The sequence below is a fragment of the Protopterus annectens genome, chromosome 16.part0 (assembly GCF_019279795.1).
Source record: "Protopterus annectens isolate FY-2018-M chromosome 16.part0, PAN1.0, whole genome shotgun sequence".
Taxonomy (NCBI): Eukaryota; Metazoa; Chordata; order Ceratodontiformes; family Protopteridae; genus Protopterus; species Protopterus annectens.
The window spans coordinates 229,802,394-229,874,482 of record NC_056750.1 but is presented as its reverse complement, the minus strand read 5'-3'; the positions used below and the strand labels follow the sequence as shown (position 1 = coordinate 229,874,482).

The 72,089-nt window shown below is 40.4% G+C and overlaps 1 gene segment (V, D, J or C); it reads left to right on the top strand.

Annotated features, from left to right (window-relative positions):
* The first annotated feature begins 39,928 nt into the window (after nt 1-39,928).
* On the top strand, nt 39,929-40,773 carry LOC122790703. The segment is given in 2 exon segments: nt 39,929-40,055; nt 40,285-40,773. Coding segments are annotated over 2 exon segments (420 nt in total).
* Nucleotides 40,774-72,089: the final 31,316 nt, after the last annotated feature.

The window sequence follows — 72,089 nt, the reverse complement described above, 5'->3', positions numbered from 1 at the left end:
GTAGGCGTGATGAAAGATGCTTTTTGATCAGCTACTCAAAACATTTCCTAACAGAAAATGTCAGAGCAACTGGTCTGTAGTTATGTGGGCTGGAAGGAGTGATTTTCTTAGGTAGTGGAATGATATTAGGTTCCTTGTAGTATGAGGATACGTTTGGCATTGCAACGAAGGTGTTAAATATTTCCTTGAGCACTGCGCATAATTGATCAGCACAGCCTTTTAACATCTCGCCTAGTATGTTGTCTGGGCCAGCAGCCTTCCTGGGGTTCACTCTCGTTAGATCTCTTCTTACCTCCTATGAGCTGAGGCTGAATACTGCAGCCTTCTCATCCATGGGTAGCTTTAGTGCCAACTTGTTGTTTCTTTCCTCATATCTACCAAAGATGCTATTCAAACTGTCCAGGAATTTGATGCTGTTCTCACACTGTGCTGACCTGATCTCTTGTATGCCTTTCCATAGTCTCCTTGCATCCTTTATGTCTTCAAAGTGGCTCTGTATGATTCTGCCATACTGCCACTTAGCCTCCTTTATACCCCTCCTCAGATTACCCTTTGCTACACTTAGGGCTGCTTTGTCCTTAGCCCTGTAAGCTGTGTTTCTCTCCTTCAGAAGCTCATGTACCTTAGGGGTGATCCATGCCTTCTGGTTAGCTCTAATAGTGATACTCTTGGTATTTGTTACCCCATCAACACAGTTTGAAATGTATATCATTACCTCAGTGTATTCATCAATGTTCAGATGCTGATTTACTGTGGCTGCCTCCTTGAACATATCTTGGAGGGTCTCCCTAGCCCCCTCGGGCCATACCCTGATTTGTTTCTTTGTGGATTTTTCTCTAACAGTGCATGTTTCTTAGCTGTTGATAGCAAGATGGTATAATGGCCAGAGTTCCCATTTGTGGAAGTTGCACTGCTTTATAAGCTTTCTTTAAGTTTATGTACACCTTGTCCAAGATATTATCACCCCTTGTAGGAATGTCCACATACTGATGGTAGTATGGGAGTACTTTCAGATCTGTTTTATTAAAGTCACCAGCTGCCACGTGTACAAAGTCAGGATATTTGCTCTGCAGCTCACCCATGTGATTGCAGTTTATTTAGAGCCTCAGTGGTATTAGCATTATGTGAGATATACACCAGTGTGACCCCATTAAGCTCCCTGGGAAAATAAAATGATCTACATTTAATGAACAGGAACTGATAGTATGATTTCACAGTTGCTACACCATCATTTGTTATCATAGATGCACACTCCACCTCCTCTGGCCTTTTCACACAATGTGTGTTTTCTGTCTACACAAAACAGCATGATATTTTCTAAGTTTACTGCATTATCATTTCTCTTGTCATGTGGCCACATCTCAGTAATCAAATATAAACAAGTATTTCTCACCTTGTTCTTGTTGGAGAGTTCCAGTCTCAAGTTGTCAATCTTGCTATCCAGAGATCTCACATTAGCTAGCAGCATAATTGGTAGTACAGGCTTGTAGGGGGCTGCTTTTAACTTTATATAAAAATGTAAAGAGTCCTTTACCACATGAGTTTTTAAATGATTAATAATCTTTAATGACCTATCAATAGTCCTGTGTTCTGTAGATAGCTAGGTAGGAGGTTTAATCTCACTGCAGGCAACTATGTATGTTCAGTTAGCTCTCCTTCTGGAGACTATTTTAAAGCAGCATGTGAGATACTCCTACTATTATCGTCACCTCACTAGGCAATGTTGATGTCATCTGCTATAAAGGGTTCTCTAACAATGTCATTATAATAGTTGTGCCATGGTGCTAGAGATAAGTACTGTGTTTCTAACTTATGTAACTTGGTAAGTAGATGTTCTAGTCAACTTATGTGCTCAGTTAGCGCTCCTTCTTGAGACTACTTTAGAGCAGCATTTGAGACACTCCTACTAACATCTTCTTCTCACTAGACGATGATGGTGGATGTGACAATGTGAGGTGTTGCTGTCTGTGCCAGGGAGAGTGGGGTGGTGTATGTGTGATGTGTGCCAGCATGGCTAGCTGGAGTTTTGTGGATGGTTTTCTGTCATTTGACTATCACACTGACTTGTACAGATGCTTCTGTTAAAAATGTATCAAGAGTGTTATTATAACTGATTAAATGTTTATGTTTAAAAAATAATTCTGGAGGGGAAAAGTAGAAGTTTTTGAAATTGTTCTATAATTGTCAAATATTGCAACAGATCTTAGCAAAGCTCTGAATGTGTATTGCACCAGAGTCAGGCGATCAAATGTGATGTCACTCTATAACCAGCACTGAGAGGATGGAACTCTTAATGCAGTTTTTGTTTTGTTTTCTTTTGGAACCTGATATATAAAGATCTATGACAGTTATCACAGTTAGTTAGTGGAGTTCAGTTTAGTTAGTTGGAAGCTCATCACCTTGTCTTGTGGAAGTAAGCATCTCAGCATCCTAGCGTGGCTTGCCATATTAAGTTATCTACAGAACAGTTATTCTTTAGACAGTCAGGAAATACAGTGATATTAGTTTAGTAGTGTTTTTCTGCATCTGTTTGAATCTGTCCAACTGTGTTATTTTTATTTTTCCTGTGACTGATACTCTGATGTTTATTGTGCATAGATATTTAGAATTCCCATGTTTTTTTTAATCTTATTTATTATTAAATATTTTTATTCCTTTACTTGTGGCTGGTCTTTTAGAGAATACTTTTTTACAAAAACAAAATCACCACTGATTCTAAATACAACCACAAAGCATTCTATAGCTATGTCAGGAATCTCAATGGTAACACTCAGATCTGCTCTTGAGTTACAGCACAATGGCACTAAATATACAGAACCAAGTGTTATTGCCAACAACCTGACAGATAGGTTCAGTGCTAACTTTACCCCCCTTCTCATTCCCTAAAGGGTCCATCTCTATACTGGAAGAATGCAAAGTTCCTGTAATCATGGCTACACAGATAAAAAACACACTCTCCAAAGCCAAGAACACAGCATCCATGGGACCTGACAACATCCCAGGCTGTGTTCTACATGAACTACAGAATGAACTGGCACCCCACCTAAGTACCATGTTCAATCATAGAGTCACCTCAGGCTTTGTGCCCACTGAATGGTGCACAGCAATGGTTATCTCACTCCACAATGGGGGAGCAACATGGACCCTGGGAACTACCGCCCCATTAGCCTGACGAGCCTGGTCTGCAAGGCTATAGAACATATCATCATGGAACTTATAAATAATGAAATTGGTAATCTCCAAACTCTGGACCCCACCCAGTTCGGGTTTGTCAAAGGCAGATCATGTCTTCTAAATATGATAGACTTCTTTGAAGCGGTCACCAAAGCTGTAGATGAGGGTAAGGTGGTTCACACAGCCTATCTAGATCTCACCAAGGCTTTTGATACCATCCCTCACTCTAGAATTATAGATAAACTCACTAAACTAGGTATAAATCCCTATGTCACAAGATGGGTTGTCAACTGGCTCACTGACAGAACACACATTGTAAAAGTAGCAGACTCCAAATCTGACTTCAGACCAGTGACAAGTGGAGTATCTCAGAGTTCAGTCCTGGGTCCTCTCTTGTTTGGTATCTACTTCTCAGAAGTACAGACTAACACAGGTCTTTGGCTAACAAAGTTCACAGATGACTGCAAACTAGGAGCCATAATCGAAACTCCTAATGATGTGGATATCCTAGAAAAGGGTCTCACTGAGACATATGCCTGGTGTCAAAGCCATGGCCTCAAGCTCAGTGCCAAAAGTGCATTGTCATCCCTTTTGGTAAAACCTCTGTACCCATGAACTACCACATAGGCGGTAGTCTAGTTAACACCGAAAGTGTGATAAGAGACCTTGGGACACAAGTGGACAGTAGTCTTTCCTTTGATAATCACATTTCCACAGTAGTCAGGAACTCCTTCTACATGGCACACCTCATCACAAAAGGTTTCTCATCTAGGAAAAAAGAGGTCATTGTTCCCCTCTACTTGTTACTCATTAGATCCATTATAGAGTACAACGCCCCTTTTGGTATGTACCTCATAAGACATTTACAACAACTAGAACGGCTGCAGAAATACATCACAAAGAGGATTACCAGCCTCAAATAGATGCCCTATGCAGACCATCTAAAAAAACTCCAGCTTTACTCCGTCGCATATCGCCTCCTCAAAAGTGATCTCTGCCTAACATACAATGCTATGTCAAACCCAGAGCTGTTTGACATGCTCCACTTAAAGAAATACCAATCCCTCCAAGCTACACGCTCTATGAACCTAAACCTTGTCAACACAATAAACAGAACATGCTGGAGGGATAGATTCCTGTCCCAGAGACTTTCCATACTCTGGAACAAACTACCTATCTATATCAAACCAAGCTCCTCATTAGCACTCTTCAAGAAAAATCTTGATGATTGGATGGGAGATAGGAAATTCACCCCAGGGATCACTTCTGTGGCTCTGCTTGACAGGGGCACCAGAAAATAATTTTCCTGGGTGGCGAAAGCCATGGTACCTTTTTGGCTAGGCTTATATAGGCCCTAGGGTGAATAGCCTAGTACCTACCTATAAACCTATGAACCTATGTCTTGAGAGCACCTGTGCTTATTTTAGTTACACCTTGGCCACTCCAAAAAAACTGGCTGCTTTGTTTACACTCTACCGTTTATGTTAGTACTGATTTTACTCAGTATAGTTGGATACCTTTGTAAGAGCCTGAAAATGGTTGACTGGTGGCAGTGAGGTTACCTTATAATCTGGGCAGAAGGTGTACAACTAGTAGAATATGTATCAGCCTTTCACATGAGTATGTGTGTGTGTATGTGTGAAAATCAAATACCCAAGTGTGGGTGTGTCAGCTACTTGGAACTGGGACACAGTGCTCCAAAGTGAATCTTGTTTGGAGTTAGAAGAGACAGAGAGTCCAGTCCCAGTGGAATGTGTTCTCCATGTGCTGTTGGGGGAAATTGTGTTTGATGTAGAGAGCTGTATTTGAAAATACTGTGTAAATTCTCTCATCAGTGTCAGTGGTGAGGATTGAGGCTCCTTGATTACTGGTCCAGGATAAAGAGTAAAGAGAGGCTGTCACATATTGTTGTCAGAGTAGTGGGACATTAATTGGACTTCAGTAGCCTGTATGCAGTTGTCACTGAAGGTGAATGTGAGGTGTTTCCATCTGTGTCAGGGAGAGTGGGGCGGTATATGTGTGACATGTACCAGCATGGCTGGCTGGAGTTTTGTGGATGGTTTTATCATTTGACTATAACAATGACTTGTACAGATGCTTGTATTAAAATGTATCAACTGTGTTATTATAATTGATTAAATGTTGATGTTTAAACAAAGAATTCTGGAAGGGAAGAGTAGAAGTTTTTGAAATCATTCTATAAATTTCAAATACTGCGACAGATCTTAGCAAAGCTCTGAATGTGTATTGTACCAGTCAGGTAATCAAATGTGATATCATTTTATAACCAGCACTGACAGGATAGAACTCTCACTGCAGTTTGTTTTTTTTTTTCTTTTGGAAGTTCATATATAAAAGATCTATGGTAGTTATCACAGTTAGTAAGTTGAATTCCGTTCAGTTAGTTGGAAGTTCATCATCTTGCCTTTTGGAAGTATGCATCTCAGCATCCTATCGTGCCTTGCCGTATTAATTAAGTTAGCTAGGGAACAGTTATTCTTTAGACAGTTAGGAAATACAGTGAGATTAGTTTAGTAGTGTTTTAATGCATCTGTTTGAATCTGTCCAACTGTGTTATTTTTAGTTCTTCTGTGATTGAAACTCTGATGTTTATTGTACATAGATATTTAATATTCTCATGTTTTCTACTTCATTATTTATTATTAAATATTTCATAACTTTCATTGTGACTGGTACCTGATACACTTGTAATAGGTGACTCTATCGTCAGGCACACTGACGTCCCGCTCACCAGGCTGAACAAGGAGAGGGTCACGGTGAGCAGCCTGTCGGGCGCTAGGATCCGCCACATAACACAAGCACTCAGGTCACTTCAAGGCAAGGACAAATATGACTCAGTCATTGTCCATGCTGGTGTGAATGACCTGAGATGTACCTCCCTGGACTACATGAAAAGAGGCATAAAGGATCTCTCTGAGCATGTAGCCCAGGCCGGTATGACCCTGACCTTGAGTAGCATCTTACCCTCACCAAGAATGATGCCACAATATGAAGACAAGATGATCAATTTCAACAATTGGCTTAAGTACTGGTGTCATTCAAAGGGGATCCAATGCCTGTCAGCTTGGGATGATATGCTCGACAAGCCATGATGCTTCACTAGGGACGGCTTGCACCTGTCACCCCTGGGCTTTAGGATATTGGCAAAGGCTCTTGCTACCCCCATAGTGCCTCTTTTAGGCAAGGCTCAAAAGACAAACCCACCTCCATAGGTATCACAAGGGATAAGAAACTAAGAGTAATGCTACTCAACGCCAGAAGTCTAAACCTCAAGATGCACACACTCGAAACTCTCCTTAGCATGGAGAACATCGATATCTGTGCAGTAACAGAAACCTGGTTCAGGGCTCCCGAGAGCACCCCAGCACTACCAGGTTATACCTCATACCATGCTTTTCAGCCCCAAAACTTGGACCGAACCACAAAAGAAGGGGGAGTATCGATATTCATCAAAGATACCCACACCTCCAGGTTGGTGGCAAAGCACGAAGCATCAGAGACTATCCATGTGCAACTAACAGTGGGTAAAACTGTCTTCCAGGTTATAGCCTGCTACTGACCACCCTCCCAAACCCAGGAACCCCACTCGGCCTTCCTGAGAACACTGGAAAATATGAAGGTCTCTCCAAACAGCATTATATTGGGTGACTTCAACTACCCAAACATAGACTGGGAGCATTACTCTAGCTCCAACACCCTAGCCCAAAAGTTCCTAGAATTTATAAACTCAAATGCTATGAAACAACTTGTTACCACTCCCATAAAAGGGGAAAACATACTGGACCTGATCATCACCAACATGGGGACTCTATGCTCCAGACCAGAAGTGTATCCCTCACTGGTAAGATCAGACCATAAACTAATCTCACTGGATATTCACATCCCGACCCCACCCCCTGCCCAGAAAACCACAGTGAAAAACTTCTCTAAAGCAAATTTCACACTCTTCAAAACCGAGGTGGAATCCTTCAAAGTCCCTGGGCCTGTGGAAAATATGGCCCAGACCGCAGAATCCTTTATAAATGCATTCTATGAACACCTTCAGGAATGCATGGATCATGCAATCCCAAAAAAACCCAAGACCCAATCCTCCAAAGGCAGACGTCCTGTCTGGTGGACCCCAGCCATAAACAAACTATACAATAGAAGGAGGAATGATAGAGCAAAATCCCAAAAAGGGAAGGCATCTCTGATCAGTATTAGCAAAAAACTACGGGCACTCATAAAATCGTCTAAGGCCAGCTTCGAGAGAAAAATTGTACAGGACACTAAGGATAATCACAAGGCTTTCTTTAGTTATGTTAGGAACCTGGGTGGGAATTCCCAGATATGCTCAGAATTAGTCCAAAATGACAAAAAATACACCGAACCCACAGACATTGCCAACATCCTAGCTAACAGGTTCAGCGCAAACTCCCCCCCCCCCTACCAAAAAGCCAAATATCTATCCCAGCAGAGTGCTGCCCCTGACATCTCAGATGCTCAGGTAAGAGCTGCCCTCTCCAAAGCAAAAAACACAGCATCAATGGGACCAGACGGTGTCCCGGGCTGCGTCTACATGAACTCCAAGAAGAGCTAAACCCAAACATAAAACTACTGTTCAATCTCAGCCTTACTACAGGATATGTGCCCAAAGAGTGGCGTACAGCAACAGTGGTCCCTCTCCATAAAGGTGGTGCCTCAACGGATCCTGGAAACTATCACCCCATAAGCCTGACTAGCTTGGTCTGCAAAGCTATGGAAAGGATCGTCATAGACCTCATAAATAAAGATATTGGGGACCTACAGACACTGGATCCTACCCAGTTCGGCTTTGTTAAGGGCAGATCCTGCCTCTTAAACCTGGTTGACTTCTTTGAAACAGTCACCAAGGCCATTGACGAGGGGAAGGTGGTCCACACAGCCTACCTGGACCTCGCAAAAGCCTTCAATACAATACCCCACTCGGGCATTATAGATAAGCTCACCAGCTTAAATATAAACCCCTATGTCACTAGATGGATTGCAAACTGGCTCAAGGACAGAACCCACATGGTTAGAATTGCTGGAGCCATGTCAGACTCCAAACCAGTTACACGTGGTGTCCCACAAGGCTCAGTCCTGGGACCTCTCTTGTTCGGTATATATTTCTCGGAGGTACAGGCCAACACGGAAGGACTGTGGCTGACCAAGTTCGCAGATGGCTGCAAACTGGGCACCATAATCGACTCTCCAGCCGACACAAACATCCTCCAAAAGGGCCTCATAGAAACAGACAACTGGTGCCAGAGCCATGGCCTCAAGCTAAATGCCAAACAGTGTATAGTCATCCCCTTTGGCAAAACAAAGTGCCCACAAATTACCACATAGGTGGTAATCCATTAAGTACAGAAGAAGTAATTAGGGACCTGGGGACCCAAATTGATAGCAATCTCTCATTTAACAACCACGTGGCCAAAGTGGTTAGAAAAACATTTTATATAGCCCACCTAATCATGAAGGGATTCACATCTAGATCAGGGGAGGTCATCGTGCCTCTTTACTCATCCCTCATCAGGCCCATAATTGAGTACAATGCCCCTTTTGGGATGTACCTTACCAGACACCTGCAGCAACTGGAAAGACCCCAAAAGTACCTAACCAAGAGGATCAAAGGGCTCAAACAGATGCCATATGCTGCCCGGTTAAAGAAACTCCAGCTCTACTCAGTGGCATACCGCCTGTTCAGAGGCGATCTGTGCCTGACATATAAAGCCATGTCCAACCCGGAATTAATGGACATGCTGCAACTCAGAAAATCCAAATCCCATCGAGCTACGCGCTCGAGAGACTTGAACCTCAGCACTGAAATAAATAGGACATGCTGGAGGGACAGATTCATAACCCAGAGGCTCCCTTCACTCTGGAATAAAATCCCAGTCCAGGTTAGGCAGAGTCCCTCATTGACTCTATTCAAGAGGAATCTTGATGAGTGGATGGGAGATCGTAGGTTTACCCCGGGTATCACTTCTGTGTCACTGTTAGACAGAGGCACAGTATACTAACCTCGAAAAAGGGCATAGCAAAATAAATTTAAAATGGGTGGCGAAAGCCAAACACATTCTGGCTAGGCTTATAAATGCCCTAGGGCAGATAGCCTAGTATGAACCTATGAACCTATGAACCTATGGTCTTTTAGAGAATACTTTTACCATCTTGAGAGAACCGGTGCTTACTTTAGTGACACCTTGGCCACTCCAAGAAAACTGGCTGCTTTAGTTATACTCTACCATTTATGTTAGTATTGAGTTTACTCAGTATAAATAGATACCCTTGTAAGAGCCTGACAGTGGTTGACTGGTGGCAGTGAGGTTACCTTATAGTCTTGGAAGAAGGGGTACAGCCAGTAAATCTGTACCAGCCTTTCCAAGGAGAGAGTGTGTGTGTGTGTGTGTGTGTGTGTGTGTGTGTCTGTGTGTTTGTGTGTGTGTGTGTGTGTGTGTGTGTGTGTGTGTGTGTGTGTGTGTGTGTGTGTGTGTGTGTGTGTGAAAATCAAATACCAAGGTGTGGGTGTGTCAGCTACTTGGAATTGGGACACAGCGCTGCAAAGTGAGTCTTGTTTGGAGTCTGGAGAGACAGAGAGTCCAGTCCCAGTGGAGTGTGTTCTCTGTGTGCTCCTGAGGGAAATTGTGTTTGATGCAGTGAGCTGCATTTGAAAATACTGTGCAAATTCATTCTTGTTTTTAGTGACCATCTCTTACAGGTGTTAGTGATGAGAATTGCGGCTCCTTGATTGTTGGCCTAGGGTAAAGAAAGGCCATCACAGTGTCATTTTCCATAAAGTGCTTCTCTGAAAACACAAAAATCAGACTTGTGCTGTGGCACTAGCAATATGTACTGTGTATTTTCACTAGTATATCTAACTGGGTAGTGGTTTTAATCTTACTACAGTCAACTTTTATACATTCATTCAACTATCACTCCGGAAGGAATTTTAACATGGCATGTGAGACCACAGCTATGTCTTGCAATCTTGTTCACTTCTTATTCTCAACATGCAATAATACTGTGATCCCCTCTAAAGTATACTCTGATAGTATTATACTCAGATGTCTGTGCTGACATGACCATTAGCTACTGTGTTCTATAACTAGATAGTTTGTGGTTCTAATCTCACAGAAGTCAATCTGTGTGGACGTTCATGCAAATATGAGTGTGGAGACAATTTTACATCAAGATGTGACTCCACATCTTTGTCACACACTCCTCCCAACATCTTCTTCTCAGCATACAATGATGCTGCAATTCTCTGTAAAGGGCATTGTGACAAAGTCAGACATCAGTGGTGATGTTACTGCTGCTTGTATGGATTCTAATTTGTATACATACACAGGCCTATTATTCAAATCTGACCTCATTCAACTACTCTGGCTGTGGTTGGTGGTATATTATGGCTAGTGTGTGACCTTTTGAATCTCTTTTGATTTGAATTCCACTGAGTAGAACATTTAACATAGCCCCGTGAATCCACCATCCTCTTTTTCCCCTCTGTCAACATAACATCCTTTCTGCAGAACACTGGCGGATGTCATATTCTCAAAGGTGTGTGCACACATTGTGAAGCACATCCCTTCCATGACCCTCTTCAAGCTATCTGCAGACCACTGGATATGCGATTGCTAATTCTGTCATGGAGTGGGGCACATGTCACATATGGACAGAGGCAGTATGTAATACACTCAAACACATACACACTTATGCATGTACCTATACTATCTTATATCATATAGATCTATTAATTTTGGTTTAAAGGCTAGAATAATGGCTATGATTTTATGTGATGTTGGCTGTTAGCTTAGTAATGTCCTCTGGCCCTAAGAAGATTGCATGTTAATTTTGCTGTCATCCACATGTGCTGTGCTGAGGTATGGATGTACAGTAGCTCTACAGCAGTGTATTTCAATCTGAGATTTGATGTAATGCACTGATGGCCACTGCTGTCATTTGATTAAACGCTCCTTCCACAGCAGCTGTAGTAAAATGCCTCCTGGACAGTTATTATGGAATGATGCTAAGTATAGTGTCGCCTTAATAATGCATGTGTTCTTGTAGTTGGGTATATTAACATTCTACACATTTATCATTCAAGCATCACAGTGACACTTGTAATATGGCACATGTGTGCATGTGTATAACTACCATCATGAACTACTATGTGACATACAACAATATTCCATTATTCTAATTATATGGGCACATATGGCTTGCTTCATCCACATATTCTAATGCTGGTATATACACAAACATATAACCAGTTCAGATTTACTTGCAGCTGTGGTGAATTCATTGTATGCACAATTATGTTTCTATTCACAAGATTATTCAGGTGGTGCCCAGCAGGATTGTGTGACTGTCAGCATTTGTGTCATTAACTGTTCTGCATGACCAAATCCACTTCATATATAATGTGCCCATATATGTTATCAGAGCCCTCACATGGACCTTTCTAATGATAGACAAATAGGCATATGATGTGCAAGTGATGTAATGACGTGAAATAGGCAGAGTTCTATGACTATGTTAACAGTTCTACTGTGTGTCATGTGATGCATACCCAGGGTTGTATTTGATGGTGTTTTTACAAATCTTTTTTTAAGTAATTACAAAATATTATTGGGAATACACAGCTCTATGCACAGGTGGTTGTGGGTGGCACTACCAATACTCATCTGGAGGCAATAGACAACCTGCTATTTGACAGATTTGGATCAACCCCCCCCCCCCAAACACACACACACACACTAGATATCACCCAAAGTATACATGCAAACATTACTCAACATATTTTTTCAAGAAAGCAGCTCATCTGTGCACTCTTTAAGGCTAAAACACAGCATCAATGAGCCCTGACAACATCCCAGGTTGCTCTATCAAGAAATTAAAACATGACCTAGCAGACACAGTTGGATCCCTACTTAACCACAGCCTCTGGACTGGTTATTTTCTGTCACAATGGTGAACAGCAACAATCATTTGTCTGAACAAGGGGGCCATCACCCAACACATGTAATTATACACCCATAAGCTAGCATGACTAGCCTCATTTGTAAGCAAATGGAAAGAGTCATCATGGACCTTGTCCACAAGAACTTTGGTAATCAACCCATTGTTCACTTGATAAGGCTAGAGCATGTCTGTTAAATTTGGTAGACGTTATTAAGAAGGTCACCAAGACCATGGATGAGGAGAAAGAATGTGCATCCCACATAACTTGACCTGGCCAAGGCATTGGACACAATTCCACACTCAGGCATTACTGCAAAACTGTCTCAACTGGCCATAAACCACTATGTCACCAAGTGGGCAGCCCAATGGATTATCACCAGCACACATACTGTCAAAGTGCTTGAATTTATCTATAACAAGAGGCCAGTGACCAGTGCATTACCACACGCTTCTGTACTATGCCCTTTCGTATTTGATATTTAATTCACAGAAGTGAAGACAAACTTAACAGCCTTTGTGAAACCAACTTTGTGGTGATTGCAAATTGTAGACAATCCTTGAATCCAGTGACATTATTCAAATACTGCAGAAAGTATTAACACACACAAATGAATGATGCCAGAGACATGGAGACACACTAAATATCCAAAAAAAGTATGGTTATTATTTTTTTTAATTTCTAAATCAAATACACAACCTAATTACAATATAGACAGCACACCCCAATGACTGCACTCAGTGGTATGTGATCTGGATACTGAGGTAGATAGTAATTGTAAGTTTGACATGTGCAACAGCTTGAGCAACACCACAGATTTTGCATAAGGAAGATACATGGTGTACTAGACAAATCCTTCGTGGAACAACTGAAATTCATCTCACTGTATACTGCCCCCTACAGGTAAGGTTTGATTTGTGTCTGGCCTACAGAGCTGCCTCTACTCCGGCCCCATTGGAAATGTCACACACTGGTGAAGCAAACTGCACAAGGGTCACTCTTCTCAAAGGATGATAATTTAGCCTCTCACATAATAAATCATGTTGGAGTCTTCCCGTTCTCATAAAGCCAAGGCCTTTCCTGACTGTATTCAAGTGCAAACTACATCAATAGGTGGTTAATATTAATTGTAAAACTGGTATTAACTCATGCCTATCATGGATAGAGGTAGTTGGTTTTAGCTAACATAGCATAGGCTCATAACTGTATGAACTTTGTTCATGTAGATATTTCAAAGTGTGAAACTCATTTTAAAGATGGCTATACTTTTCTGTCATCTTGGAAACATTAGCCTAGTATTCACCTAAGATCTCCAATTGTATCCTAGGTACAGCTATAGTATGGCTGTACAGCATCACGGACATAACAGTACATCTCATCAGTATTGCCACTTGATAGTTTGCATGAACACATATACATAAATGTCAGACTTTGCACAGCAGTAGTTTCTGTGCACATGGCCATAGTTGATGCAATGCCATCAGTTACACATACTGCTGTAGCATTTATTATAACATACCAGTTCTTAATTCAGACATCAGTTGCAGACACTTCAGGCAATTTATCCATTGCTGTTTCATGTGGCAGATGCATGTAGTACACAGCATGTGTGTAGGGAATCCAGTCATACTAGTGTGTTGTCTGTAAGTGTTGTTATCCTTATCACTGATACCTATGTCAGCTAGGGATGACCGTCTCATGCACACATATAAATATATATGTGTGTGTGTGTGTGTGTGTGTGTGTGTGTGTGTGTGTGTGTGTGTGTGTGTGTATATATATATATATATATATATATATATATATATATATATATATATATATATATGTCAAAGGAAAAATATACTTAAAAAATGATCAAAACACGGTAGTTCAGGTTAAGGCACTTTAAGGAGACAAAAACGTGCTATTACAGAGTTTGTCTAACTAGAAACAGGAAATACTTTAATTTTTATACACTTTCTAATAAGACTTTGCCTACCAACCTGATATAGCAAATTACAAGTCTTTTCATCATCACTTATTGACCATTAGTCTCATGATTTTCTGCTGATTTATCAATTTTTATGAGAAACTTCCTAAGGAAAACAATGTGGCCTTGGTTACCACCGGTTAGATACATGTTATGTTACCATTCAAGGTACTATGGCTAATTCAAGCACAAAGCTAGCAGTTCATTTCTCTAATAATCATTTGTCTACATTATCTCTAAGCTGCTACAGCTGTACATGTTCTCATACTTCAAACAGAGCTGATTGTTTAAAATCATTACATTTACAGAATATAGCATTGTTCATTCATTTATTCCTGACCTAGCAGATAAGCACCTGCTTCTCGAGTACATTTCCAAAAGGCATAAACATGAATATTGCTGTGCTAGCAATTACTAGGTCAGAGGGCATCTTGCAAGTTTCAGAAAGCACACTGCGGTTTCAAAAAGCATCTTTTTCAGTTCTCATATGAAACTCAATTTATATATAAAACAGTGTATATAAAATAGAATGAAAAACGTGTTAACTCTTTCAACTTCTAATTAGCATTAAGCATACACACATTAATACATTTTTTTCTAACATTTCCCCCTGTTAATACTTTTTAATTCTATTTTCAAAAAGAATAAACAGTTTGCTTCTTTTCCTAACCTCTTCCAATCAGGATTTGCAGTTAAGAAAGTCATTCAGTTTAAACTTTATGAAAGTGTTTCACATTCTAACAGCTCCTCAAATTCAGTACTCTGATACATGGTCTCAGAAACTGATATGTCTATAAATTATTTGATTAATTTCTTCATGCAGGGGATTCCACAACAAACACAAACTCCGATTAGGAGTAATCCCACACCAATGGCAATCAAGATGTTCATTAGGATGGAACCCCACCCCCCAAACAAATTCTGGAAAAAGTCCATCAGAGGGTTTGGGCCTGGTTTGGTCATGGCCAACACTTGCTGAATTACCTCAAGGTGGTCATTAATTTTGTGCTGATGATCTGGAATAAACACACAGCATTCTTCTTTGATTAAAGCGCTCGTCCCACCCCTCGCCGCTAGGGTGAAGTCAAGAGCCATTTGGTTCTGGAGCACTACAGTTCTCATTGCATTCAGTTCATCAGTTATCAGTTCAAAAGCAGAAAAAGTTGCATTACTCATCACTTCGAGAAGTTTAGACAGTTTTCGCAGCTCCCAAATTGATTTAACTGCACCATATGCAGGTAATATGCCTACCCACGATATGACAGCGTCACTCAAGTCCATGTGTGTAAGTTTGGTACCCACATTATGATGGTCTTTCCAGCCCACCTCGATCTGTCCCACTGGATTTTCAGGTTTTTCAACAGTCTTTTTGGTCACATCTCGGGTATTTCGAATATTTCCCTGAGGCAAGACTGCAGTGTGTCGTTTGGCCGGGACCAGGTATCCCAAAAAACAACTGCCGGACCAATTCTCAGCTAACCATTTATATGCTTTTTTACCACACACAAAATAACAGTCCTCTACTTTAGTGGTTACTTTGTTACGAAATGACTGCCCTGCATGAAACATTTTCCTATCTATTACAGATAACTGTTTAAAAAGTACAGGATTACGTTGTACCTGGTCAAGGGTCGTATGCAAAGATTTAAGAAATGAGTTATAATCTGTACTACAAGGTCCACCTAGATCGTTTGCTTTTGTATAACATTTATATTGTACGGTCACATTACACTTGCTCCAACCCACTTGTATGGTATCATTCTTATAAAAACATACAATTCCCTTTTGTGTCATAAGCAAATACAGTGCTACCTTATCATATGCTTTAATAGCTACTGCGTCAAAAACCAGATTTTCCCAGGTCTCATTGACCCCTAGGGGGATAGCAGTCATTAATAACCCCCCCGTATGCTGTTGGCATGGCTGTGCAGATCCAGCAGTTCGAAACATTAAAAGTCTCAGCATACACATGTGTAATTGCCTGATAAGTTTTAAAGTTCGGGTGCCAGTCTATGTTTGGCCCATCACATTTAATCAGTTCAACTTTTGTGGCAGGAAAAAGGAAAGGCCACAACAAAAAGAACAATGTAATTAGCATAGCTAACAAAATCATCATGCAAGTTTTCTGTGGTTGTTCAATGTCTCTATTCACTCTATACCTGGCCATTTTGTTCTCGTTGCACACCAGTAAAAAGGTTTTTGTCCAGTTCAAAGTTCTTAACCAGTTTACAGTGTGTCAAATGAATCCAAGATGCTCGCTCCGTGATCTTGACTGCAGTGGGTGTCAACAGTAGTACCTGGTACGGCCCTTCCCACTTCGGAGAACTCCAGTTCTTTTTCTTCACAATCTTCACCCAGACCCAGGTGCCTGGGGCTACTGCTGCTTCCGATTTCAGTTGCTCTTTATCTAAAACAGAATTTAACTGCAAAAGTTTGTTATTCAAAAATCACCTCATATACCCTGCAAGTGAACTGTCAGCCTCCTGCTCTGCAGACATGAGAGGTTTCCATTGAGGTGTATAATATGCCCTCCCAAACAAAACTTCAAAAGAAGTTAACCCCTTTGCATTTGGAACAGTTCTCATGCTCAACAGTGCCAGAGGTAAACAGTGCACCCAGTTCTTTTGTGTCTCACTAATCAATTTCCTAAGCTTATTCTTCAACACCCCATTGTGCCTCTCTACTAATCCTGCAGATTGGGGGTGTTACGCACAGTGGTTTTTCAACGATATCCCGAAATAGCGACTAAGTTGTTGTATTGTTTGGTTTACAAAATGTGTACCGTTGTCACTATAAATCTTTTCCGGTATGCCAAATCTAGGTATAATTTCTTTAACAAGGACCTTTGCAACAGTAGCTGCATCTGGATTTTTAGTTGGAAAAGCTTCCACCCATTTGGAAAACATATCTTTAATGACAAGGCAGTACTTCTTATTTTCGCATTTGTTCAGTTCTATAAAATCTGGCTGCATATAAAATAGAATGAAAAACGTGTTAACTCTTTCAACTTGTAATTAGCATTAAGCATACACACATTAATACATATTTTTCTAACAATATATATATATAAAATCATGTGTGATGATACACACAGGAGGTATAAACCCAGCTCACATGGCTATGAACCTTGTAGTTTCTAGGCTGTCAGCATGGATATGTATGCACATAAGGTGGATTTCTTGAATTGCTAAAAGGAACAACCACGTCTGCATATCCACTTTGGGTAGACTCTTATGCAATGTTGATATTCCCACTGGATGTGCGTGATTCATCATTTTTAGTATTTTTTTTGTTCCTAGTGTCTGTGTCTGAGTGGCATGCTACATAGCTTAACATGTTCACGTGGACAGACCACCCAGGTCACAGTGATGACCTAGACAGCAAGTAATTGAAACTGGATGTATTCAATGAAGAATTATTACCTTTGTATAAGTTATGCTGTGCAGCTTCGTGCATAACTAAGTGTGTTCATGTGAGCAGATTACCCATATGAAAGTGATGACGTAGGCAGCAATCAATTAAAACTAGATATACCAAATGAAAATGTATCACTTTTGTATAAGCTATGATGTGTGCCACTGTGCATAGTGCTGCATCACCCACTAAAGTAGAGCCTTTAAATTATGTCATTTATATCCTGGGCAGGTGAACTGCATCAAAATTATACAATCCTACATGGTGGACATAAAGGAGAACTGTATAAAGTGTGCATACACCCTACATTCTGATTTTCCCTCAATGCTCTCCACCTTTGAAGTAGAAAGTTGGGAATTTTAACTGGGATAATGCTAGGGGCTGCTGCAGCTATGCTATATCTGTATGTGCTAGATGCTGAGGTCAGTGCTGCTGGTGCTGCTGACAATAGGCCTAGACAGAAAAGGAAAAGAGTGTTCAGGTCAAGGGGAAACCTTCCAGGAGCTACATGAGCTGGAGATTGCAGAGTACTACAGGGTGGACAGGGACATATTACAAGAACTCACTCAGCTCTGCCACCCTCAACTCAGAACCAGAGCTAACAGAGGGGGAACCCATCCCAGTGGAAACAAAGGCATGTGTAGGACTTAGGATACTAGCTACAGGTACTTTTCAAAAAACAACTGGAGACATGATGGGGGTGTTACAGGCATCTGCATCCAGGATACTCCACCAGTTCCTGGATGCTATACTTACACATGCAAGTGAGCACATATCTTTCTCCTTCTCCCCTGAGCTACTGGCCAGAAATATGCAGCATTTCTGCCACATAGCACACTACTCTGAAGTACTGGGTGACTCAGATTGCACACATCAAGGCACCACCTGGTGAGCAGGGTACAATCTACATTAACCGCAAGGGGTACCACTCCATCAACTGCCATGTTGTGTGCAGTGCCCAGGGTATTATCCTGAATGTGTGTGCTGGCAACCCTGGCAGATATCACAACTCCCATATCTGGCACACATTACAGCTGTACCAGATGTTTGCTAGGGGGGACATCTCACAGGGCCATTTAGTGGGGGATACTGTCTATGCCTTGGAACAGTGGATGATAACACCCATCAGAAATGCACACACACACACCCATGGATGAACACCACAATGAAGCACATGCACAAACTAGGAACATCATAGAGAATGAGTTTGGGCTTCTGAAGTCATGGTTCCAGTGCCTTGATATATCTGATGGAGTCCTGCAGTATACTCCAGCCACATGTGCACAGATATGCACAGTATGTGTTATGTACACAATCTGATCCTGCTGAAACAGCTGCAGCAGCCTCAGCAAAGGGAAGGGATACACAGCCCCTGCACTAGTGCCCCCCCCCCCCCACACACACCTCTTAGTAGTCTGTATGACACAGACTAAAGTGACAGTGATTTCAAATGATCCCCATAGGACAGATGCTGAACACTTGAATTTCCCTTGTGAGGAACCTTTGTGGTCTCTGCAATTGCCACTGGTGCTTAGGAAGGTACAGGTACATAACAAAATGGCTATTGCACTGAAATATTGGTCTGATGAGGTAAGAGTAGATGGAGGTTATAACTACTTCATTTTCAGGTGACAGTGCCCTCAGTTATGGCATGAGCAAGATATAATGCCATTCTTACCACTGTGGAAATATGGTGATCTAAGGTAAGGTAAGTGTATACCTGTGTGCCCAGGTCTGTCACCCTGAGTATGTACTTAACGTTTTCCTATTGATGTGAACCTTAGCAGGAACATTGCTGGTACCAAAAGGAATTATACTGCATATGTTTGCATGGTGTTTAAGGCCCTGATTGTGGCAACAAACCTTTGTTCATGTAAGACTTTCTTGTAGGATGTTGACATAATCTGAATCTGGAGATTCTATGAATGCTCCCAGTTTGCACGCATCAGCAAACCTTGTCATTCATACCGAAATTAACTTTGTGTTTGTACTTCGGATAATTGGAGTCCAAACATTAGAAGATCCAAGACTGAACCCTGTGGAACACCACTGTTTGCAGCTCTGCTATTGGAGGTGGATTCCCCTATTTTGACTATATGAGTTCTATCAGTGAGCCAGTTAGTGACCCCTCTAATGATATTACTGTTGATGCCTAGCTGGGTGGGTTTGCCAATGATGCCTGAGTGGGGAATAGTGTCAAACAGCTTGGCTAAGTCCCAGTGGTTATATGCACAGTTGTCCAGTCATCCAGGCCATTGGTGACTGCCTCATAGATGTCCACCAGGTTTAACAGGCATGATCGCCTTTTCACACATCCAAACAGTGTAGGGTCAAGTGTTTGTAGATTACCTATGTCTTTGTTGATAAGGTCCAAGATGATTTGCCCCATGACCTTACACATATGGCTAGTCAGGCTAATAGGTCTATAGTTCCCATGGTCATTGGACACACCACCTTTGTGCAAGGGGATAACAGTGGCCATTTTCCAGTCAGTTGGGATGCAGCTGGTGGTTATACTATGATTGCAAAGAGTTCCCAGTAGTGTTAGTAATCCATGTTGGATCCCATGTAGGACACAGCATGGGATGTTAGAAGGTGCAATAGATGATGTTGTTTATAGATACAAGGTATGGGACAGGTTGCAGGGATGTCATGGTGTATGTGTGATGGAGACAGGGGAGTGAAGTTGTCACAGAACCTGTCGACCAACAGGTTAGCAAAGTCTACAGGCTCATTATATGTGGTATCATTAACTACACATTTGGCAACAATCTGGGCCTTTACTTTTAGATTACACATGCAACTACACAATGCCTTGTGGTTGTCCTTTGTGTTGGAGGTTAATGTTGTCCCATACTTTGTTTGGCAGGACTTCACAACAACTCTTATTTGCTTGTTAAAGCTGAGGAGGGAGTGCTTCCACTTTAGGGCAGCTACCTCCCTCCTACTGTCTACCTCTTATTGAAAGCCTGCTAATGGCAGTTCTCCACCAGGCAGGTTTGCTGTGCCATGAGGAGCTTGTTTTGTTCCCATCAGGTACAGCCAAGTCAATGCAGTTGTACAGGTACATATATAAAGCTTGGTGCAGAGGTCGGCATAGTTGCCTGTTCCATCTGAGGGTGTGTTGCAGTCAAGCTATTTATACCATCCCATAGAAGGTTATAGTCTGCTTTGTTGAACATTATTACTTTATCTGCTGCAAGGGGGAGGTCAGGTGTGATATTTACTTTGAATGAGACTGATCTGTGGTCAGATCTCACCTGGGAGGACCTCACAGTGGAGGTTCTACAGTGGTCACCCATATTGGTAAGAACATGATCCAGTATGTTGGCTCCTCTTGTGTGGATGTCAGCCCACTGGTCCAGGGTATTGTAGTTAAGGAGGTTGACTAACTACAGGGCAAGTGAGTTTGAGCACAAGTAATCTACCCATTTGGTGGGAAGTTAAAGTCACCCAAAACAATCTTGTTTTGATGTATCTTGAGAGACTCAAGCAGATCCAAATAAGCACAGTGGGTGTCATGGAGTTGCTCCTGTAGTTGGCAATGGCTTGATTAGGTTCCCTACAGTCAGTCAATGGTACCTGCAGTTTCTCCTGGGAATCATACTGTTTAATCAATCTGGATGTGTATCTATCCTTAATGAATATGTATATACTGCCTCCATTACTTTGTATGCTTTAAGTTTGAGGTCTGAACGTGTGGAAGGAGATGTAGCCTGGTATGGCTATGGTGCTATCCACAGCCTTGAACCAGGTGTCTGTGACTGCAGAAATGTCTGCATCTTTCAAAGTGGGGACAGTTTCCAGTGAGTGGAGTTTTGTGTTGACATTCCTAGCATTTAGCAGCATAACCATGATGTTGTTTGTAGATGGTATTTTATCATTGGAAAATTTTTCCTTGAGACACCACCTAAGAGGTGCACTATGGGGGTGGCAACTGCCTTTGCCAGTAGCCAAAATCCCAGGGGTGACATATTAAGACTATCTCTGGCAAAGCATCGATGTCTGTTGAGCAGGTCGTCCCAGGCTAACAGATAGTGGATTCCCTTACAATGACACCACACACTAAGGCGATTATTGAAGTCAATCATTTTCCATTTGTATTGAGCTATCATCCTAGGTGATGGTAAAATGCAACTCAAGGCCAAGGGCATACCTGCCTGACATACATAGTCTGTAAGCTCAGTCATGTCTCTGCATACAGTCCAGAAAGGTATGTCTCAAGTGGTACGAACCAACAGGAGCTATGACGTAGTCATAACAGTACCTGATGTTGACAGACTTGAGTGCATGTGTGATATGGTGCATCCTGACAGCTCACAGAAAGCAGACCATGACTTTTCCCTTATGTAGCCTTGTGAGAGGGATATCAATGTGTCTTATGATGTAATCAGCTATGAGTAATATGCTTGATTTTGTGTTTTGCCTTCGCTGTTTGACCAGCGAGACAGTGATGCGTGATCTGCTATATGTACTGTGTTCTGCAGAGGTATGATTATGTATAGCGAGCTTGGGTTTGGGTTTCTGAGGTGTCTGGTGTTTACTTATGTGTCTGGTAATGGCCTCTGCACATGTAGGTATGTGTGATGTGGGGTTTGGGTGGAGTAGGAGGTGAGGTGTGCATGCTGGTAACCCACTCACTGTCATAAGTACTGATTGGTATATGAGAGAGCATGGACTGATGGTTTTTAACTCATTCACTCAAATGGAGCTCAGGAATGTTTGCACTGTAACTTCCAATAGGCGGAGCCTCAGCCTTTTGACAGAATCAAATTATGTCCTCACATTTCAAACAAATGTTCATATATCTGGAACCACAGGGGTTATGAAATCAAGAAATCTGGGAAAAGCTATAAAAATGGGGAGACAAAGGCCCAAAATAGGGACACCTTTTAAATATTGCTCTTAAAATCTTAGAAAGTTGATAAAATGACAAGTTTTGCATTAGCATGAATTTTCTGAATGGTATGAGAATGATTTGCCAGTGATTTGCAAGAAAGCCACAATTGTATGAGAAAATGACCAAGAATATGAGGCAAAAATCTGGACATTCCGTGAAAATCTGTACAGTTGATAGGTATGCCCCCATAACATATGTATAAAATACAATGCCAAACAAATATCTGTGTAATATTGCAACTGCTAACAAAGGAAGTATTCAGGAGACCTGTGTCCCTACTTAACAGACAGCATTATACCCTTGTTGCAGTCTATATCCTTGGTAGGTGTTAACATAGCTGCAGATCAATGACATGTCATTTCTAAGAAAGGCTTACTGATATAATTCACATTCCTCCCAAGTATATTCACACATATGCATCATGTTAGAAACAAAATAGTTACATACCTGTTGTCGTTGTCTTTTGGCTTTTCCCGGCTAGGGTTTGCCACAGCGGAACTCCGGTCCGCTAATGATTGGCAGTAGATTTTCACGAATGCTGAGGTACCAGCTCGATGTTCAACCTTCAACGAAGGCATGCCAATTTATGCATGTCTTTCAAACGCCCACCCAACTGTGGGAAGGACATGCAGACTCCACACAGAAGGCACTCCCCGCACTCCAGCATAGTTACATACCTGATGGATTACAATACTCCTCTGTTGAAAGATACAGCTATATAAGTGTTGTGACAACCAGTACACCATAGAAAGTAACTCTCATGCACAATGGTTCCCCTAGCTAGGAGTTTGCCTTGTTAAGATAGTTCTCATTAGCAGGTGATTGCCTCTGAAGCAATCTGTGGTTCAGAAATATTAATTGTAGCATACACAGCTGATTTGCAATATAACCAGCCAATCCAATGCAACTATTCTTCAAGATATAAGGCCTCAATGTAGAATCCATCCCCTTTCTCTTATCTTGGGGTGGAAATTAGTGGAGTAAAGATACTATGTCAGCACAGAGAGAATGTTTGTAGCAGCTACTTATTACATACAGATGTGTGTGCTGCAGGCTGCAGCTGCTGCTGCAGGCAATAAGCATAGTCAGAGAAGCTGCAGAATGTGGAGGACAACAGCACTTATGAGTAACAGTGTGACCTGTGACAGCCTTGGTGCACAGCCAGAGCTTGATTGAGGGAACCCATCCCACAGGGAATTGAGGTATGTGTTTAAGATAAGTATGTTAGACAAAGCTATCATTAACAGAGTAAAAGGCAACATGCTTGTTGTGTCCTACAACATGGTAGGGGGTAAATGTACCATTATGTCAACCATTTGGACAACTGCCAAGTCATGTGTTATGTTATGGTAGTCATCTAGAATGTGTGTACTGACAACCCTTGCTTCTAGCATGATCTTCATATGTGTATGTTACTTGTGCTGCGGTGGTTGTCTGTAATATCTGTAACAAATCATTGTATGCTGCAGTCTTATATTACTGGGTCCAATCTGAATTACATACTTCAAAATCCTCTGTGAATGCATAATAATGCATGACCTGACACTCTATGCACTTTCTAGTATTGTAATAGGTATATGTTAACTGTGTTTCTATCCGTAGGCCTTTGACATTCCATCTATACTGCTTTGGATGGATAAATAGGTGATGAGACAGCCATACATATCAGAATTCATAATGGTGTTGTCCACATACATGTATTTTAAATGTTAGACACCACTGGATTTGGACCATATGGGCCAAAAATGAATGCTTTGAAAGCATTTAACAGACTAAGCTACTGAGTTGTTGTTACAGCAGGTGTATTTTTAAATGTTGTAGATGTAATTGCACACTTACATGCTGTTACATACCTCATTTACATGTGTTATTAGGTGTAGGGCTTTATGTAGTTCTCCACCAGAGTGCCAGTTAAAAACCTATTTTTCCATTAATCTTTTTGCAGGTGTATTTTTAAATGCTGCAGATATAATTGCAGAGTTACCTGCTGTTAGATACTTCACTTACATCTATCATGATGTGTCTGGCTTTATAGTGATGTATTTCTATACCAAAGTCCAAGTTACACTCCCATTTTTCTTTTACTCTTTTAGCAAATTTGCTCGATGCAGCATGATACTCAGCATTGCTTAAACATGCTTAATGACAGGAAAATGGCAGTATTATGTTTTGCTTAAAACACCTGTGTTAATTAACTGGCTATGTAGCTTGGCGGATTGATTCTCTGCTTTTCAAGTGTGCAATGGTCCTGGGTTTGAAATTGGGTGCAGGTGTAATTTTTTAATGTGATTACTATGTTTTCAACTACATATATCAATATACCACCATTTAGCATATCTAAGTGATGCTGTGCGTTGAGCTACATCACGCAAAAAGTCTTTAAAGAAAAGAAAAATATGGAGATAAGACAGTGCTGAAAGGGGGTGCAGGGGGAAAAGCATAGTGAAAGGAAGGTAGGTATATAGAGGAAAGCTGTAGGAAATAACCATAGCTATCCATTACTTCAATGGCAGCAACTGTGCACTTTAAGAGTTTTTTTAGCTGTATTTGGACTGTCACCCCCAGAGAGAGGAGTAACGACAACATAAGGGCTTTATCAAGCCAATTAGACCAAATTATGTCCAGTGGGCATGTGTGAAATGAAGAGCTATGTATTGGATGATCTTTTATTGTGGGGCAGGTAACCATTTTTTTAAGGTGATAGAATTTTGGGGAAGGGACAGAGGTATGTGTAGGAGTGGTAAGTTGGGAAGGTAAGGAAGCTTTTGCAGTTAGATGAGATAGACAAAAACAGCAGACTGGGTTGGTGTGTGATACAAGAGGGGATGAACACCTTGGTTGGGAGGGTGTTGTGGAATCTCAGTCCCATCGATGTCAAACATGGTAGCAGTGTGATTCAAGTCCTCTCCCATGGGACTGTCAGCACTGCTCCTTAACTGCTAATGTAGAGGCAATGGTTGATGCTGGCACTTGGGGTGAGACTGCCCCATCAGGATGGACAGCATGTTCTCTATCCAGTGTAGGCATGCACCTACAGTTTGGAGCAGAAGCCCATGCACCATGCCTGGCAGTTCATCGCAGGTGAGCTAATCATCCCCTCCACTTCCACTCCCAGAGGGGGACCACCCCCAGCCCGATAGACCAGGTAGTAGAGGGGCAGCAGAGCAGGCACCACCAGACATGCTGGGCCCTGGTGCCATGACTGAGGGAGCCAAGGTAGGTGGATCACAATGAACCGGGCTACCTTGTCAAGCTGTGGCAAATTAAATATAAACATAAAGAAAAATAAACATTACCACTACAATTTAAATAATAACATAAGAGAAAGTAATAATGAGCAATGGAAAGAAATTGAAAATAATATAATGAGAAACATAACAATAAATAATGTAAATGAAAGTTTTTTAACAGCAAAGCAATATTAAATTATACATAAGGTCAACATAAAAGATAATTATAAATAATATGATAATATCAAATGATAAACATAATTAATAAATACAAGAAGAGAAGGGGTGGGGTGAGAGAAAAAAGAAAAACATTAGTAACTTCACAGATAACATAACTACACAGACTACTACTACATACTTCTAGATATGTTAGATTTCACTTGTGAGAACACTGTATACTTATATTGTACATATGATGTTGTACATACATAGCTCTCAATCAGTTAGCATGGAACAATATGGGCCAAGCCATACAAAATGGTGGCAGAAGGACACATTGACAGGGAACATTTTTACATAGTATGCTCATACATTAGTAGCAAGGTGTTGTGCTAACAGATTTGCCATTAAATCCTATTCCCAGTATTGTCATGTATCTGTAAATCAAATGACCACTCATATGGGGTGGGAAGGATTGCATTCTGCAAAAATTGTGATAGTTGAGAAGTATGTTTGTGTACACTAACTCCACTAGACAGCTGGACATTTCTCAGTTGGCTGCCATGGGAGTAGAACCCATAAGCAGTAACTACAGGAAGACCATTTTATTTTAAAAAATAATACTTCACACCATCTGCTTTAGAGCTTTTATTGATTCCTGTTGTGTCAAATCATGATTTTACACATATGTATAGCTGTGTCTGGTGTCAGATTAGAACCCACAAGCAGTGATTATAGGAAGACTCAGCATTGTATTTGAAAAAAGTAATTATCAAAGCACCATTTCCTTTTACACTTTATTGGCTAATGTCACTTCAAATCTGGCATTCACACACTGGATACCTGTGGAGGAGTTCTGTTAACCCTGTTCATTTACCAAGTGCAATTTATATGAGCAGAGCACAGGTTTGAACCTTAATCTGGGTATTGCACTGCATGCATTTCTGACATATGTTCACACATTACTTGCTGCTGCATTTTTAGCAGGCGACTAATAAACCACTTTTCAATGTCAGACCAGAGACGGAGCCGAAACAAGTTACTACTACTTCACAACTAAAATAGTTTTTTAAAAACAAAAATCTGAGTAAGAACCAAATGCTTTCATTTGTTTACCTTTAGGACTTTTTCAAAAGGTAAAGAAACATACACATTCACCCAGTTTAAATAACCCACCAGGAAAAATCACATGCTCAATTAAAAAGCTAACACCAAAACATTTAAAGCAACCCTTTCAAGTTAGAAATAATTATAAATAATTATAAATAAAATATACTAAACAAAATAATCAAATATTACCTAAAATATGTAAATATGATAACTATAAGAAGTATAAAAAAGATACTGCCATAAACTTCCTACTAAAATAAACACCTAACAATCAATACACTTCAATTTCAAGAGACAGTCTATAGAATAATTCTCATTCAACCCTGGATAGTTAAATGCATTAAAATGCAGCTGTCAGTAAAGTTCCTTTGCTTCTAAATACAAGAACCAAGCCCAACCTCTATCAGTAGGTATAACCTGGTCCAAAATGAAACATCTAAATTCATGGCTTGAATTAGCCATTATATGTTTTGCTAAGCATTGGTGGTTTTATTCTTTTTTATGTCACAGATATGTTCAAAAATTCATTGTTTAAAACTGTGTTTGGTTTTCTCAATATAATAAGAGTTGCATTCTTGACATAAAGCTATATAAATCACACCTTTAGAAAAACAATTAAAATTGTTTCTTGCCATAAACTTCCTACCATTAATCCTACAAGACTGCCCTACCAAAATAAACTTACAATACTGGCAAAAACTGAATTTTGTCATGCCCTTAATCAAACCAGAAGTACCAAGGTGCGATGTCCAAGAAGTGTTTTTTAAACACATACCCCTATGGTAAACTATAATAGGTCTATCCCCTAGTTTCCTATGAAGTTCTTCATTTTCAGTAACCATTGCCCAATTCTTCTCAATAACCAATCTAACAACCTCACTTTGCATATTAAAGTAGTTATAAAAGAAGTGGCATAAGTACTGACATATGAGTTGTCCACTACCCTCCTTATACTAATATTAAAAGACTTAGCAGACAAAATTGGGGTAAAATTCCTAACCTTCCTCTTAAAACTGACCTCCTCCTTTAATTTCTTAACTAATAAATCAGGATACCCTCTTTGAAAAAAACATATTTTCCATAACCGAACATTCATTCAAAAAATTAGCTTCCCTTGTTATCATACGTGCAGCCCAGATGAATTGACCTTTTAAAATAGCTCTGTTCTGATGTACCGTGTGTACACTTGTATAATGCAATAATGAATTTAAATATGTCAGTTTCCTATACATTTTTGCAATATAAGCATCAATAGGGGGGTCCTTTTCTAATAATACATCAAGGTATGGGATAGAACTATGATTGATAACTCTGTAAGGTAAACACTAAGAACTCAGTGCTACTGTTAATATACTGAGTAAAATCATCTAATCTCCCCTTAGTGTCCCTCCAAACCAAAAAGATATCATCCAGATATCTTGTTTAAAATCTGAGTCCTTAAATTCACCATTAAAAATAAATTGACTTTCCCAATAATCTTTAACCAGATTCGCAATCAAGGGCCCACAATTAGATACCATTGTTACCCCTTTTAATTGGAGACAATGCTTACCCTCAAAAGATATAAAATTGTTTTGTAATATTAACTCAAGTAATTTCTCATATAGGTCAATCTTAAACTGTGCTATATTTTTCTCCGGCAACACTTTGATAAACCAATGTAAACCCAATTCATGTGAGATAACGGTATAAAGATCTTTAATATCAATCATAACCAACAAATTATTATCAAATTCTAAAAAAATTAATCATCTCCAAAAAATCCTACAAATCTTTGCATACCTGCCTTTCATCTACTAGTAAACCTTTTAAAATTATCATAAATTGTGCACAAGCACTAGTAATGGACACCCTACCATCAACCATTGGTCTCATAGGTGGATCAAATATCCTCTTGTGCACTTTGGGGATACCAAATATAGTTGGTGTAATTGGTGAGGGCATATGTAAATAATTAAGTTCTTCTATGCTGATACTACCTTCTATAAATGTGTCCCTGATCTGCATCCTAACCTTCCCATATGCCTAATTCAACTCATTAATAGATGCCAAAGAATAGGCATCCCCCTCTAATATGCTTAGCATAAATAAATAAAGTAAATAAATAAAAATATAAAACAAATAAATAAAGTACAGTAAGTTGTTCTGACCATATAAGTTCTAGAAGCCAGACAAAAGGTGTAATTTCTTTATGTCACGTGCTGTAGCTTCTGCCCACTATCGCTCGCAGTAGCACTTCTTTTTGACAATGAAGATAAATAAAGCACAAACCAGATATGCTCAGGATTGTCCTCTCTGCAGTCTGTGTAAATTTATAACTGTCTAGGCCCTTTGGGGTAGCTAGAACTTGCCTGTCTAAAACCTCTCCTTTTCTAACAACCAATGGTGAAATTAAAGGTAAAACAACAAAATATGAATCAAAGTAAATCTTGTTAACAAACAGTCCCTTCCTACCTACAAACAGTGAAAAACAGTGATAACAAATACAATATAAATTCAAATAAAACTTATCTTACCAATCAACTCCACAGCAAGTCACAAACCAAGAAAGGATTGTTTAGACATGCTATTTCTTCTCATTTAGGAACATTATACTGGTCAACCCTTTCCAATGTGATGTTACTGTTATCCTTAAATACAGAACTGATACAGGGTTCTTTATTCATATTTCACTTTATGCTATGCTATTGTACAGAGTCCATGGTGAGAGGCACTCCTAAATCAATTACGAATTAAAGTACATAATGGAAGAAAGGGACAAGACTTGATAACAGTGGGAAACCATTGTGTTGTCCAAGCATGGCAACTTCTTTTTGCTTAAGCTTGAAACAAGAAGCATTGCTAATATGGCAGGTATTACAGCAAAAACACAACATTGCTTACTTTGTAATATAAAATGATACTAGGAAGAGAAGATTTTTTTGTAAATTACAATAAGATTACTCAAATCCTTTCTTTGTGATGGGTCCCAAGTCATTTCATGCAGTAAGTGGTGGTTCATTAGCATGCACTCCCAATGTATGCTCTCCTGCTTAAGGATCATACATGCCTCTGAACTGTCCAGATTTTGACAGAATGTACAAAATTTTGGCTCATATTTTCAGTCTGTTCTTCATAAATTTTATTTTTCTGGCAAATCAGTGAGGACTGAAGTCACTAAATAATGACTTACATTTGAGTTTCAGATTTGATATCCTTAAGAAAATACATGCTAACACAAATCCTGTTAATCTATCAACTTTTTAAGTTTACAAAAAATAATTTTTAAAATCTGTCCCTATTTTTGAGCCTTAGTCCCACCATTATTTTAGGCTTTTTCCAGATTTCTTGTGGTAAGCTGTTGAGAAATATGATAAGGATTTGTTTAGCAATAGCCTCCACTCCACCCAACTTACTGGTATAGGTACATAAAGCTCTGACTGTGGTCCAGATGGTTAGGATTCTGTTAGGCATTTATCGTTTAGAGGTGATGGCCAGGGAAAATGGGGGAGCAGCTTCCACCATTTCATCCAACCTAGGGGGTGAGATGACAGCTCAGTTTGCCACACAATGCAGCCACATAGTGGAGGCTGGATGTAGCTGGAAAGATGGTACAAGATTTGAGTGTGCATGCTAATGAACCAGCACTTACTTGTGTTATAGGTGATGCAAACACTCATGTGCAGAATCATGCATTACCCTGGATACAGTGTTCTGGCAGTTCTCACACGCCCAAGCTACTATAGGGTGGGGTTAATCAGAAAAACACCCATCCTCTGCACCAGTGAGGCATGCACTCAGTGATAATGGAGTAGTTACAGGAAAACAAAACAACTCTCTGTGGCCGTCTGATGATGGACTCTCACAAGGTAGGTCAAGATGTAAAGAAGGGCCATTTGACTACATGAAAATATTGTGTGGGAGGTGAGATAAGGGAGAGGCATATGGGACAAAAATTCTCCCTTATTGTATACATTCAACCTATCTCCACCTGTAAGACCATCACTTTGAAACCTATGCTAACTTGGGGCACATTTCATTTCAGTTCAGCATTTATTTCACTCAGTCCAGTCACAATTGCCTTTCTGGAATCAGTATCTCCATATGCTGAATATGCACTACAACAAAATATAATTATAAAAGCCTCTGACTTTGAAACCACTTTTACTTGGGTTTATAATTTATAAGTTTACTCTTAGAAGTGGTGACAAATTTGCTAAACACTTGCAACTTATATTTTGGTATCGCTTGTTTGATTTTTTGCAGAATTCTAACTTCACTTTAGATCCATTTCAAGCTATTACTCAAATCTTCATTAACATGGAAATAAACTTCTTGCAGGTACACTTTCAGTGGAGCTCATCCACCCCTCAAATGTTGTTGAATGCACCTGTCTCCTGTACTGACCACATGAACAGCCATTGTCATCCAATCAAATTTACCTTTAATCAAGTGGATTACTACTTCCTTCACATGCCTGGCTTATCAAAAGAACCCCTTAAGTGGATCACTAGCTATATCTCTGTAAAATGGATCCAAGTGCACTTTAGCAATTTTCCTGGCAATCTTACCCACCCCTTGTTCTGAAATCCCCAAAAGCTGATTTTCTCATTTTTTCATCTATAATGGCTCTCCTGGCCTCCAAAAATATATTTTTATTTTTATTTATCCTTTGTTTATCCAGTTAATACCAATAGACTAGTGACCTTTTTTCTGTTGAAACCTGAGATGGTATTTATCTTAATTACTGAAGTTTGGCTAGGACATCAGGGAATGTAGCCTACTCTTTGGAGCTGCTAGATGGTACCAAGGGCTCCCACAGCAGCTAGGAAGAGGCCTAAGTGAAGCATCAGCATGGAGGAGAAGAGAAAAGCTTTGGAGAATTTGGATATGGAATATAAGAATTTGGAGAAATATTTGTTTGATATAGAGTATAAAAATGCAGATAAAGATTCCAGTGTGATACATGATACAAGTGAGCAGCATTTAGCTGCCTCAATGGATAATGAAGTAAGCAAACCTGTTGGAATGGTGCAGATAACAGAACTTGTGTCAGGAGGGCTTGCAGGTGATGCTCTGTTAAAAATAATTGAGCAGGATATTTCTACTATTTTGTGGGGTACGATGGCAGATATTTTTTTTGGATGTGCTGACAATGGTGATGTGGAAAAGGAACTAGATGATGTGGCAGTAGAGAATGTAGCAGTTAAATCTTATGCAGCAGTGATGAAAATAAGGGAAGCAGCAACAAACTGAGAAGGTGTCTGGTTTTGTGGCAACAGATAATAAAGTAACTTATATGCAGCAGTGACAACAGGTAAAAAAGGAGACCAGCTGTGGGAATAAGAACAAAAGCATGACACTGTAGTAGACAAATATTATGTATGGTACAATTTAATAAATTGCTGGGTTTTAAAGCTCAAGAAATGTGCTCTTTTATACATACAGAGACATACAGCTTTTGTGACTTAAGTGAAACTGATGGACTGATAACAAAACATATGGAACTGTGTAACAAAAAGGACATTTATCTGTGGAAGAATTATTTGTTTTCTGGCAGTAACTCAGATGTTAAAAAGTTACTTTGCAATTTAGAACTGATGAAGTGGAAAAAAAAGGGTATTAAAATGTATGCAGGGTTTGTGTGAAACTGTATAGCAATAACCCACGCCTGGGTGTGGGTAATGCTGGATTTACCCACGGCTGGTGTGGTTTGGTCACGAGGGTGAAGCTCGAGTGATCAAACAAAAACAACCATGGATAAATCCAGCATTACTCACACCCAGAAGTGGGTTATTGCTATTATACAATGGCATTATTTAAGGAAAAAAAAATATTATTTTTCTTAAATAATGGCATTGTATAATGCCTCCTTGTTGCCCTTCCCCAGCTGTCTGGTATTCTGCGCCAGTTCTGATGTACTGCGCATGCGTATGCTTACGCAGTACATCAGAGCTGTGGACAAAAGCAACGGAGAAAGCAAGGTTTCCATTGCTTTTTACAAACTGTCTTGCTATGTTAAAGGAGTTTAACATAGCGAGACAGCTTTAAAAAAAAAGCAACAGAGAATCTCCATTGCTTTTTTAAAGCTGTCTCGCTATGTTAAACCCATTTAACATAGCGAGACACCTTTAAAAAAAGCAACGGAGATAGGAAGATCTCCGTTACTTTTTTAAAGCTGCCTCGCTATGTTAAACTCCTTTAATATAGCGAGACGGTGTCTAAACAGCAACAGAGATCTTGCGTTCTCCATTGCTGTAAAAAAAGAGTTATACTAATTGAAAAAGTCCAAGTGACCAGACCTTTTTCCATTACTATAACTCTGATTTACAACGTGCATGCTGACCAATCAGCATGCACGCTTTGGAATATTAATGGGGGGGGGTCATTGTATAATGAATAATATTGTATAGATGAGAGAAACTTATGGAATGTAGGGTGGAGGTTGAACGCTGATTTGAAATGTGAAACATAGTGAAACATTTGCCAAGTGTTATATTTTTGTGTCTAGCCATACAGGAACATTAAGATATGCTGGCCATCCTAAATTATGTTTATTTTTGGGGGAATTTTCTCATTTAATTAATGCTTATGACAAGATACAATGTAAGCAGTGTGGGGAGAAATGACATACAGCAATAAAGTGTGTGGCTGAAAGCAGGCTGTGCAAAAAAGGGACACTTGGATGGATTGCCAAATAGGAAATAATGAAAAAGAAGGGGAAATGAATACAATATACAAAAGGAAGGAAAACAAGAGGCTGGGGAATGAGTGAGCTAGGTAAAGAAGAAACTGTAGAACAAGATGAAAAACCATAGAGGGGGAGAAAGGGTGAGGCATACCACATGCAGGAAGAGGTCCAGAGAAGGGATTGACACTAATCATTTTTTGAAGTTCTAGCCAGTGAAAAACTTGATTCTGAGGATCAACGATTATCTGTACACAAACACAGGAGAAAAAAAATTGAATAGTGTGTTAAATGTGATGTGGATGCTATTCTGTTAGAGGATGTAAGATTTCTGACAAGTGAAGAAAGACTGCAAACAGAAAAATAGTGAGGTGAAAATATAATATGGAACTTAAGAAATGGAAGTTGTTCTAGAATGGCTGCGTTGTGTAAGAACAGTGAACATACTAGATGCAACATTGGTAAGGATGGGAAGATTAACTGCTGTGGTTGTGAGGAAGAGAAAACACATTTATAGAATTATAGCATTATGTTGTTGTTGTTGTGTCTTTCGGCTTTTCCCGGTTAGAGGTTGCCACAGCGGAACTCCGGTCCGCTAATGATTGGCAGTAGATTTTTACGTGCCGAGTTGCCAGCTCTGATGCACAACCTTCAATGAAGATACACCCATTCACGCATGTCTCCACACAGTTGACGCTTTAGCTGAGAATCGAACAGGACAATGTCTTACTGTGAGGCGACAACGCTACCGCAGCACCACCACCGAATCATAGCATTATATACATATAGAAATAGCAAGGAAAGAGAGACTCTTCTTTCATCAAAAGCACTGTGGTGGTGGTGCTGCAGTAGAGTTGTCACCTCCCAGTAAGACGTTACCCTGTTCGATTCTCAGCTAAAACGTCTTCTGTGTGGAGACATGCGTGAATGGATGTGCCTTCATTGAAGGTTGTGCATCAGAGCTGGCTACTTGGCACGTAAAAATCTACTGCCAATCTTTAGCGGACCGGAGTTCCGCTGTGACGACCCCTAACCGGGAAAAGCAGAAAGACACAACAACAACTATTAGATATTTATATATATATATTAGACTATTATTAGACAGGTTAACATGAAAATTATAATTGCAAGGGACATTAATTGTTATTTAAAGGGAAGAAGTAAAAAAAGAAAGAGAAAGGTGTAAAAAATACAGGAAGCAATAAAATGTACCAAATTAGCTGTGTGGGACAAATGTCAATGGACTTATAGAAGGGGCACATGGATCTGAAATTGTTTTGTATTATCAGAAGGCTTGGAGGGAGCAGATGGTGATACAGTTGTGACAGGTTTTTCAGACCATTTGGTAATATGAATGGAGGTGATAGAAGAAAGGGAGTACATTAAAAGTGGAAAGAGAATAAAAAGTGAGAAAATGCAGGACAAAATTGCATAGTGGGGCGTGTTGTAGTTATAGAAGACCATATGAAGGACTACAATAAAAACTGGTCTGAGTGGTATAAAAAGTGTTTTTTTTCAGTGGCAGGGTGATGTAAGAAAGGAAGTGAGAGTGAAATATGGAAACATTTACAGAAATGCATTAAGAAAAATAAAAGAGACTATTATGATATGAAAAAAAAAATACACACACACACACACACACACATATATATATATATATATATATATATATATATATATATATATATATATATATATAAGTCTTTACTGTTAAGGCGGAGATATTATTTACAAGGATGAATGATGAGGTTTCTGCATATTTGGGTAAAATAATAAAGGAAGATATTAGTTTAATGAGTGAAATGAAAAATGTAAAAGGAAAGGTAAAAAGAAACCCAAGCAAATAATGAGTATTGTAGTACAACATTAGGACAATATGTATAACATAATAAGAATGGAAAATAAGTGGGAATGGCAAGTGAAGAAATTTCAAAAATGAGTTAAGGAAGAATTCGAAAAAGATATTCCTATGAGTGTATTGGATGAAATGCTTAGGAAAACAAATGCTGATTCAGTATCAGGCCCAGATGGCATAGGGTATGTAATGTAAAAGGAATTCATGGAGTGGCAAATAAAGTATTTTGTAAGTGTAGTGAATGAATGGTTGAAGGGAGGGTTTGTTTATAAAGAGTTATTTAGTGGGATATTAAACTTTATATGGAAGAAAGATACAAAGAAAGATATAAAAAAGAGAGACCCATCACACTAACTAAAATAGATTATAGATTTGTATGGAAATAATACAAAGGAGAATGAAAGGAAGAATGAGGGATATTACGGAGGAAAGTATATATGGTATAAAAGGGAAGCGATGTCAAAAATTATTATTGGCGCGAAGAGAAATTGTGGATAATGTTATCGGGAAAGGGGAGGATGTGAAACTTATAGTAGGTGATGCTATTAGCAAGTCATCTGATAGAGTAGGACATAATACTTTATGGGGATGCTATGGAGAAGTATGGAGCAGGTAATAGAATTAGGAGAGTGTGTATGTCAGCATATTAGAATAATAGTGTGATAGTGTTAGTTTATGGGTGGCTGGGTAAAGAAATACGCAGGAAATGTGGCATAACACAAGGCTATAACATGAGTGGAATATTGTTTGCATTGATAGTGAATGTAATAGTGAGTGAAGTAGCTTATAAAATGAATTTCTGCTTACTCAGCATGAAACAACTTTTATGGGAAAAATGATAAGTGGCAAAGCTGTACTTCATTACATAAAGCTCTGACATGCTACTCTGAAAAAGGAATCCCAGACTTTAAGTTTTTACTATTTCATAATACTTACTAGAATAACATAGTATCATTCAGCACTGACAAATACTTGTTTTATGTCTATCATTTGACATTAAGACATAGTGTGGCTGCTACTAAATCTGACACTCTGTCAGTCTTTCACATCAAAAGTACTGCTGTAGGGCCATTAAGCAAGCTGGACTTTACCACCTGTCAAGGACCTGGTATGACTGCCACATGCAGATACTGGTATCAATAATATTTGTTGACATGCAGTTAAGTGGTTCTCTGGCTATTGCAATTAAAAAGTTCAAGGCTAGTTTAACTGACATAAACTTGAACAAGAGTGAGGTCAGTGTTATGTTGTGCCTCAGTTTCTCTATTTTCCCTGAGTTTGTGTTTTTCTGAATTAGTATAAGCATATGTAGATACATCTACCTATACAAACACACACACACACACACACACACACACACACACACACACACACACACACACACACACACACACACACACACACACACACACACACACGTGTGTGTGTGTGTGTGTGTGTGTGTGTGTGTGAGTGTGTGCATCTGTGTACGTGTGTGTGCGTGTGTGTGTGCATGTGTGTGTGCATGTGTATGTGTGTGTATGTGTGTGTGTGTGTGTGTGTGTGTGTGTGTGTGTGTGTGTGTGTGTGTGTGGTATGTGTGTGTGTGTATTGGAATGCACCAAAATGCTCAAATATTGACACTGAAAATGACAACATAAAGACTGACATTCATGATGTCAACAGCTTAATGTACATGCTCCAAGCATAACCAAGGAGCATGCAAACACTAAAACGCTGTTTTCATCCCCACATCCCCCTTCTAATTATATATACTCACTCTGAAATCACACAATTGCTGGTGAAAGGGCATATTCCCTAACACTGGAGATTGTAAGTCTCACAACCCTGTCGACCATCTGTTTTGTTGACCAAAGTGCATCATCAAAACATATATTGACCAAAGCAACACTAAATTTGCCACTGTGGAAAATGCACGTTTTAATTTTATATCCTTGACAGTCCTAGTATTTTCATTTGCTGCCCCATAAAGTTTCACATATTTTGGGGCTGATTTAATTTTATGTCAGTTGAATGAGACTGGGATTATTCATAGTAGATCTGGAGATGCTGTCCTTTTAACTTCATTCCCTCAGTAGAAAATATAGATCACTGTAGAGCAATCCTCACAAAAAAGGAATGGGAATGATTTGTTGATGGGAAGACATGGCTATCATTTGAGAAGCTGTCAGAAAGTCGGTTTAACTACACACATCTGGCTGCATCACAAATATGTGATTATTTGCATTCATGCTCACAGCAGCAGTTTGCTTGTTTTCTGGCTAAATGAATTAATGTCTAGCTGCTGCTATATTTCACTAGCAGAAGCAGGTGAAGGTAATTAGAAATGTAAAGGGGAAATAAATAGAAAAATAGTATGTCAAAACTGAGATAATCAATCTCAAATAAGCTTTGAGTAATGAGATAATGACTTTTACAGGGCAACATGGTTCTAAAATATTATACATTTATACAACCCCTTCATGCATACAAAACCCCATTTTATTAGCTAGCTGTATTTTTGCTATACTTTTGAAATAAAATGTGCCAGCACTTATTAAATAATTAGTGGTGTTTTATGTGGTCAAGTTCCAGCTGCATGTGGCTCACTTATTCGTAACTAAAATGTGTCTGCGTATTTGAGTCTACGAGACTTCAACATATGGAATTTAGATAAACTTCCTCTCAGGTTAAGCAAACGTAAAGGTTTGTATTTAGAGACTGTGGAAAATAATCAGTGTAAAGCAAAAAAAAGTAATACAAGCAAATAAACCAAAAGGATAAATGAGCAACAGAACTGCATATTAAAATGACTTGACAGTGTTCAAATTAATGAATATATCGGCTGAATATGAAAAAATGGATAAAATGGGGCATGTGTAGCAGAATCAGAAGGAAAAATTAATATTGGGAGCTAAGAAAGAAAGAAAATTTTCAGCTAGGAGCAGAAGGGATTCATCTATATATAAAATAGTGGAAAACAGTTAAAGGAGATGTGTAGTGGTCTGTGAAGATAGCTGTTACCCACCTGGGTGACGAGTGCCCTCACCAGACACACACCACTGTCTTTTCTTTTTCTTAAAATTGAATGGCAGCTTCAAGATTCCTTTCCTCTCTTTAAAAAAATAAGCCCTTAAAACTAGTATCTTATTATGGTAGCATAAAAGCAGCAGACTTTAACAGCTTGATTTACAATATATATGTTTTAAGCTGTTATGTTATCTTTATACATTAGTAATAAAATAATAAAAAGAATATTTTAGTGAAACTCCTTTCATTTGAAGGAGAGTGGCCTACTTGATCTTGACAATATCTGCTCAGATAATGGCATACTTTTCCTTATGCAGAGTTGTAGCACAGACTAGCAAAGTAGCGGCAAGATTCAGGAATTAATTTTAAAATGTATAAGGAGGATCCTAAAGCCTACATTCAGTTGTGAAAATGATTGAAGACAACAGTGCATGCATCATGCTGGTGGCAGTAGCTCTCCAGACTGGCATAGCAGTTTAAGCAAGGAAGGTTAAAAACAGTAAAAGGGCAGATGAGAGAAAAGAAAAAAGAAGAGGTAACTCATTGCTAAAGACAGGCATAAGAACAGTAATACAGTGAAAAAAGTATGTAAATATTCTGAAAGGCCACGCTTTAAGGTAAAGGTAAGGGATCATGTAGAAATGGGAATAGGTAACTCACTGCTATAGACAGACATAAGAACAGTAATACAGTGAAAAAAGTATGTAAATATTCTGAAAGGCTACATTTTAAGGTAAAGGTAAGGAATCATGTAAAATGGGAATAGGTAACTCACTGCTATAGACAGGCATAAGAACAGTAATACAGTGAAAAAAGTATGTAAATATTCTGAAAGGCCACGTTTTAAGGTAAAAGTAAGGGGTCATGTAAAAATGTAATGAATAGAAAAATAAGAATTCACTAATGCGTAGAATTTAACACTTTCTAGTGACCATGGAGTGTCCAGGTGGCCAACTTTGGAGAGCAGTATTCATTCTGATGTGCTGCAGGCTTGCAATGTTCATGAACTGAGTCTCATATGTAATAAAGGAGGGGATGGAAAGGGAAGAATAAAATACTCATATATACAAGCATGACGGGATATGGTAAACCATATTATAAAAAAACTACAATGCACATGTACAAGTGCACAGAATATTGCTAAAAATATATTACATTTATAACATATTTTTGTCTCCATCCTCTTATTGCTCTGTGCTGACATTCACTCTAAACTCTGTTGATAAGGATTAACACAGTGGCAAGTTACAGTTTGTGTGTGTGTGTGTGTGTGTGTGTGTGTGTGTGTGTGTGTGTGTGTGTGTGTGTGTGTGTGTGTGTGTGTGTGTGTGTGTGTGTGTGTGCCTTTTTTATGTGTGTGTATGATGCAAAAGGAAATGATTGCTGTCACTTCCTGTACTTGACATATACATCTGCGTCCCCTTCTTTAACCGTCAGTATAATTATAGAGGACAAACAATACTTCTTTGAGTGAAAGAGCTCAGTATTTTAACAATGTTTCTTAGTTTCTGTGCTGAGATGCATAAATACTGCACTGCTCCAGTCCTTAGATATTTCATCTGCCTCTCGTTTCTTCTAATAGGTAAGTTTTGCCCAAAAGCACCCTGTTACATATTTATAATGTATAGTAGTTCATTTGAAACTATGTTGCATTATGATTCAGCAACATATTTTTTTAATGTAACCATAAATCTGCATTTTTCTTGTACTTCAATAAGCAGATGTCAATCAAACTGCAATTGTTTTTATAATATACTTCGTTTAATAAATAAATACAAGAGTTTGAATGTATATTGTTTATATTTCGGTAGGTGTCATAAACGGAGACAAAATAACCCAGTTAGAATTAACCAAAACTGTGCATGAAGGGGATGATGTTCTTCTGTCCTGTAATTTTACAAGTGGCTCAGCTGTAAACTTACATTGGTACCAGCAGAAGCCAAATGGATCTCTTGAGCTTATGGGACTTTCTACAAGTAAATATCAACTTAATTCAACAGCAGGACATTTCTCATCACATTATGATGTTTCCAAGAGTGCCGTATTTCTAAACATTGCCAAAGTGGAGCTGTCTGACTCAGCCGTTTACTACTGTGCAATGAGTGACACAGTGTCGCACACTCCCACTAATGTCATACAGTAACGGCTGCTGCTGCTGTATGTTTTAGGAATAAAATATTGTACCATCACAGGAGTGGAGGATGCCTTGACAAAGTATCTTTTGGGCTTTTATTCTCTGCTTCTGCATAATTCAGAAATCATTTCAATGCTTTAATGATTTAGAATCCTTGCTTACTACCTCTGTGACATTGTGTTATGAAAGATTACAGCAGCAGCAGTACATGTTCAGAATTGTACTGAAATCCATCTGGAATGATTAGCTTTAAAACGTTTGCATTACTGCCATTAGAGTGGTATTAAATGACGTTTTTGATCAAAACACAGAGGATTATGTTTGAGCCTCTGACCATAACCAGCTTATTATATGTTTGAGACATGGATGCCAAAAAATTCACTTTGAGCATGAAGACTTGACTACCACAGTCTAGTTAGCACAGGTATTAGAGATGAAAAATATAATGGGTGCATATATTTACTACAGATGATTGAAAATAAAATTGACAATTATGTTGCACTAAGCTATGAAAACTATATATATTGCATTTTGAATTTTGAGGGGGGTGTATTCATAGTACCTTAAATATACAACATTGCCAATAAATTACATAAATTGTTATTCTTTTTTGTAAACATTACTTAATTCTTAATTATTTTACCTTATACTTTTCTAAATGTTATTCAAATGTCACATCAACTAACAGTATATATCTCAATGTCACTTTTTCCTGTCCCGCAAAGAAATTCCATTTGAGAGAGAAGCCTCTATGAATACACCTCAGAATTGATCCTGTGATAATGGCAGTCATCATCATCATCATCTTTCGGCTTTTCCCATTAGGGGTCGCCACAGCAGATCATCTCTTTCCATTTCTTCCTATCCTCTGCATCTTGCTCTGTCACACCAACCGCCTGCATGTCCTCTCTTACCACGTCCATAAACCTTATCTTAGGCCTTCTTCTTTTCCTCTTACCTGGCAGCTCCATCCTTAACATCTTTTTCCCAATATACCCATCATCCCTCCTCAGCACATGTGCAGACCAACGCAATCTCGTCTCTCTTGCTTTGTCTCCAAACTGTCCAACATGAGCTGACCCTCTAATATACTGATTCCTAATCCTATCCATCCTAGTCACACCGAGTGCAAATCTTAACATCTTTAACTCTGCCACATCCAGCTCTGACTCCTGCCTTTTTGTCAATGCCACTGTCTACAACCCATATAACATAGCTGGTCTCACTACCCTCTTGTAGACCTTCCCTTTCACTCTTACTGGTACCCGTCTGTCACAAATCACTCCTGACACTTTTCTCCACCCATTCCACCCTGCCTGTACTCTCTTCTTCACCTCTCTTCCACAGTCACCGTTACTCTGAACTTTTGATCCCAAGTACTTAAACTTGTCTACCTTTACCAACTCTACTCCCTGCATCCTCACCATTCCTCTACCCTCCCTCTCATTTACACACATATATTCTGTCTTAGCCCTTGGATAATGGCAGTAGTTGAAAAAAAAAAAACATTGTTAAATCACTAGCTTAGATGTCCTTTTTTTCAATAGATGCACTTTCATTGCTTAGTCCAACTTAATTGCCAATTTTATTTTCAAGGAACTGATATTTTATATTTACATACATAGCAGACTTACCCAACGATTATATTTTTTATCTCAATAACCTTGTACCAACTGCATTGTGATAATCAAGCTTTCACTCTCAAAGTGAATTTCTTGACATCCTTGCATCAAACATATAATATGCTCTCAATTATTCAGATTTATTTTTTGTTATTGAAGTCACGTGTGTTGTTCATGTAATGATATAAATTCTTTAATGCATATATTTTCAGGTCTTCAGAAAAAAAAAACTTTTTTTACTGGAGAAGTCAAAAATCTGTGCATATGACTCACCTAACAAGAAAAATACAAAATAAAAAATCAGCTATCCTCCTAAATCACAAAAACAGAGATCGCTGATTCAGAAAAGGGCTAACTTTGGACTACCAGTGCCACCTTTGATATTTAAAAATCCAGATATATTGCTCATTTGGGAAGACATCAAAGATTTCTAACCAATGCAATTTGGAAGCCTTAAATCCTTCAACTTTCCCAATAATTAGCATGACACTTATACTAAGTAGTCTGGTGATTGTCCCAAGGTGGCCCATGTCTCCCTTTTGGAGCAATAAATGATTGAGTCCTGTTTGACCTTCTATTCCTTCACAAAACTTGGGGCTTTAGAAACACCCACACTAGGGAACTAAATCTACAGAAAGAAATAAACAAGATTTGTGGGAGGGCACGGTACCTCACCCACCATGGAATAAGTTACATGTACAGATTAAACAAAGTACTGCTTTTGTTACATTAAGTCTAGTCTGATTGATTGGATGGGCAGATACAAATTTCATCCAGGGTTGTCATGTACTTCTTGATTTGGAAGGTGAGAACTAGTAATTGTTTGAAAAGGATGACAAGAACATTTAAGTGTGTTGACTTAAAAGCCTATATGACTAGGCATTTTATGGACTCCTTGATTACATACTTAGTATTGTCTATGGTTCTAAAATTCCTCTTCAAAAATACCACCTGCTAAAAAAAGAATAAGCTATCATAAGAAATCAAAAATGAGCTGAATTTCCTAGAAAACTTGATAGACATCTAATAGAATGATACAATTCTACAGAGGATTTGGATTACTGACTTTTATCTTGCTTTCAGCAGCAAAGTTCTAAAACAATACTTAATGTCTCTCTGTATGAAGTTTTGCTCTGGCTCCAGTCATCCATCCGCAACACATTTTCCCATTTTTGCACATGGCGTCAAGGTACCACTTCAACAGTGACAATCATCTAGAGTTAACATTTACACTGCCTGGTGGGTAGCCCTGCCATGGCTGCTCTTTCACACCACACAGTCATAATTATGGCCAATTTAGAGTGTCCAGTCCTCCTACTGCATGTCTTGTAGAATGTGGGAGAAAACCAGAGCACTCAGAGGAAACCCACATGAACATAGGGAAGACATGCAGACTCTGCACAGAAAGCACCCCAGCTAAGACTTGAACCGGGGAACCTGTTGTGATAAGGTGACAGCGCTAGCTGCTGCACCACTCGTTCTGACTTTATACAATACAGCAATAGTGAGTTCCATTTATTCTCAGTGTTCTTTGTTTGCATTCATCATTCTCCATCATCATCTGTTAATGGCATCTTATTCATTATGCAAAATCAAAGTGATAAAACATTGGGTATGAATCACATGTGACAGTGGAACTGGTAATACAGTCGTACAACTCTACCTATTTCATGTCATTACATCAGTTGTACATCATATGTCTACATGCTTATCAATGGGAATGTGTTGGTGAGGGCCCCAACACCATATATGGAAATATTACAACTGAGGTAGGTGCAGTTCATGCAGAACAGTTAATGACACAAATGCTGACAGTCACACAATGCTGCTATGAAATACTTGTATAACCCTTGTGAATAGCAGTACAATATTGCATACAATTAATTCACCAAGGTTGCATGTGAATCTCAAAATGTCATATGTTTTCTATATAACAGCATTACAATATGTTGATGAACCCAGGAGTATGTGCTCATGTAATCAGTATGATGTAATACTGCTGTATGTCAGATAACATTTCCAGATGCAATTTTTTCCTCAGGTAGACAGCAAATGCTGGTGGTTTAAATGGGAAGAAAGAGGTAATTGGGAACATATTTTCTGGGAGTGTAATGAGTTGGAATACTTTAAAGATTCCCTGCAGACTACTCTATCACAGGTACTAGATGAGCAAATTGGTGTATCTAGGGAAATGATTTTTCTGGGCTATGATACAGAATCAGAATTGCCTCGAGTCATTGTATGATGGTGTAGAGTAAGGCCTTGCTGAGTCTAATTATGATGGCTGCCAAAAAAACAATTACTAGAAAATGGAAATCAAAGTCTAAACAAGCTGTACTAGAAGTAGTGAATATAGTAACAGAGACAAAACAACTGGAACTGGGATCTTTAGAAAAGGGTAGGAGCAAACTACATAGAAAAGTGGGAATTGCAAGTTCGATACATACAGGGGAGGAATGAGGTTTAAAAGAAGGCAGGATTTGAATAAGCTATGTTATGTTTGACGATTGGGTAGATTACAAGTGATGTATAATGTCTACAACTAAAATTATATTACTATGATTTGTGATATGTAATGCTTGCAACTAAGATTATGTCAATATGGTTTATTTTCATTTATATAAATGTATGATTGCCTGTGTCATAAGTGATAATTTAATAAAGATGTTTCTTGTTTAAAAAAAATGCAGATGCTAGGTATACACATGCACACCTGTGCCATACTGCAGCTGTCATTGTGATGGTTGAATGGGAATTGTGTAGAATGTGGATATACTCCACTATCAAAATACATGCCTTAGTAAGGCAACAATATACACAATATCATCCCATGTCAGCAGTTCTCAAGAGGCATATTACTACAGTTGTTATGGAAAGAGCACGTAATTAAATGGCAGCATCAGCCATCAATGCAGTAGCTCAAATCACAGACTGGAATACCCTGTTGTAGAGCTATAGTTAGCTGAAATCGCAAACTGGAATGCACTGTTGTAGGCTACGGTACATCTTCACCTTAACACAGCACATGTGGATGACAACAACATTGACATGTTCAATGTTCATAGGGTCATAGAAGATTACTAGGCTAATGGTCAGTAATGACCAAGAGCCTATACAACCTAGCCATTATTATTCCATTTAAAACAGATCACTATCTCTAGGTGAAGGAAGATAGTAGAGGTATGTGCGTATGTCTGTAGGGGTATGTGCATATGTGTGTGTTTGTGTGTGTGTGTGTGTGTGTGTGTGTGTGTGTGTGTGTGTGTGTGTGTGTGTGTGTGTGTGTAGAGGTAAGTGTGTAGGGGTATGTACGTATATGTCTGATTTTATTACAGACTGCCTCTGTCCATATGGGATGTAGGCACCACCCCTTGAGTGAATTAGCAATCTCACATCCAGCTTCTGGTGATGGCTTGTAGAGGGTCAAGTATGGGCTCTGCTTCACGATGTGTGTATGCATCTTTGAGATGATGACATCCTCAGTGTTCCAAAGAAAGGATGTTATGTAGACAGAGGGAAAATGGGATGTTGGGGCTATGTTAAAGATTCCAAAGACAACCACAAGGCATTATATAGTTATGTCAAGAATCTAAATGGCAATGCTCAGATCTGCTCTGAGTTATAACAGAATAGCATTAAATATACTGATCCCAAGGATATTGCCAATATCCTGGCAGATCAATTTAGTGCCAACTTCACTCCCCTCTCACCCCCTAAAGGGCTCATCTCAGTACCAAAAGATTGTCAAATTCCAGTAATCACGGCCACACAGGTAGAAACCACACTCTCCAAAGCTAAGAATACAGTATCCATAGGACCAGATGACATCCCGGGCTGTATACTACATGAACTACAAAATTAACTGGCACCTCACCTAAGTGTCATGTTTAATCATAGCCTCACCTCAGGCTTCATGCCCACTGAGTGGCACACAGCTACAGTTATCCCACTCCACAAGGGGGGATCCACCTTGGATCCCAGGAACTACTGCCTCATCAGTCTGATGAGGTTGATCTGCAAGGGCATGGAATGCATTATCATGGAACTTATAAACAAAGAAATTGGCAACTTTCAAACACTGGACCCCACCCAGTTTGGATTTGTGAAGGGCCAGTCTTGTCTCCTGAACATGATTAACTTCTTCAAATCAGTCTCCAGAGCTGTGGACAAGGGTAAGGTGGTCCACACAGCCTATCTGGACCTCACCAAGGCCTTCAACAACATCCTCCACTCTGGAATCATAGATAAACTTACTAAGCTGGGCATAAATCCCTACATCAGTCGATGGGTTGTCAACTGGCTTACTGACAGAACTAGACTGTAAAAGTAGGCTACTCCAAATCCAGCTCCAGACAGGTGACAAGTGGAGTACCTCAGGGTTCAGTCCTGGGACCGCTCTTGTTTGGCATCTACTTCTCTGAAGTACAGGCCAACACTAAGGGACTCTGGCTAACAAAGTTTGCAGATGACTGCAAACTAGGAGCCATTACTGAATCCCCAAATGATGTGGATATTCTACAAAAGGACGTTACAGAAACAGATGCTTGGTGCCAGAGCCATGGGCTCAAGCTTAATGCCAAGAAATGGATAGTTATCCCCTTTGGGAAAAAACATGTACCCATGAATTATCACATAGGTGGTAGTACACTAAGCACTGAAAGTTGATGAGAGACTTAGGGACACAGGTGGACAGTGGTCTCACCTTCGATAGCCACATTGCCACAACAGTCAGGATATCCTTCTATGTTGCACACTTCATCATTAAGGTCTTTTCATTCAGAAAAAAGGAGGTCATTGTCTCAATGTACTTAGCCCTCATTAGATCCATTATAGAGTACAACTCCTCATTTGGTATGTACCTCACAAGACATATGCAACAGATGAAAAGGCCACATAAATACCTCACTAAAAGAACCACAGGCCTAAAGCAGATGCCTATGCTGACCATCTAAAAAAACTCCAGCTATTCCGTGGCATATCGTCTACTTAGAGGTGATCTCTGCTTAACATACAAGGACATGTCAAACCCTGAGCTGTTGGACATGCCCCGCTTAAAGAAATCCCAATCCCTCAGAGCCACACGCTACAGGGATCCAAACCTAGTCATCACAATGAACAAAACATGCTGGAGGGATAGGTTCCTGACCCAGAGACTCCCCATACTCTGGAATAGACTGCCCATGCATGTCAAGAGAAGCGCCTCCTTGGCCCTCTTCAAGGGGATCCTTGACGATTGGATGGGAGATAGGAATTTCACCTCAGGGATCACGTCAGTCACCCTGCTAGACAGGGGTCCAGGGAAGTAAATATTGTGGGAAGAAATATCCAGGGATTGTTATGGCTAGGCTTGTATAGGCCCTAGGGCCGATAGCCTGGTACCAACCTATGAACCTATGTAAAAGGTCTCCTGAGTGGGAGTCAATGAGAATAGATTCTAAACATCATACAATGACTGTAGCATACCACCAACCCCCCCCCCCCCACACACACACAGTAGTTGACTGAGATCAGATTTGAACACCATATCTATCTAGGTATACAAGCTGGATTTCATGCAACATAAGAATAACACCACCACAGAAGTCTAACTTACACTCTGTCAGAGTGGACTTTGTAGAGGATGACATCATTCGTTTATGCAGAGATGATGATGTTGGAAGTAGTGTCCGACATAGATGTGGACTCACATTCTGGTGTAAAATTGTCTCCAGACTGATAGTTGAAGGAAGACAGCAGTAGTTAAGATTATGCTGACATGAGTGTGCGCACACACTTACACAAGTTGATTGCTGTGAGAATTTGAACTCTTATGTATCTAATTAGAGAAGCTAGGAAAGCACAGTACTTAACACTAGTGCCACGGCAAAAGTCAAACTTCAGCCGTGTCAGAGTACACTTTATAGAGGATGACATTATCAGTGTATTCTGAGAAGAGGATGTTAGGAGGGCTATCATGTAGCAGTGTAAAAGTATCTCCTGAATGCTACTTGAGTGGACAGCAGGACCTGGATTTATGCTCATCTGATTATGCACAAACCCACTCAGACACAAAAACACACACACACACACACACACACACACACACACACACACACACACACACACACACACACACACACACACACACACAAACACACAGACACACACGGATGTTGTATAGCTGAAATACACCTGGTCTGCAAGGCCATGGAATGTATCATCATGGAACTCATAAACAAAGACATTGGTAATCTCCAAACTCTGGACCCAACACAGTTCGGGTTTGTAAAAGGCAGATCATGTCTCCTAAGCCTGATAGACTTCTTTGAAGCAGTCACCAAAGCCATAGATGAGGGTAAGGTGGTTCACACAGCCTATCTAGATCTCACCAAGGCTTTTGACACCATCCCCCACTCTGGAATTATAGATAAACTCACTAAACTAGGTATAAATCCCTATGTCACAAGATGGGTTGCCAACAGGCTTACTAACAGAACCCACACTGTGAAAGTAGCAGACTCCAAATTTGACTTTAGACCAGTGACAAGTGAAGTGCCACAGGGTTCAGTCCTGGGTCCTCTCCTGTTTGGTATCTACTTCTCTGAAGTACAGGCTAACACAGAAGGTCTTTGGCTAACTAAGTTCACAGATGACTGCAAACTAGGAGCCATAATCGAAACTCCTAATGATGTGGACATCCTACAATAGGACCTCACTGAGACAGATGCCTGGTGTCAAAGCCATGGCCTCAAGCTCAGTGCCAAAAAGTGCATTGTCATCCCCTTTGGTAAAATCCCTGTACCTATGAAATACCACATAGGCGGTAGTCTACTTAACACTGAAAGTGTGATAAGACACCTTGGGACACAGGTGGACAGTAGTCTCTCCTTTGATAATAATATCGCCACAGTGGTCAGGAAAGGTGCCCATTTTTTTTTCAAAAAGAAAGGAATGCTGGGGAAGGGACATATGAATGTGAGAGTCTGGTAGGTAGTGTAGATGAGGAAGCAGGTGTAGATAAACAAGACATACAAAACAGACACAGGAATGGTAATAGACAGAAAAGGTCGGGGAATACCATGATTGGGGATAAATTGGTGACATCGGAGGAACATGCCCATGAAGTGTGGGAACAGCAAGAATCTAGTTTTCAGCCTCAGAGCTGTCAACACTGACCCATTCCTCCATTACCTGTGAGACTGCTTGACATGGGAGTCTTGTTTTGATTTTTAGGACTACCTTCTCCACTTGACTGATATGAGCACTAATGCCACTCTCTATTAGATCTCACAGCATTCCTGGCAGCTTCTGGTGGGTGACATAATATCCATCTCCACCAGTACACCCAAGAGAGTACCACTGTACCACCCACTGAGGCAATGCTACTTGATGTGGATGGACCAGGTAGAGCAGGGGTTGTGGAGGCAGTACTTCCAGGTTACATCCCACAGGTGCTGGTTGTTGGTGTGGCAGCTGGTAGAAGGTTGGTAGGCTGAACCTTCAGCTGTTGGTCCACCTACCTGTGCTGAAACACAATTGTTTTAATTGGCAGAAGGGTATGACATCAGAATGGTATGATTACAGGTAACACAAAATAAATAAATAAATAAAGAGAGAGAGAGAGAGAGAGAGAGAGAGAGAAAGAGAAACATAAGGGGTGGTGTGAGACGAAAAAAGAGATGATCAGAGATGATCAGAACCATGATATATCACATTCATTCCTTATTACAATAAATAGCCATTTATTATTATCCTAACTATAGAGCTTTCACACTCCCAAAAATTATTGTGAATTGTTACAAGTAATCCTTGGAATATGCACAGATTCCATTGATGGTTTTGAAGATCTTACAGAGTAAGTTAACAACATGGCATTGTAGCCTATATTGCTGCATTTCAACTATAAAAATAATACTTGTTGAATGTGAATCTATAGTTTAGTTGTGGATATTAAACCCAGATAATCTGAATACACTAATACTCACCCACCGCTATGGGAGAAAGCATGCATGCTTGCAGTAACAGGTAAGGTATGCATTCTGAAGTTGCTATTGCTCTACGGAATCACAATAATTACTGCAATCGGGGTTAGTTGTGCTGTAGACATACCCCTTGCCTCTCTTAGTCTCGCTGAAACATCAGCATGTGCCTCCCTTTTCACCACAATTTCCTTTGCAGCTGTAAAATAGAGAATGAGGGAAAAGACTTGAAAACATTATGCATACCAGTCTTGGCTATCTACACAGTTTCATCTTGTTTCAAGTTGCCTGATCTATATACTCACACAACTGGGGGGGGGGGGCGGGGGGGATAGCTGTTTTAAACTCATCTAGCCACTGTTGAGGTGTACCTGTGTGTGCCTCTTAAGGTCAATGTAGTGGTACCTATTCTGCTCTCCAGTGCGTGGTATGCCAGTTGCACTGGAGACAGCCTTGGCTAGGATGTTCCAAGCCTCATCCTTGTACTGAGACCCAGTACAGTGCCCCTGCAACATTCTCTGACTGTAATGCTTGATTTGGAGTGCAACAAAGATTTTGGACTCCTCTACACCCCACCTCTGAGCCCTGAATTTTTCACCATAAGCCCCATCACCTGCCATGCCTATAGAGATCCTTAGACTACAGTAGGAATGGTTTGGTGCCAAATTGTTATCTCGCATGTTAAGACCAGTGCACAAAAATGCACAAAAGTATGTGTACACAAGCCGTAATGATACTTTCCTGTCAATCAAACTACTAACATATATTTTGGTATGGGGAGCAATGACAGTGTGACACCCTTACTAAAATGTAGAGTCTGTTGGACTTGAACTCTGTTTCATCTGTGTTCTAATCATGAACTCGCTGCATTTAACACCTTGTGCCACAGGAAAAGCTATGCAGCAAATCTATTTTCTCTACTGACTACTAACCAGAGTGCTGATGGCCATGCAGATGGCATGGGAACGCAAACAATTGACATCTGGATTTGACAAAATAAGGAAGAATACATGTGAGTAATACTGTCAGCATTCACATGGCATATCATTAGTTGTGTTACACTTATGACTCGTGCAAGTACTAGCAATTCTTTAAAAAGGGACACTTTATTCACTCTCTACAATTTGTACTGCTTATAGCCATGCAATGTTGCTGAGCCTGGTTTCACTCATAAATTCACAGTAAATTAAATTTTTCACTTTTTTCTTTAGCAGTGAACTGTGTTTGCACTCAGGTAGGCAACACACAAATGGAAAAGGTAATAGCAAGCACATATTACATATTACTCATTATGACCCCCTCACTAAAAATGTCTACTGTGGGATTCCAACCCTGCTTTGCCTCAGTTCTTTCTTTTCTAGCTTATTGTATTTACACCTTATGCCACACAGACAGTCAGCTAACAGTTAAAATGTCTGTAGTCATTACCATCCATGCTGCTGACTGCCACACAATGTTTGTGTTGTGTAGTAACTTGAAATTAAAATTTCCACTTTGTCCCAATCCCCTTCAGTAAACACATCACACTGAATGACATTTGATAACCTTTATTAAACTTCCATAAACATAATTTTGTTAACCAATATTTATTAATTACTACTGACACATGCTATAGTTGAGCATAACATCCATGAAATATTAACTAAGACAGTGTGACCCAGCTCATCCTGACCCAGTAAGCAGCATCCATACCTCCACTTGCTTACTTATGAAGCAGAGTACCACCACTCACTTAATTTACCATTTAGTAAATTACACGTCCAACCAAATAAGCAGCTTTATTTTACTTATCAAGCAGCATCCAGCCACTCACTTGCCTTTCCCAACTCATTGAATTGAACATCATACACCAGAGGGAGAACAGAAGAGGGCAAGCCTGCCCCTTTTATCTGCCCACCAGCCTGACCAGGCTGTTCTCCCTCTCTCTGACAAAACTTCCAAAAACCTAACCACCAAAGACATTATGCCAAACTTGTGTACCCCATCCTCCCTAACCAAACTGGATCCATGTCATCACCTCCCAAAGCCCTATCACATAAATAATGAAAATACCAGTTGCCTAAACAGCCGAAAGCAAACCACTGATCCCTCTCTAATTCTAAAGTTAAAAACCATAACCTCATAACCTAGCATAACCACTTACCTACCTACCAATAGCAGCTTCGTTATGATTACCAGGTCATTACCAACCAAATGGACAACCAAAAACTAAACCCACTGACACTTGAAACCATGCAGAGGTAATTGCATACCATCATGGAAGCCCCCATTTAACCACCCAATGAATATAATAGCCAAATAAGATCTCTTTTCAAAATTCAATTTAATATCAATCCTGCCAGCACACCAACTATTCATTATAAGCAATAACATTTTTAAACAACCATCATGGCATTATAGCAATACAGCCACCACAAGCTATACCACTTCCATATTAAACAAATAAAAATGAACCCTAATGCCCACAACTTCAGCTGAACCTTCTACACCAGCTTAATGAAAACTACAAGTATTCAACATCCCCTCAATCATCCCTCCTTCCATCCAACAAGCTACCAACACCAAACCCCCCAAATTATATCCCCCAACTAAACATCACCTGCCTCATTTGTCAACAATGGAAATCCCCACCAAACTCCCCATCCAGCTGACAAAAAGCCCTGATCAGGCTGATTCCCAGGTAATCACCTGTCAAATGCACCACAAAACACTAAATCCATGCCAGGCGAAACCACACAAGCACCATGTACCACCAGAACCCTAAAAAGCCCAATGTCACCAAAAACAAAACAAGGTCAGTGACATGCCATCATGCCTAACTGCAGCCTCTTTATCCACTCAATGGAGATACTAATGACCAAAAATGAGATTCCTTTCATAGGTTCATAGGTTCATAGGTTGGTACTAGGCTATCAGCCCTAGGGCCTATACAAGCCTAGCCATAACAATTCCCTGGCTATTTCTTCCCACATTATTTACTTTCCTGGACCCCTGTCTAGCATTGATCCTAATGGATCAATTGACTAGTAATCCTGCCATCATGCCCACTATCCCTTATAAGGGAAGAAAACATTTCACAACCAAAACCACCCCAAGTTTTGCTTGGTGCTCTGCAATTGCTTAGTAGTATATGTGAAGGTATACTACTTTATATACTATCCAAGTAGCTAAATGGATAGAGTGATGTTCTAAAGCTTCATAGGTCCTGAGTTTGAGTCCGTAGCAAACATATCATTTGTTGAATGCAATGTAAAATGTTGTTTAAATTAAAATCAATATTTTTACATTTGGGGGAGCTGTGCAGTACAAAGCACTGCTTAAATGTGGCTAATGGCTAATATTATTTGTGCATTGCTAAGCTTCACTAAAACCATGGCTGTGTGAGTTTTCATGATGCATAGCATCACTTTGGCTGGTTTGCATGATGCAAAGCACAGCGGTGCTTTTTTGAATGTTGCTAAATGACATATATGGGCCAGAAAACAGCCTATATTAAGACCAATAGACAGGAATTATGCAGCATTTGTTTTATTCTGCTTATCTGCTGATATGCCAGATGGTGTTGGTGAGGGTATGAGCTTTCGGGTGCAGAGATGAGGTGTGTAGGAGTAAAGGGTTTTTGTTGGGCTCCTCATACACAATTATGAACCTAGGCTGTTGCAGGGCAGTTAACAGGGCTCAGGATGTAAGACTGAAGCCTGGGATTGGTTGGCCATGGAACTTTCCAGTACTACTGATATCCCCTGCACTGGTGAGCAGTGTTGTCACCACTATGATGACATGAAGTGGAGAAAGAGGGGAACATTCAACACCTGGGTCCAAGAGGCTAGGGCTGGGCATGACTCACAAATATTTAAGTAGATTTTCCACTGTTCTACAAAATTGCAAGTTGAATGTGTGCAAAACTGCTATGTGTAATGGTGTGCTTCTCTCCCAACAGCTGCAGATGAGAAGACTTGCAATATCCAGGCCTATGCTGGACTCCTGGCCAAGTTTCATCATGACTGTGGTTAGTACATATATAATATGCTAACTGCAGTCCAATAAGCAATAAAGAATAAAAAAAGTACTGCAATAAAGAATAAACAATAAAAACTGTAATGCAATAAATGGACAATTAGAGCTGTAGTGCAATAAATAGGCAATTAGATCTGTAGTGCAATAAATGAACAATAACTTTATTGCAATAAACAATACCAATAACAGTCAGCAAAAGCAGGATTGTGGTGTCATAACATAATTGCACTAGAGCTGTATGCATTGCATGTGCATGGTAAGGTTGCTGCAGTCAAGTGTACAACTGAATAGCTGTAGAATGCAAAACTAATGGCCTGAAAAATATATTTATTGACTCATAGTACTCTTCAAGGCTGTCTCCAGGCCAACTTTACTCACATAATGCTCTCATTTTTTTCACTCTAGGAACATTAGGTATATGGGTGAGGTAGCTCACTCTATGAGCAGATAATGTGTGTAGATTTCACAGAGAATTATCAGCAATGCCAATAAAGTGTTAAGCATCATTTTGGATTCTTAAATAAATCTGTCTTAATATTTGCAGCACTGCTGTATTCATTGCATGTGTGTTCTATTGTCACTGCAGTCAAGTGCAAAACTATAATAGCTCTACAATGCAAACGGAATCTCCTGTAAAATGTATTGCTCAACTCATAGTATGGTTCAAGGTTGTCTCCAGGTCAATTTCAGTTACATAATGCTCTCATTTTCTTCCAGTGCAGGAACAAATGGTATATGGCTGAGGAAGCCCACTTTATGAGCAGATAGTGTGTGTACATTTCACAGAGAATTATCAGCAATACCAATAAAGTGTTAAGCAGCATCATGGTTTCCTAAATAAATCTGTATTAACATTTGCTATAGGGCTATAGTTGTTACATGTCTGTTCTAAGTTGCTGCAGTCAATTGTTACATTATTTGCTGATGTCCCCTGCAGTCACAGCTATTGGGTTCTACTCCCATGCCTGCCAGGCTAAGACATGATGGCTGTCTAGTTTACTTAATGTACATAAACATGGCTCTTAAGTGTCATGATTTTTTGTAATGTAATTAGAACTGACTAATCTGTCTGTCACATGATTACCAGATAAATGATTACCTGGAAAGCAATGTATTACCAAATCCATTTACAGAACACCTTGGTAGTTATATAAGTCCACATTATGTGAAACTGTTCTGTGTAGCTGTGTACCTGCATTTGTTAGTGCTTGTCCCATACTGTCCCATGCTAACAGCTTGAGATGTATGCATGTGCTACATCAGCTATAGAAGAATTGTAGTCACTGTACTCACAACTGAAATTACACATCTGTATAATTATGTTTTATGAGTGTTTTCAGGTATAACATCTCCAGTGTCACTAATGGTATGTTTTACTCTCTCTACCCACCATTTATCTTCTGTAATTTATTATTATTTATTATTATGATTTCATAGTAATATATATTTTAAACTAACTATATTTTGTTAAACTGTAATTTATTATTGTTCTTCATTATTATGACTACATATTAATATATTTTGTTAAACTAGCTATATTTTGTTAACATTTAATTTATTATTGCTATTCATTATTATGATTCAGTATTAACATATATTGTCAAACTAACTGTTTTGCTAGCCTTATGGTTTAATTCATACTGGCTTGCTGTTATCATACTGACTGCTATGTTACTTAATGTTTTGTGACACATAATATACCTTAATATATATTTGGATTAATAAATATTGTGTTGCATTCTGTTAATACTAACATTGGTTTGGTTATTGCTAACCTTAACTTATTGTTCTAACTACTTTACTACACTGGGTCCAGGTCAGTCAATTCCTCATGATCTGCCTATCTTGCATCCTCTGGCTGTGGCACTGAGTCTCAGCATGTCTGTAACCCAGCCTGGTGGTGCCCCCTCTGCTGACCCTGCACTACCTGTGGTGTCAGGTAGTACCAACCCATGGGACAGAGCTTGCCCCCCCCTCTGGGAGTGGTGATGGAGGGGGAGTTGTCACCCCTGACAAACTGCCAGATTTGGTCACAGGATCATCATGTGTCAGTTTGGATGACACCTGTATCAGATGGAGAGCATGCTGGCCACCCTGGTGGGTCAGGCTCACCCCAGAGCCCAGCCACCCACTGCCATCCTCAGGACAGTGATGGAGCAGTGTCAAAAGTCCCATGGGTGGGGATGTGAGTCATGCTGCTACCTTGTGGAGGCACATTGGACTGAGATTCCATAACACCCTCCCCATCCAAGGTGTTCACCCCCCCTCTAGTGTCACACACCACCCCTATCTGCTGTCTTGTCTATCTTCTCTGTCTGTAAAAGCTTCCTAACCTACCTAACTTACCACCCCCACACATACCAATGTCCCTTCCCCAACATTCCACTCTCACCTTAAAAAAATGGGCACCTGTCCCAGAAAACATATTGTCCCATACATAGCTCTCCATTTCACACACATGTCCACTGAACACACATAATTTGGTCCAGTTGGCTTAACAACATATTTATGTTGTCACTACTCTCTCAGGGATGATTGTTCAAAGTCATCTGCAAAATCTGTCAAAGTGCACAGCTGTTGCTGTACAAGAAATGGATAGCTATGGTTCTTTCCTACATCCTTCCTGCACATACCTACCTGCCTTTCATGATGTTTTTCCCCTACTTCTACCCCATTTCACCACTTTCCTATCTCCCATTTTTCTTTTCTTTATTTTTTTTTTTACAGGGTGCTGAGCAGCGCAGCTTCGCTTAGCTCAGCTAAATGGAGCTATACTGATATATGTGTTTTAAATAATAAACAAGTACAAAATAAGCATGTGTTCTCTATTTTGAACCAAAGACCATTGCACCTGTAGGGTGCTGCATTAACCTGCCATGCCACACAGCTGTTAATTAAAACAGATGGTTTAAGCAAAATATAGTAATTGCAAGTTACAGTCATTAAGCATGTTTCAGTGGAGCTGCTCATCATGCCGCATCGAGAAAACTTGCTTAAAGAGTAATAGAAAAATTGGGAGTGCACTTTGGAATCTGGTGCAACAGTACCACTAGAAAGCCAAACACACAAGAAAGGAAGTAAGTGAGATCTCTAATAGCAGGTAAATTTCCCCTTTTATCAGCAACATTTACAAGTACACCTGCTAAGGCATTACTGGCAAAATACATGTACAACATGGACCCTGGTGCAGCAATACATGCATATAAAGCCATGCACATAGTGATGGCTGTAAAAAAGTATGTCACAGCCTGTATGTGTGTACTTATATACTGCAAATACACCTGCTGTAACAGTAACTCAGTAGCTCAGTCTGTTAAATGCCTTGTAAACAGTACATTTTGCCACTCACAGTCCTGAGTTTAAATCCAGTAGTGCGTAGCATTTAAATCATATTATTATGAAGCTAGCAATTAATGATTGAGTAATGCACTCTTTATTCACACAATGCATTACAAATGAAATGTCTGCTTGTCACTGATAGAAGTCACAGGCCGGTAGGTAGGAACATACTTCACATATCCCTATAGCAAAACTATAAGCGCATAAAGTGTCATGTCATGCATTAATATGCATTCACAGTGGATTTTAACTCAGGTAACATAAATGAGGCCCACTACTACTAGAGTGCAGTACACAACCCTTTCAAACTCACAGTTCACATTAACATAGCTGCACAACTAACATACACATATGAAGCCCCTGCTTGTAACAAGGACTGCCAGCATACACATTCCAAATGAGTACCAGACTGTAAAACATGGCCTGACAGTTGCACAAATGGTGGACATATTGTTATATTTATCCCCTATGTTGCTCAAAGACACAACAACAATGTAGCCTAGTACTCTGTTAATGATACCATCGCCTAACATACTTATGTTAAACACATGCCTTAATTGGAGTAGAATGGTTACCCTCACTTTGGCTCTGCCTCTACTACAAGGCTAACACAGTTGCCACAGTTACTCCTGCAGCTTGCTGTCCTCCAAAGTGTTCACAGTCACTGCCTAGACCTATTACCTGTAGCAGCAGCTGCAGCCTATACCACACACATCGCTATGTAAACGTAGCAGCTACAGACCTGCCCTCTGCGATGACATAGTCTCCTCATCCTAGTAATGTCCAGGACAGCATATCAGAAAGAGCTTGTAATCTACATGGAGGCCTTATATCTTGTACAGTGGTTGCATGTCACTGGCTGATGACAGTGCAAATCAGCTGTGTTGGCTGCAATTAGCATTTCAGAACCACAGATTGGTTAAGAGGCAATCACCTGCTAATGAGAAGCATGTTAAAAGGCAAACATGCTGGCTATGGGAAACCATTTTGTATGAGACTTTCTGTGCACAGAACACATGTTTGCAAAAACATAAATATCATCACATGTCAACAGAGGAGTTTTGCACTCCAGCAGGTATGTAACCTTTCTGTTTATAACAGGATACAGATGCGTGAATATACTTACAGGGAATAGGGTTTACAGCACTAAGCCTTTCTTAGAACTGTGATAATGACAAGTCATTGATATCCAGATTTGTTACACTTACAGAGGATGTACAATACATTAAGGGTGGAATGCTTTTTGTCAATGTGGCATGCTGGTCTCTTGGTACTGTCCCTTTATAGTAGTTGTAATAGCACACTGCTATTTGTTTGGCACTGTTGTTTTGACATATGATCAGGGGAGTTGCCCCCAGGGGACATACTACAATAGACTCCAGTGTTGAGTGCATGATCATACAGCAGTATCTGTCATGACACAAATGGGAATAGCTGACTATAGCTAGTATCTTACTTGTAGCCACACACTTAGCATGTTTGCACACTGTGGATATGACATGTGTGATCAAGCAGTGAATACTGACAGCCATTCTATTTTCCTGCATCTGTACATAGTGTACTTCAATGTATGTGATTCTGACATGTGTTCCCATTCTGTTGTCTTTCAGGACACATGTACCCAAGATGCTGTGCACCTTTTATGGATGCAGAGAATGAGATTATAATTGAAGATCTCCGAAAACACCATGAACTCCTACTGTCCAGGGGAAGGCAAAATAGGGAAAAGCGGCCAGCATTGTGGGATGACTTTGTCTGGGAGGTGAGTGCTACAGGTCATCAGAGCAAGACATATGACCAGGGTCGACAACGCGCAATGAACATGATCAATGCTGTGCACAGAAGAGCAGAAGATGTAACAGGGATCGTGGTGTTACTGGAGGAGGGCCTATAGCAGAACAACCACTTTCAGCCATTGAGGAATTCCTGGTGAACCTAGACACACACGGCAGCTCCCAGGCATCCATCACACCATGCGTTGTGGATGTGGCATGGCAGAGGAGCATGCAGGTTAGCGTAGCTTGATCACCATTGTAATACTGCAGCATTCAGTGTGTCAGGGTGTACATACTATTATGTGGGTGTCAGGTCTGTTTTCTATGGGGTGAGGTTTAACTGCAGTTGGACTTTCATGTAGAGATGTCGATTGATAAATAAGTAACATAGTAGCTACTGTAAATGTGAGATATATGGATGGATTACCTTGTGGTGAAACATGCAGTGGTATTGACATTACCCCACCCTCAACTTTTCACAGATCCAGCGGGTATTGGATAAGGCCATGGTTCTGGTAAGCATGACACTGTTTTGTTATAGATGTAGGTTTACAGCAATGTAATCTCTAAAGTGTCATCCCAGGCCTGCTGCCTGGAGTGCTGTACTGTTGGCATGATTGCCAACTGTGCAGATATTTTATGACTGTACACATGTTACAGTCATACATATGTCTTATAGATGTCATCACACTGATAGGTGAAACAGTATTGTAAGGACATTGCAGATTGCCATATGTGTCAACTGTGCAGAGTCTTCACAAATGTCAACAGTGTACCTCATTTTTGCTGATGAGATTGCTGTATAAATAGCTTTTATTTACAAGTTACTACAGCTGTTTGTGGGAAAAGTAATGTCCTCTTGTCCTACTATATGAGGTTGGGGTTTCAACAGGTCTGTAATAATGCCAACAGTGTATAGAGCTGTACATTTATTGCAACATAGTACGGCAGAGTGTAATAGTGTAGGTATTAATGTACTGCTTTTTCCTCTCTTATTACAGGTGACAGAGGGGGGTTTGGTCTCTGTCCCCTACACAACCTGATATCAGTGTCTCTTCAGACTCTGATGATGATAATGGTGGCCATAGTGAGGCATAGGTGGGGGTTTCAGGGGCTGAATATGTCCCAGACATTGACATCACTCCTCTGCCCTCATTGTCACTGCACACAGTCATTATGCCTACACATACCCAGTCCCCAGAGGCCACAGATATTGGACAGTCAGAGGGTGGGGACATTGAACAGGAAAGTGTGGTAGTCAGAGAGCCGGTGAGATCCCACACAGGTGGATTGATTGGGGGTGCTCATAGGAGGCCTGTTCTCCTTCCACCACCTCTTGCAGGTGTCACATCACAGTTCAGTTTGCATATGTTTCAAATCATCAGGGAAGCACAAACACATTCTGAAAGGAACTCCAGATGTATGCTCAGGGTTATGGATACAGCACAGCCTGACATCTGTGACTGCCTCCACTGCATTGATGATGCACTGGATCAGTTCACTGATGCATGGACAGAAGGTGGTCTGAGACAGTGCCTGTCTTGGAATGCACAGTGGCTGTGATGGAACATGTGGTTGGTGTTGAGCATCAGAGTCATGGACGTAGGACCACAACCCCATCTGCTGAGAGCCCATGTGGCCATGCACAATCTCACTCCTGTTGTGCCAGTACATCCAGTGCTACAGAAGGGAGTGTGCTGTCACACCAACATGTGGCAGTGTGGTCTTGGGTGTTCCCATGGAGGACACAGTCCAAGCAGACAGCAGTCACCATCAAGTACTAGCACCACTTCTGACCTTGGGCATGGGGGTGCCAGTGCATCTCCTGGCAGAACCAGTTCCCATCTTCGGGGCCAGAGATGGTGAACTGTCAAATCTACCATGCATGGTTCAAAGATGTCCAACATACACACATGTAGGGCTAGCACTGAGCTTGACTGTGTACATGCACACACTCACATACCATTGTCAAATACAGGTCACCTACAGACTCACACAGCGCAGTTCCAGTCTTGCCTGCTTCCCTTCCTGACTCACACACATGCTGTCAATCTTTTGGGTCAGCCTAGGCCTCCTGCACCTCCACACAACACCCTGTGCAAGTGATGATACCTGTGCCACATTCCTGTCATCCTTATCATCAATGCAGGGAAATGAAGCTATGTCTCTGATGCAAAGGGTGACTATATAAATTAACATGTATTTGTGCAATGCATTTTTTGACATGCCACTCATAGTGGTTACTGACAGATACTGTATCCTGATATTTGTAATGAGTAAGCCACATACTTTTGTTACCTTATGTTGTATGATGTTTTAATGGCTGTATACTTACACAATGAAAGGTGTGTCATGGACCTGTTTCTGTTTCTGTTTCAGGATTCTGTTGTGGACACCTATGGATACACAGCAGCAATAAAGCCATAGACATTACAGCACAGGATAGAATGCCAGCACAAAACAAATATGTCCAGAGCAAGGTATAGCACTATAGGTGCATGGATCCATAAGTCCATATGTGTGTAACAGGCTAACAAGGACAGTGGTGTCATTCAGTGTACTTGTGCATCCTTAATCTGTGAAAAGGTCTGATACCCTTGATAAGTGTGACCAGGGTTTTGGGAGCTAACACATCTACAAGCTGTGGTGCTGGGGATGACCCATCTACAAATTTCCTGTGTCCAGTACAGACATTTGTCTGACAACAGCTATAATTATCTTGTTCTGCATCCCATGGTTTAACTGAACATGTTGTGTGTCACAGCAGATGTGTGCTTCACATGCATGGGGGCCTGTTACATATAAGATGTACTGTCTGTGTTACATACCTGTCTCTCCAGCATGTACTGTTTATACCACAGTGATGGAGTAGGTGTTTAGGACAGGTAAGACATGTGTTAGTCCTGTCATGGATGCACAGGAGGTAGACAGTGGGATCTGATACTTCCCAGTATAACAGCTAAACACATTCCCTACAAAGCATTTATGACACAGATTACACATGTATGGTCTTGACACGGACTCCACAGGACATGTTATCTGCAATGTGTATTGCTGTACCATGGAACCTGTATAGCTGCAGCATTTGTGATATATGCCTGTGTAGTGACATAGCAAGGTGCCATTACATACAATTATAGGTGTGATGAGTGCCACATTCAGTATGGCAATGGCAGTCTGGGAGTTACATCACAGACCTCTCTCTTTAGGTTGTACAACAATGAATGCATCTCCACATCTCATCGACCTCTGTAAGTCAAAGGCAACATTTCTCTCTGTGTCCATAAATTCATGAGCAATGGCTCAACTGTGTGTAGTGTGCAGACACTACTATATTTCCCAGGGGGTGGATGACTTTCCAAAGGGTAGTAGTGTGCAGTTGTTGGCATTTAGCATTTGTCAGTGGCTCAGACAGCAACTTTATGTGTGTCACAGGCCATCTTTGTTAACTGTTGCTTCTGTGTGGAATTCAGTGACAGCTCCTGATATGCAACCACCTGCTAATGTAGCCAGTCAGAGGGCACTGACAGTGGCTGTGACTGCAGAGAGGGAATGGCTAGAAGGGGTACGCCATCAATGATGTCTGGGGAAATCCACTGGTGACTGGTGTCATTGCAGCATATGTCTCCCAATGCTATCTTCACAGATTATGACTGTCAGACACTTGCCTACCCACCAGCTGACGTAACACTCTGTAGATAACCTACACAGTTTCTAGCAAGGTTTGCTGGCCTAATGTTGTCAACCACCTTGTCAGGCCATGGTAGATAGAGTGAGTAATATTCCTGTCATTCATTACATAGTGTAACATTCAATGGGGTCCACCAGTTAGACTTGGTAGGCATGATGTGGTCTTGAGCATAACAAACAGTGTGTGGTCCAGTGTCAGAAGGTGTATGACAGTATCCACAATTACCTTGTAAAGACTGTGGAAAGCAGGGGAGTCCATGGAATTGCCGGCAGCTGGCAACTACTAATGCTGGTCTCACCGACACCACTCTCACATAGGATACCATGCTACGATATGTTTTCTGTCATCACACACAAAACAGTACTATGTAAACCATGCTGACAAGCAGGACACAGCATGTTTGTTCATCCACATAGCTGTCCCACATCATGAAAGTCTCTGTAGGCTTCACATACCCTTTTCTAAGTAGATGCTTTGATTAGCAACCTAGGCAATCATTTGACTTTTGCATGTGTTATGCCATGTGTTCCAGGGTTGGCGGTATGTCACTAGAGAACTGACAAGAGGAGGATTAGTAGCACTGCTAAAATACCACAATATAATGTACAATGTCCATTGGCATAGATGTCCAGTCTTGCTGCAACAATCACCAGACTACCGGTGAGCCATCGTAGGTTACATTTTTACAGCACTTCATGTATCCTGCCCTTCAATACATTACTGGTGCATATCTGCATGACATGGGTCTGAGGCCTACTGCAGTGGACTGGCCACCTTTGGCCACTGTGTGTCCACCTGCAACATATCTTAGACATGATATACTGTACAGTTATGTACACAACACACATGTTTGTGTTCCATCATGTCACACAACAACCTATGTGCTGTCTAATTGCTTGACAAGCATCGTACGCTTGCGAGGTCAATGTAATGTCAGCAGAGTTGAACAAGTCCTCTATGCATGTATGGGCATCTACATCTTCCCTGCAAGGAGTGCCTACAAACACCTTATATCAGGCTGTCAACCCCAAGGGTGTGGCAGCATGACCCTACCTTTGCAGTACCTGCTGCTGAGGTGTTGGGAGTGTTCCCACCCCTCTACTTCTATGACACACAAACACAACCTGTAATGCGACTGAATTTCAAACCTTGCTGCCATGGTGTCTCCAACAGCAGTCATTACATATGGCAGTGAGCATTATGCCAACATGCACAGCGCAAATCTTGCACCACCTATACCCACATCACACACACCTGCATGTGTGCAGCTCCTTACCAAACACATTGCCAAACAGACACCTCAGAACATCCTGCCTCTGGAGTGCACACTACACATAATACTGCATGCACCACTCTCTCACCGGTCATTCACCTGAGGAGAAACACAAAATCACACCTCTTAGTTAGAGGTGATTATATTGTGACACACATTGATGTCTTTGTCAAGTGGTTACATATGGGACAGATCACAGATAGCTGTCTGTGGGTTGACACTATAAGCTTACCAAACATTGCCACATATCAAGGGATATCAGTTAACATAATGTTGATATCATAGTTCCTGCAGCTGTGTATGACTAGGGATAAACATCACTGGCCTGTATGCAGACACATTACATGACTGTGCTTAGCCAGTGTGTGTCTCTCATGGGTATATGCATAACTTTTAGTTGCAGTTGACACTCACATGGGATGATGGCTCCATACACACAGAAACTGATGGAAGTCAATCATTGTCTTAGTGTGTGGTGTCATTGTCTGGGGATCTACTACATGTCTGCCTGGGATGCCTTGCTCAACCAACATCAGTGCTTCACCCCTGAGATTTGGAGTAATGGCCATGGTTACTGACACCCCCCACAATTCATCTTAGATGCACTGTTCAGGGAAAAGTTGGCAATGAGAACACCATCTTTATATAAAATTATGGTTATGCTGCTACAAGGTGGGTATGGAAACACTGAACCCCACTCTGCAGAATGTGTCCCCACCCTGGATTATGCCAACATGTGTGAACTCAAAAACATCTGGTTCAAGGCTGTGGACAGCACCACAGTCATAGCAGACTACATGCCCATCTACATCTTCAAACCTCAAAATGACAGTGTTCAAGGTAATGCAGGTGGTGTATACATACTCATTAAGGATAGATACACATCCAAATTTTGTGAACCATTGTGATTTTCTGGAGACAGTGCGGGTGCCAATCAATACTGGAAGAGCACATAATCAAGCAATTGCTGGTTACAGGAGCAACTCCATGTATCCAGACACCTATTGTGTGTATTTGTATGCACATCTGTCTATCAAGATATATCATTACACCATATTTTGGGGTTGTAGTAAGTGACCACCAGATGTATTGCTTAGTCGTGCTGCAGCTCATTTGCTGAAAGGTTAGTCTATGTCCTTAACTATATTGTCCTGGAGCAGTGCAGTGCAGTGACATCTCAAAGGGGAAACAACATATTGCATCTTGTGTTTACCAATATGGGTGACCACTGCAGACCCCCCAATGTGAGGTCCTCCCTGGTGGGATTTGACCACAGATCAGTGTCATTAAAACTATCAGCATTAACCCCCCCTTGCAGACAATACAGACATATATTTCAACAAATCCATTTATTACCTGCTGTGGGATGGTTTACATAGCTTGACTGTACCTCCCCTCTCTGACGGGACAGTTAGTATGCAGAGCAGTACACCCATGCATTATGGCAGCAGCATTACAACTACATGGACTTGGTTGTACCTGACAGGAGGAACACAGGCTCCTCATGGCACAGCAGACCTACCTACCTACCTGGTGGACAACTGCCATTATCAGGCTATACAATAGGAGTGGACATTGCTGTGTGAGAGTTGGGGTGAAGGTGCCCCCCTAAATTGGTGACACAACCTTCTCAGCTACAACAACCACATAGTGTTGTTGTGATGTTGTGTAGACACAGTAAGTGACAAAACTAGCCACCCACACAAATCATAACCACAATGCACAGTGTAGTTACATGTGCAACTTCAAAGGACAGGCCCAGATTGTTGGTGAACTCATACTTAATGATGCCACATAGAATGGGTTTGTACCCATGGTTAACCTGTAGCCCCACATGTTCTGTGTCAACTTCACTCCCCTGTCCCCACCACATGTGACACATAACATTCCTACAACCTGGTCTATAACTTCCATATCTACAGAGCAGGTCATAAATGGCCTCTCTATGGAGGATAAACAGCATCTATTGGACATGCTAGCATTCCACCCTGCATCCTACATGGGGTGAGTCATGGATTACTAACACCATTGGGAACACCTTACAATCATACCGAAACCACTGGCTGGATCCCAGCTGACTGGACAACAACAACAGTTATACCTTTGCACAGAGGTGGTGCATGCACTGACCACCAGAAATAGAGACCTCTTTGCCTGAGTATCCATAACTGTATGGTCATAGAGGCTGTCATCATAGAGCTGATCAGCACAAATATATGTGATCTACACACAGTTGACTGTACACAGTTTGGATGTCTGACAGGGGATCATGACTGCTAAACTTAGTGGACATTTCTGAGGCAGTCACCAAGGACCTGGGTGAGGGGACATCAGGGCATATACCACCCTTGACTGAGCCAAGACATCTGACTATATCCCCCACTCAGCATCATTTACAAAGCACCCACTTAGACATCCACATTACTATCATTGTAGGGGTGACTTAGTGGCCCATTGATGGCACACATACTCAACATAAGGACATCCACCTCCAATAGCTGATCTGTAAACAGCAGTGTTCAACAGGCTGAGTCCTGGGTCCTCTACTGGTTGGAATTCATTTAACCACCATACAAGCAAATACTGACTGTCTGTGGCTAACAACGTAGACTCTTGCCTGCAAAGTGTGAGCACTCATGGAGTCTCTGAGTTATGTCAATATCCTACAATAGGGTAGTGATGAACAAATGCCTGTTGACATAGTAATGGCCATATCTAATATTATTTCCATCACTAACACCTATGTACCTGGTAAGTAGCACATCAGTCGCAACATGTGATTTACATACTCAGGGGTGAAAGAATTGGGCACATAGACCTGGCCACACAGGTTTACACCTAATGTGCCTGAGATCGCCATGTCTCCCTAGTGGTATGACGGGAATCATGCGTCATAGCTGAGGGCACAATCACCCATAATTGACATACTCATAACCTCCATGTACACTTCCCACAGCATGCCAATATCTGAGTGCAATATCCATTTGGTAATGGACCTTTCCAAGCAATACTGGTACTTGCACACAAGAGTATGGTCCCTCACAATGGAACTTCACGTCTTCAGCATGTGTTTAATGGGGATCATCTAAAATGAGTGTCATTGTAGCATTTGGCATATAGACTGCTCAAAGGTGATCTCTACCTTGCATATGGGGCAATGTCTGACAGTTCTTAATTGTAAATGCTGCATATCTGTAAGTGGCATAGCATGTGGATTAATCAATGAATGGACATTAACCTAGTATGTGACATTAATAATACATGTTGGTGGGAGAGATTTGCCTAGCAGATTTTAACCCACTTTTGAAACAGAACCCTGGTTAATGGCAAGCAGAGCACCTCAGTGCACCTCAGCACATGCCATCTATATGACTGTCTGGATGACCGTCATTTCACCACAGGTCTTCTGCCTGTGTCCCTCTTGGACTGGGGCAATATGTGCTGCTGATCATGTAAATAAGGGTATACAGTTGTCTACAATTGTGATGGCTGTATGGCCATTATGCTAGTGAGGTTCAAACATCCTATGGTTCGATAAGCTGATGTAAATTGCTCTAACAGCCACACACACAAACATGGTGACATTGAAGATAGCACCACTTTTAATTACTGCTTACAGGAGATGGCATGGCACACACAGTACATTTGGCTGTATGTAGATTAGAGCACTTACCTATGTAATGGTACACAGTACAGATCACAGTAAGTGATGCATGCAACACACCTCATATCTGATAGTACTGCCAGTTTAGGACATATTATGCTTGATGACATCAACAGGCCAAGTTGTGGTCAGGCATTTGGAGGGCCACATCATGTGCTCAACTAAAATTCTGCAAAGCCCTACCTCTTTGTAAGTTACTGAGGTGATCATATTTATGCTGTCTGCACACGCACAGACACACACACACACACACACACACACACACACACACACACACACACACACACACCAAGTGGCCTGCAGTGAGATTAGAACACCTACCGATCTAGTCTTGTACAATATAGATCACCCTACTTATATCATGTGCCAAAGCTTAAGTGTGATGCTGCAATGGCAGCTGGTAATCTTACGGTAGATTATATAATCACGCCTTGTAGAAGAAGGCAGTTTGGAAGCCAGCAGCAACTTACAGGGCCATTGCAGTTTGATAGCCAGTGAGGGTTTCTCAGTTGTTTGTCAGGGGGATACACACACACACACACACACACACACACACACACACACACACACACACACACACACACACACACACACACACACACACACACACACACACACACACACACACACACACACACACACACACACACACAAACACACCAAGTGGCCTGCAGTGAGATTAGAGCCCCAATATAGGTATTATAAACTATAGATCACAATACTTATTACACATGCCACAGCTGATGTCTGTTTTATATGTGATTGCAGGCAAACTACTTGTGGATTACACAAACTAGGCTTATGTTGAACAGCTCTGTAGCCTGCAGAGTGATATTGCTTCATACTGTCATCTGCATCTAGTATTTTAGCAGTGAGATAACTGTTATTATCCTAGCTATGTGTCTACAGTTACCAGTATGACCATATGTGGCTGTTTGCACTTGTATGGGCAAGTCTGTGGGCAGGAACAATGTGTCCTGTCCATGTATGTGTAGACAACATTATACATTAAACCACCTGCTCACCTACTGCTGTCTATGTGGTGACACCCAGCAGGCATAGGGGTCTGTAGGTATGTGTATTATGTACTGTTGAGCCCCTACTTTGGATACTTTGAGCAACATTATAGATGTGTGATTGAACAGCTTTACTCACCAGTATTATGATATGTAGGGCAATACAGACATCCACACACATATTTCTGTATAAAATAGGGATGGATGTATATATAAATGTAGCTGTGTGGGTGTATGGTATGAATATATGTTATGCAGATATATGGGGAGAGACTGAGATGCATGATTTTATATATGTACATAGCTCTATATATATATATATATATATATATATATATGTATAAATAAATATATATATATATATATATATATATATATATATATATATATATAAATATATATATTATATATATGTATATGTATATATATATATATATATATATATATATACATATGTATATATATATATATATATATATATATATATATATATATATATATATTTGAAAATACATGGAGATACGTACATTATGTATGTGAGAGAGAGATAGTTACAGACGGATATGTATACATGCATGCATGTATGTGTAGACATATCTATACATAACAGGTCATTTTGATCAAGGGGCAACAGGATTGTGCTCAGTTTAACTAAGTGTATGGGCATGCCCAGTGGGACTGTCACTACTTATAAAGTGATTCCAGATCACACTGCACTCCAGTCTGGGATTTTGTGTGTTAAGGACACTGACATCTATCCCTGTTTCTGCAGTACTGTACTTCACTTCACTCAAAATGTCCATGACATTCTCCAGGTGTATGATGTGCTTAATATATGACTGAGGTTCATAATGTTACACCACACACAGACTGACAGTCTGTGACAACACCAACATAATAATATCTCACATGCAAAAGATGTGGATACCACCAGGTTTGAACCAGGAATGGCATCATCCATGCTAACTTCCCTAGTCCACTGAGCCACACAAGCTGCCAGACAGAGAGTAGTCATTCATCACACAATCAATGGCATACATATGCATGTTGTTATTCCTGCACTGAGACATACAATGTGTGATTGATTTCTATGTTACTGCCCTGAGTTTGTCTGGACTGCTGATATACTATTGATGACCTATTGTTAAAGTGGTTATATGGAGAAACTGATGTGTTGGGTGTGGGGGAGTAACACCACATGTTCTGCTGAGATACACAGTAGTCCAACTCCATTGTTTAACATCTCCCTTGACTGATGTAGTGCATATTCCAACCACTGAATATTAAGGAACATATACTAGTGGACTGGGTAACTGTAGTCCAATGTGGATATTACTTGTGTACAAATAGCCCACTATATTTACTTGCATAAATGCAGCAAATCCATACATATAATACCATATTATAACAATCCTTACAAGTAGTGTGTAGGTTAGGGAATTACCTTGTGAAGGAAGCAGTTGACAGAACTGTAGTTCAGGGCTGACTCTGTCTGATGCAAGCAGTACACAACCAATACATGGATAGGTACAGGTTGTTTGGGTTGCCCTGCATCAGTTTTACTATGTGTATGTTAGTAGGAGTGAGTTGTCAGTCGTTAAGGCCCTAGGTTGTCAGTGAATGTGCTATGCATTGTCTCTTAGCCAAAGCCAGGGCATACTGGGCACTCCGATGTCTGCCTACAGGGACATCATCAGAGGGTTCCTCCTCCAAGTCCTTCTGTGACTGTGGCTGTGGTGACCTAGGCACTGGTGGGGGATGTGTATCCTGCTGCAGCTGATTCTGCAGGCTCATATTGTGTAGCTTAGCACATACTGTGAACATATATGCACAAGCACTGTTGAAAATGGACCTGTATCCAGTCGGACTCTACTGGTTAACAAATATAAAATAAATAAAAAAAAAACATGTGGCTGGAGAGTACTATAGGGCTCCACCAGATATATTGAGGCACCAAAACCATGACTTCAGAAGCCCTAACACATGTTCTATGATGTTCCTAGTTTATGACTGTTCCTCATTATGGAATTCTTCTGTAGGTGTGTGCATTTCTGATGGGTGTCATAATCCACGGTTCCAGAGTGTAGCCAGCATCCCCCATCAAATATCCATGTGGGATGTCCCTCCAGCAAACATCTGGTACAGCTGTGATGTGTGCCAGCTATGGGAGTCATGATATCTGCCAGGGCTGCCAGCTCACACATTCAGGATAATCCCCTGGGCATTGCACTTAACCTGGCAGTTGATGAAATGGTACTCCTTGCAGTTGACGTAGATTCTACCCTCCTCACTGGGTGGTGCCTTGATGTGTACATGAGTGCAATCTATGGCACCCAGTACTTCAGGGTAGTGTGCTACACAGTAGAAGTGTTGCATATTACTGGCCCTCACCTCAGTGGTGGTGGTGAGGGGAAAAGAAATATGCTCACTGGCATGTGGTAGCATTGCATCCAGGAACTGTTGGAGTCCTTTGGATGCTGATGCCTGTGAGACTCCTATCATGTCCCCGGTTGGTCTTTGAAAAGTACCTATAGCTAGTATCCTAAGGGCTACACTTACCTTTGTTTCCACTGGGATAGGTTCCCCTCTTTTGGCTCTGGGTCTGAGTTGACGGTGGCAAAGCTCAATGAGTTCTTGTAGTATGTCCCTGTCCACCCTGTAGTGTTCTACAATCTTCAACTCATGTAGTTCCTGGAAGGTTACATTGGGCCTGCACACTCTTCTCCTCTGTCTAGGCCTATTGTCAGCAGCAGTAGCAGCAGCACTGACTTTAGCATCTAGCACATACAGGTGCAGCAGACCGCAGCAGCCCCTAGCATTCTCTCAGTTAAAATTCCCAAGTCTGTACTCCAATGGTGCACAGTACTGGAGAAAAATCAGAATGTAGGGTGTATGCATACTTTATACAGCTCTGCTGTAAGTGCAAAATGTGTGATTGTGTAATTATGCTGCATTCCACCTGTCTACAATATAATTAACATCATTCAATGGCCCTATTTTAGCTTAAACAAGGGTCAAAACTTATTAAATACATTTTGTTTTAAACATGGTCAGCAAGGCGGCATGCCACACTAACATGTGCATGGAAGGTAAACAAAGCTTAGAAATTAGTGGACACACTCCCCTG